The following is a 72,089-nucleotide window of genomic DNA, read 5'->3' on the forward strand; positions in this document are numbered from 1 at the left end:
CCAATACAACCTTGCCAAGTTAGAGCATGCACCTTGATGGGTGAATAAGATAGGCCATCCTCCACCATGCCAAGTTTGTTAGCCAGTGGATTGTTCCGCAATATTCCTCTCGTGTGCCCATTATCATATTCATTTTGATAATGTTCAATACCTGACATGCATGAAAACATAAAAACAAGTGAGATTATCTTTGTAATGCAGAAGTGATTCTAATCCAATACTTCTTCCCGGTAAACCCCTTTGTGCCATCTCTGCAATTCTTCTAAGATGTGCCATGCATGCTGTAATTTTGTGTGTGCATTAATATAATGTGGCCTACTACTCAAAATATGAGAGCTCCAGAAGTGATGATACTTCACAAATGGCAACTTCAACATATAGTAAAGAAGAACAAGTCGACCTGACCTGACAGATTCAAAATATACTAAGGGAGAATAACTCGACCTGACCAGTCGACCACAAGAGAAGAGGATCATCTTAAAGAAGAGCAGAAGAGCAAGCAGATTGAAGATATTACAAGTATTTCTATACAATGTCGGTTGGCCACCCATGATGAACCAGAGCGCACAGAGAAATACTATTCCTTCCGGCCTCTCCATATGTGGCTCACATGCATTTCAAAACTAAAGTAGGAACATTTAGCCGACCAATTAAACATCTCCCAGTTTTACTAATATCAACATAATAACATATTTGAATTTGTACAACTAACCTTGTTTAACTCGATGGGTGGAGCAATGCTATTACGACACGAACCACGTAGGCTGATCGTGGTCATCATAAAATGGGGAAACCATAAGCATGATGAGTATAGTGTTGACCGTGGTAGTGGGATGGCAGATCTGAAGCTGCAAACCGCGCAAAGGGTAGCTAGCAACCGATGTTTGCTTTCAAATAACAACTAAGATTTGGTATGGACAAGAAAGTACAATCAACAAGTGACAAAGAAATGCAATTCTGCCGTCTCTCTATATGTCGCGACATGCATTTGGAAACTCAAGTGGGACCTTTAGCTAACCAATTAAATGTTTCCCCCGGACTCGCTGCATGTTTTCATGTAGCAATCATGGAATCTTCACATCATCGTTGTCAGAGTAGTTCCATCTCTGACGAGAGGCTTCCCGTACTGGTATTTGTGTTCGTCCACCTCCATTATATCAAGTTTTTTGCATCGCTGGGCAGGTAATCTCCAAGATTGGTATAACGGTCACCATCCTCGGATCATTAGCGACGATATCGCTAGACACCTTGAGCGGGGGGCACGATTGGTTTGCTTGTTCGCCGAGCTAGGAATTTTTTTCCTAGCTCGTCGTTTTTCTAACCTTCGATCACTCATAGTACTTCCTGTTGAGGATATAACCACTAAGGGTAAACCGCCCAGGAGGGACCGGTTCACCTTCACCTATACTGAAGCCCAAGGAAACCCAGAAGATGGCGCTTTACGGATGAGGCTTAGAGGCCCAGAGCCCGCAGGCGATTTAGGGCCCATGGTAGTAAACCGCCATGATTGTATAAACTTGCATTGTAAGATAGGAAAGAGGAGACCGAGGCGGACACTTGTATGAGCCAGCCTCGGGACTCTGTAGACCGGCCGGGGTCCTCCTGAGTATATAAAGGGGTGACCCGGCGGCGGTTCAAGGACAGACAACAAATCGAGAGCCAGACAAAGCGGATTCGCTCCCTGGCCTTTGAACCCCTAGCAATACCAATCACAACTAGACATAGGCTTTTACCTTCATCGAAGGGTCGAACTAGTATAAACTCCCGTGTCCCCTTGTCCGGTTTAACCCCTTTAAGCTAACCCGTTGCGATGGCTCCACGACTAAGTCCTTTCATGAGGACATCTTCCATGACAAACCCACGACAGTTGGCGCCCACCGTGGGGCAATCGCATGGTGGTTTTGAGTTCTTGAAGGGCAGCTTCGATGGACTCAAGGGATACGCTGTGGGCCGGATGACCAAGAGTCGCCGCGGAAAGCTCTACATCGACAACGCAGGATGGGGTCCCGAAGCCGATTCAATCGAATACGGGTACCGGGTCCCGTTTGGTGGGATTCACGTCTTCATCGGCAAGATCGGCGAACCGGCCCCCGAGCCGGACATCTGGACCGACATCATCGAAACAGCTCGGCTTGCAAGTTCTTCGCCAGTTCAGCCCGAGGCAAGGCATGTTTTCGTAGGTGTCGTCCATGGATCGGGGTACGAGGACGGACCGGTCTCCGATGGAGAAACCGTAGTCTGCTCTGATGACGAGTCTTCTGGAGAAACTGAATCGCTTTACCAGTTGCAGGACGGCCGGATTGAGGGAGGATCCGAGGGCAACAGTATTCCGGATTCCCCCGGTCTGCCAAACCGGGCCGCCATCTTCATGACCGGCACACGATCGGCGCCTCATTCATCTACCGCCGCAGCAATGCTCTCCGGTTCAATGACGGCCACACCAGCAGGGGCAGGAAGCTCGGCGCCGCCTCTGGTCCAAGTCTTATCTGATTTGTTCGACGCTCTAGCGGCATTGATGTCCGTGGAGGTAGACATAGCAGCCAGGGATCAACACGATGCGGAGATTCTAAAAGTGAAAGATCAGATAGCCCAGGCTAAAGCGGACCTGGCAGCAGAGAACGCCAGGATGGCTATGGAGCGGGCCGAGTTGGAAGCACAGGCTTACCGGATTAGACTGGATCAGAATGCTTCAGAGGAAGTCATGAGAAGAAGGTACCGATCACGTCTCCCGTCGGTTTATGAGCCGCAGAATCTTTTCAACACGCCAGGTGCAGGAGCTGGTAACCAACCCACGCTAAACCGGGCGGGGGCGCCGGGAGCAGGAGTGTTGGTTTCAGCCACGCATGACGGACCTGCCTCGCCAGAACAATGTTGTACCAGCAACACTGCCCGGGCATTATTCCAACCCGTTGGAGGACATTGTGGCCGCCGCTTCGCGTCTGGCGGCCCTCCCAACCGACGGCGAGTCACCAGTTGCAGTGGAAGCGCATCGGGCTAGGGATCTCCTTCAGACGGCACTAAATCAACAGCAAGCATATTCACACAGCCGTGAGAGGATTCATTCCACTCCCCGTCCAAGCCGGAGTTATAGCAGACACGTGGAAGATGAACCGGCCGTGTCCAGTAGTGCACGCCGTCGAAATTCGCCACGAGGGAACAACCCGGCCGGGGGAGGTGCTAATGCGCAAGATGTTGTGGACCATGGCTGCGCACGTCGAGAGGCCGAGTTGACAGCTCGGCACGAAGCACGACAGCATACTCCGGTTCACCCCACTGCCTCCATGGAGCCAGGGGCGATGTTCAGTTCTTTAGGGGTACCATGTTTAACTCCCGTGTTGCGTAATGCGCGACTACCCAAGGATTTCAAGGGACCTCGTAAGGTACCAAATTACACCGCCGATTTGTAGCCAGAGGCGTGGGTGGAGAGCTATGAGATGGCAATGGAGATGTTAGATGTGGATGGGGCGGTGTGTGCTAAATATTTCACGATGATGTTGGAAGGAACAGCTCACACTTGGTTGAAGAGCTTGCCGACCAACTCTATTGGATCATGGGCCGAACTGAAGCACCGGTTTATCCAGAACTTCAAGGATACGTGTAAGTAGCCAATGTCAATTGTAGATCTGGCCGCTTGTGTCCAAGAGGAAGGAGAGTCCATGACCCAATGGGTCAAACGGGTCTCGGCGATTTTGCATTCATCAGATCGTATCAATGCAGACACTGCAGTGTTAACGTTAGAGGGCAATTGCCGTTTCAAACCATTGAAACAGAAGTTGGGAAGGCTCAAACGTCACTGCAACGACATGTCAACACTCATGGCCGCTTTGGTTAAATATGCCGATTTAGATAATACCAAGGATCCGGATTCAGAGGAGGACAAACCGGAGAAGGGAAAGAATAACGTCAGTGCAAAAGGGCAGCACCACAACCAAGGAGGCCATGGGAATTATGGTAAGCGTAAAGCGGATAGTTCAGACTTTGTGGCTAACACAAATATGCAGCGTCGCAAAGGTAAACTGCCCCAACGCGGTGGAGGGATGAATCTGGAGCGTTTGTTAAACCAGCCCTGCCTGAAGCATGGAACCAAGGAGGCCCCTTCCACACATCTTTGGAAGGATTTTCACATGATGAGGGAGTTCAAAAACTCTGATCTATACCGGTACGATCAGGGTCCGCCGTGCGGTTCAGGTCCAGGTTTCCATGGGGGCGGCGGTTCAAGCTCTGGATTTCAGAATAACCAGGGCCATCAGAACAACCATGGTAATAACCAGCAGAATAACCAAGGGAATCAGCAACAGTCAGGTTACCAAAGTCACCCCAAGCAGTTGAACAACGGACAGTATCATGTGTTCACTACTAGCCTGTGCAAGCGGGATCAGAAGCTTCACAAGAGGGCAGTTAATACTGTTGAACCGGCCGTGCCACGTTATCTACGATGGTCGGAGCAGCCCATTGTGTGGAGCAGAGAGGATCACCCGCCCCGGGTTGACAATCCGGGTCAACTAGCCTTGGTGGTGGCACCTTAGGTGGGGGGCTATAAGTTTACCAAAGTTCTGATGGATGGAGGGAGCAGTATCAACATCCTTTACTATGAGACTTTCCATCGCATGGGGTTGACAGATAAGAATCTTAAACCGTCAAACACTATTTTTCATGGTGTAGTACCAGGTAAATCGGCATACCCTGTTGGAAAGATCGCTTTCGAAGTCATGTTTGGAGATGAGCATGATTCCATGTCTGAAACATTGACCTTTGAGGTGGTGAAAATCCAGAGCCCACATCACGCGCTATTTGGACGGCCGGCTTATGCGAAATTCATGGCGAGACCCTGTTATGTCTATTTACAGCTCAAAATGCCGGGTTATAAGGGGACGATCACAGTACATGGAAGTCAAAAGATTGCTTTGGATTGCGAGGAAGGTGAAGCGGCCTATGCTGAATCGGTTTGTGCTACAGAGGAGCTGAAGTTCTATAAGGACAATGTTGATCCGGCGGACATGACCCCTCTAAAGAAGCCCACAACTGAGCATGACCCGGCCCTGACGTTCAAACTGGCTAATGAGACTAAACTCGTTGACTTCGTCCTTGGTGATTCATCCAAGCAGTTTAGTATCAGTGCCAATCTGGATCCGAAATAGGAAAGCGCGCTCATCGAGTTCATCCGTGAGAACCGGGACATCTTTGCATGGAAGCCTTCTGACATGCCAGGTGTACCGAGGGAACTCGCTGAGCACACTCTCAATATTGATCCTAAGTTTAAACTGGTCAAGTAGTTCCTTTGCCATTTTAACGAAGAAAGACGCAAGGCCATTGGTGAAGAGGTAGCCCGGCTACTGGCAGCTGGGTTTATCATCGAAGTGTTTCATCCCGAGTGGTTGGCTAATCCGGTGCTTGTCCTTAAGAAAAACGGCACTTGGCGTATGTGTGTGGACTACACTGATTTGAACAAGGCCTGCCCGACAGATCCTTTCGCTCTCCCGCGTATTGATCAGATCATTGATGCGACGGCGGGTTGTGAGCGCCTGAGTTTCCTGGATGCTTATTCAGGTTATCATCAGATTAAAATGGCAGTTAAGGACCAGGAGAAGACAGCCTTCATCACTCCCTTTGGAGCCTTCTGCTATGTTTCTATGCCCTTTGGGCTCAAGAGTGCCCAAGCAACCTACCAGCGCTGTGTGCAAAATTGTCTTCACAAGCAGATCGGGCGTAATGTTATGCCTATGTGGATGATATTGTGGTGAAGTCCAGGAAGCAGGAAACCTTGATAGATGATCTCAAGGAGACATTCGACAATCTTCGGGTTTACAAAATGATGCTCAACCCAGACAAATGCGTTTTTGGTGTTCTGCCAGGCAAGCTCTTGGGCATTCTTGTGTCCAACAGAGGTATTGAGGCCAATCCAGAAAAAATCAAAGCGATCACATCCTTGGCTAAACCAGCATGTATCAATGATGTTCAGCGTCTGGCAGGCCGGATTGCAGCCCTCAGCCGGTTTATCAACCGTTTGGGAGAGAAGGCGATTCCCCTATATCAGATGTTGAAGAAGACAGATAAATTCGTCTGGAGTAACGCCGCCAATGTGGCATTTGAGGATTTGAAGCAGAAGCTGGCTGAATCGCCAGTCCTTGCTGCTCCGGTTGATAATGAGCCTCTATTATTGTACGTGGCTGCCAATGCCCGAGCGGTCAGTGTGGCGATTGTGGTTGAGCGTAAGGAGGCTGGAAAAGAATATCCGGTTCAACGACCAGTTTATTATATCAGTGAGGTACTGATCGAATCAAAGCAAAGATATCCGCATTGGCAGAAGCTAGTGTATGGAGTTTTTATGGCAAGTAGGAAGCTCAAGCAATACTTTCAAGGCCATCCTATCACAGTGGTTAGTTCTGCTCCTTTGGGCGATATAATCCAGAATAGAGAAGCAACTGGCCGGGTTGCGAAGTGGGCAATTGAGCTTGGTCCCCATGGTTTGAAGTATACGCCCTGAACAACCATCAAATCTCAGGCGCTTTTTGACTTCATCAATGATTGGACCGAGTTACAGGCACCAGAGGACAAACCGGATAATACATACTGGACCATTCACTTTGATGGGTCCAGGTAGTTGGAAGGCTCGGGGGCTGGGGTTGTCCTCACTTCCCCTCGAGGTGATAAGATTTGTTATGTTCTCCGCTTAATGTTTCCTTGTACTAACAATGCAGCAGAGTACGAGGCCTTACTCCACGGCCGTCATGTGGCTAAGGAAATGAACTTAAGCCGGGTTCGATGCTTTGGAGATTCTGATCTGGTGGCTCAGCAAGTTTCTGGTACTTGGGATTCTAAGGACCCACTCATGGTGGCTTATAGGCATGAGGTGGATATTGTAGCAGGTCACTTTAAGGGTTATCAGGTGGAACACATCGACCGACGCAAGAATGAAGCAGCAGATGCTCTAAGCCGGCTGGGATCTCAGCGTAAACCTGTACCACCCAATACCTTTCTAGATATCTTGCATAACCCGTCTATAAGGTTGCCTACAGAGGAGGATTTAGGTGTTCCTGATCCGGAGGCCCAGTTGCTAGCCGCTTTACATGCCACCCCGGATTGGACGGTTCCATATTTGGCGTATCTGAACTGGGGCGAATTACCAGATGACGAGCTTTTCGCAGACAGATAGTCCGGCGGTCCAAGTCTATGGTTGTTCACGATGGCGAGTTACACCGTTCTAGTGTTTCAGGCGTATTCCAACGTTGTGTTTCTCCTGAAGAAGGACAAGAGATTCTACGTGAAATCCATGAAGGGGATTGCGGTCGCCATGCCGGTTCAAAATCCTTGGTGGCTAAAGCTTTCCGACATGGGTTCTACTGGTTGACAGCTCATTCTGATGCGGAAGACTTGGTAAAGCGGTGTGACGCTTGTCAGAAATTTTCACGTCGAGCTCATGTTCCGGCTCAAGAGTTACGCATGATTCCCATCACTTGGCCATTTGCTACTTGGGGCTTGATATGGTTGGACCCTTTAAGCGCTCTAAGGACAAGAAGACCCACCTATTGGTGGCGGTTGACAAGTTAACCAAATGGGTCGAAGCGGAGCCCATCAGTAAATGTGATGCAGCCACGGTGGTTCAATTTCTCAAAAAGATTATTTTCCGTTTTGGCTTTCCACACAACATCATCACAGATAATGGTACGAACCTTTCTAAAGGTGAGATGGAGGAGTTTTGCCAACGAGAGCACATCCGGCTTGATGTAGCATCCGTGGCTCACCCCCAGTCTAATGGTCAAGCTGAGAGGGCGAATCAAGAGATCCTGAAGGGTATCAAGCCTCGGCTTATGGTCCCTTTGAAGCGGACGCCAGGTTGTTGGGTGGAGGAATTACCATCTGTATTATGGAGTATAAATATGTGACGCCCCCGATTTAATCGTACACTAATCATACACGCAAACATGTACGATCAAGATCAGGGACTCACGGGAAGATATCACAACACAACTCTACAAATAAAATAAGTCATACAAGCATCATATTACAAGCCAGGGGCCTCGAAGGCTCGAATACAAGAGCTCGATCATAGACGAATCAGCGGAAGCAACAATATCTGAGTACAGACATAAGTTAAACAAGTTTGCCTTAAGAAGGCTAGCACAAACTGGGATACAGATCGGAAGAGGCGCAGGCCTCCTGCCTGGGATCCTCCTAAACTACTCCTGGTCGTCGTCAGCGGGCAGTACGTAGTAGTAGGCACCTCCGGTGTAGTAGGAGTCGTCATCCACGGTGGCGTCTGGATCCTGGGCTCCAACATCTGGTTGCGACAACCAGGTAGAAGGGATAGGGGGAAAAGAGGGAGAAAGCAACCGTGAGTACTCATCCAAAGTACTCGCAAGCAAGGAGCTACACTACGTATGTATGCATTGGTATCAACTGGAATAAGGCTATCATATGTGGACTGAACTGCAGAATGCCGAAATAAGAGGGGGATAGCAAGTCCTTTCGAAGACTACGCTTTTGGCAGCCTCCGTCTTGCAGCATGTAGAAGAGAGTAGACTGAAGTCCTCCAAGTAGCATCGCATAGCATAACCCTAACCGATGATCCTCCCCTCGTCACCATGTGAGAGAGCGATCACCGGTTGTATCTGGCACTTGGAAGGGTGTGGGCACCTGACCTCGCACCTCAGGCACGGTGGCGAGGCACGCCGGGCGCCGGGCGTTGGGCGCTACCCGAATGGCGCAGCCGCGAGCTACTGGGGTCCGGTGCCGGCGGTGGCTGTGGCCGCGGCCACTGCTCGAGCTACAGCACCAAGGGGGGGGGGCACGGTGAGCGGCGGGGCCGGCGAGCGTGGTGGCTGCGGCGAAGGAAAGCAGCAGGCGGAGCTCCGGCGTGCGCGGGGCTATGCGGCAGTGGGCAGGGCCGCACAGGGCGCGCCCTGGACAAGGCCGCAAGCAGCAGCAGTAAGGAGCGGCAAGGTGGAGGGCCGGGTGCGAGCGGGAGAGCGCGAGCATGGCCGATCCGGCTACGGGAGAGAGAGAGGTGGAAGAGAAGGTGCTCACGTTCGGAGCAGGGGATCGGGCGCCGAGGCTCGAGGTGGTCCGACGGGGAGGAGGACGAGGAAGGCGTGCGGTCCGGGCGGGGAGGCCGGCGAGGTCCAGGCGGCGGCGCATCGAGCTCCAGGCGACGAGGTTCGGTGACGAGGGCGAGGTCGTGGTTCGGTCTGGTTTCGGAGTGGAGGGCGGCGTCCGACGCGGGGCGGGGCGACGCCGGTGAAGTCGGTGGGGCAGCGTCGACGCGACAGGGAGATGGGGACGGGGCGCCGTTCCCGGTCCAGATCGGGCAGAGGGGGGGGGCGAGGAGCGAGGGGAGTGAGGGTTTCGTCCCCGATCCAGAACATGGAGGGGAGTGGGGAACGAGGAGGGGACTGGGCGTCATGGGGTGGCGGCGGGTGAGGGAGACGAGGGGAGAGGTGGGGATTGTGCGGGGGAGTGGGGTGGCCGGGCTAGGGTTCGGTCGCCCCAGGGGGTGTTGTAGGTGCCAGCTGGGCCGGCCTAGTTGGCCCGATGGCCAACTGGGCCGAGGCCTAGTGGGGGGTTCTTTTTTTTGTATATTCTTTGCTGTTTTTATTTTATTTTACTTTTCTGTTTTCTATTATAGTTTTTAATAGTTTTCAGTTTTGTAAATTTATAAGACCAGTACCTAAATGGAGGTTGTAAATTAGCCCACTTCCATAATATATTTTGGTATTTTTAAAATATTTAGTTCGCATTTTTATAAATTTCAAAAGGGCACTTATAATAGGTTTAGCTGCTGTTTTAATTATTTTAGTGCATTGGAATAATTTATAGAAGTTTGGTTTCTTCACCATAATTACCTACACATTATTTGGCACAACCCAAACATTTTAGTTTCAATATTTTAAAAGTTTTATTATTTGCTTGATTTTGAATTTGAATCGGTTTCGATCCATCGTGAGATCGACAATAGTAACCGTGATGACGTGGCATCATTAGCAGGGAATTACTGTAGCTTAATTATCCGGGCGTCACAATTCTCCTCCACTACAAGAAATCTCGTCCCGAGATTTAAGAGGTAGAGAAGAAGGGAAAGGTCTAGTTACAAAATTCTAACGGATCTCCTCGGTCTTGGTTGCTCTTCTCAAAGAGGTCTATCCATTTCATTGATGTCTCTTTTTTTTTGCTTCAGGTAATCGTGATGAAGTCTTCATCCTTTCTTCGGGGGTTCAATCGTTCTTATGAATAGGTAACGGGGCAGATTGGCAACGTCATAATGCTATAAGGGTAATAATCTGGGATTAACCCATGAATGATCATACGAGTGCCTCTCGAGTTGAACAATTAAAACACATCGAGAGTAAAGTTCGAAGGTACAATAAGAAGTTTCAAGCAGATAGATAGTTGCTCGAAGTCTGAACCTGAGTGAGAAAGGGGTTCAGAGTAGCGAGAGTAAGTATTGCGTCTGATACTAGAATAGAGCAGTAGGAAGTTGGCTCGCGAATTACCTACAAAGCCAAGAATAAGGGATAACTTTGAAGCAGGGATATACAGGAGAGTCAGGTTTCGATCTTGTGGAACTTTGGGTTATGGGCCCACCATGTGGGTAAAGTAGGGGGGCACTGACATCTTGCACGGTCATGATAGCAAGGCATCATGATAGCCAGGCATGTCAGAGAAGAGACTGTCGGTTATGTTGGCAACATCGTTGGTACCAAGGGCGAGGGACGAAGAGAACCATTTTCCTGCTCGTTGAACGAGGCGGACCAGTAGGCAAGATTCTCGTCCATCGGTGGTTACCGGAATGCCATCAACAAAAGTAACAGGGTCTTTCTAACTGAATGGTACAACGAGGTGTTTACATAAGCAGGGATATATTACTGCTTATACAATATAGATCACAAGAAGGTTTAAACAAACCAATGGAAAGGAAAAGTGATTATCAGGTTTAAACAGAACAATGGAAAGGAAAATGTGTTTGAACACGTATTTCAAGGGTATATTCTTCCCAAGGACAAGCAGAACATATTATCCATGACAGGATATAATGTAGAAAACTCTGTAGGTAGGGGAGAGAATTTTCATGACATTACCCCTACAACGGTGTTTGGATAATTGAGCAGGAAACATTTAACATTAGGCTTTAAATGTTCTTGTTGAAATTTGGAGTACCATATATATGCTTCGAGATAGCTTTGACATGGTATTCAGGCAAAGGTCAGACTTTGGAAACACAAAGGATCCATCAGGAATAACCCGTAGAATAAGTCTTACAATTTCCTCATGGAAGAATGGATAACCTTGCTGAAAAGGAATCTATAACCATAGGGCCTCCGGCCGGGTGTGCTAAGCACGACATCCTTGATATAAAAGATGGTAATACTCCAAGGTAAAGAAGAACAAATGTTGGATAGCAAGGATCTCCAAGTATAACTCAAAACACGAACAAGTTTGTGTTGGAGGGAAGGCAAGAATGTTGTCGATGACAACTCAAATCAGCGAGGGGCACTGATGGTATTCCTCAACATGAATTTATTTGATATTCTGGAAGAAGTCAAAGTGTTGAAGGTGATCCGACCCATTTGCCGGGAGGTTTCAAGAGGATGCAATCAAATAACAACGGCAACAAGCAAGGAAATGACAAAGTGGCAAGTTATAGGATCAATATATAAGAGGCAAGCTCGGAACCAAAGTTGCATTCCAAGACAAGCAACAAGATGTTGAAAGCTTGACGTAAGTCGTGCTCACACACTTAAGAATACGTGCACCAGAGAATGACAAGGTAGCACAGTCAAAGGTAGCAAGACCAGGATGCAGCCGATAGTCTAGGAATGACCAGCTTGAGTTTAGAATTTCCTTGTAAAAATAGTAGGGGTATTTGATTTGTAGTGCGGAATAATTTCACTAGTCGGTGCCCTCGGTTGATAACAACCCAGAACCCATAGAGTGATTACGACAAGGAAAGACATTACTTCAACAACGTTAGTAAGCTGTGGTGCAATGGCAAGACATCTCCGAGATACCAGGAGGTAATACTCGGCGACAGATCAAAGTAGAGGTTGCGGAGATGTATCGATCAACAAAAGACAAGTGCTCTAACTTGTCTGAGAAATGGTATTTAAAGGAGAATATGGTCGGAACCACGCTTGCAAAGGCCAGATCCCAGAGATAAGATGAACTTATACCAAGGGAATAATTAATTTAAGAAAAGCTTTAATGATAAGAACTACATCATGTCCATGGGCATGAACACAAAGGCTCAAGGTCGACTTCCCACTTCTTCAATGCATAACCTATCATTCACTACTCACTTTCGAAGAAGTTGTAGTGTTGAAATTTTATTTGGCAAAATACCAGAAGTGTATGACTCGTGAAAAATTTCGAGTTCACACAGTTTAGAGAAGGCATAGGTTCAACCCATCAGGGCATCTTAGGAGTATATACCACAAATTTCAAGAATAAATAACACCAGCTCTATAGTAGAGCATGCTTGAGAAAGCAGAGGATACAATTTACCAAAGGCATTATATACCTGTGGAAAGGCTCACAAGGTTATAGAACATTAAGGACGATGTCGGATGAAATCAAACAATGGATCTGACGATCCACAATGGAGCTGATGTGAGTATCGGTATTCTACCAAAAGAAGAAAGAATGCAAATGCATTGGATTATGGAAACAACTTACTAATCCAGAGCTCAAGTCCAGTGGAATTATGATTTTCAAATCAAGGGATCAGAAGCAATGTTCTGATTAGGGATGGATAAGTTGAATAGCCTTAGGGGTACAATCGACGGCAATTGGATTTGTTGAGAACCAGCTCATGTTCAAAATGACGTCTGAGCCGGAAAAATAATTTAAAAGGATCAACTGTTGATTGCGTGCATTCGCACTCATGTTGAATCAAAGGGATCAAAATGACGATGCCTAAGGATACTAACGAATATTGCCAGACATATGGAAAGCATCCATCACGCAAGCAGACAAGTATTGCAGAGCAATAAGCTACTAAGGATTTTTGGAGGATTGAATAGTATTTCGAAGACTTTTGTGAAACACCTGAACAACTGGGGATGAGCGGATACTCGGAAAGTGCGAGAAATTATTCTTAGGGGTATTCAGGTGGCAAAGAACTGCAAGGCAGTAGGTACAAAATATTCTCGGGGTATCTTGTAATAACAAGATCGACTGGGAATAAAAGTAAGCACGACAGCTGTAAGTATTTATCCATACGGATATTTCAGTGGAAGGGAATTGCAAAAGCAACGGGCACAAGGTCTCGAAAGAATATCGGAGAGTATCTCTGAAATCTTCTGGTGCAGCCGGCGATCATCTGGACCGAAGGGGATCTCCGGGAGAAAGCATTTTCGAGAACCTAAAGTTAGATTTTAGTAAAAATCGTTTAACCCGAATAGAAGAGAGTTCAGAATCCCGGAGTAAAGATCGAGGAGTAAAAGATCCTAATACCACCCAATGGCGACGTGGGCCCGTAAGGCACACAACCAAGTTAGTAAAAGTTTTTGCAATGTCTAGACTCGACTTCGGCCAAGGAGTGTGGAAGGGGAATTCCTACAGGCAGTCGGCTCTGATACCAACTTGTGATGCCCCCGATTTAATTGTACCCTAATCATACACGCAAACATGTACGATCAAGATCAGGGACTCACGGGAAGATATCACAACACAACTCTACAAATAAAATAAGTCATACAAGCATCATATTACAAGCCAGGGGCCTCGAAGGCTCGAATACAAGAGCTCGATCATAGACGAATCAGCGGAAGCAACAATATCTGAGTACAGACATAAGTTAAACAAGTTTGCCTTAAGAAGGCTAGCACAAACTGGGATACAGATCGAAAGAGGCGCAGGCCTCCTGCCTGGGATCCTCCTAAACTACTCCTGGTCGTCGTCAGCGGGCAGTACATAGTAGTAGGCACCTCCGGTGTAGTAGGAGTCGTCATCCACGGTGGCGTCTGGATCCTGGGCTCCAACATCTGGTTGCGACAACCAGGTAGAAGGGATAGGGGAAAAGAGGGAGAAAGCAACCGTGAGTACTCATCCAAAGTACTCGCAAGCAAGGAGCTACACTACATATGTATGGATTGGTATCAACTGGAATAAGGCTATCATATATGGACTGAACTGCAGAATGCCGGAATAAGAGGGGGATAGCTAGTCCTTTCGAAGACTACGCTTCTGGCAGCCTCCGTCTTGCAGCATGTAGAAGAGAGTAGACTGAAGTCCTCCAAGTAGCGTCGCATAGCATAACCCTAACCGATGATCCTCCCCTCGTCGCCCTGTGAGAGAGCGATCACCGGTTGTATCTGGCACTTGGAAGGGTGTGTTTTATTAAGTATCCGGTTCTAGTTGTCATAAGGTCAAGGTACAACTCCAAGTCGTCCTGTTATCGAAGATCACGGCTATTCGAATAGATTAACTTCCCTGCAGGGGTGCCCCACATTCCCCAACACGCTCGATCCCATGTGGCCGGACACACTTTCCTGGGTCATGCCCGGCCTCGGAAGATCAACACGTCGCAGCCCCACCTAGGCACAACAGAGAGGTCAGCACGCCGGTCTAAACCTATGCGCACAGGGGTCTGGGCCCATCGCCCTTAGCACACCTGCACGTTGCGTACGCGGCCGAAAGCAGACCTAGCCTAGTGGCGTTCTAGTCCAATCCGGCGCGCGCCACTCAGTCGCTGATGTCACGAAGGCTTCGGCTGATACCACGACGCCGGGATACCCATAACTACTGCCGCGTAGATGGTTAGTGCGTATAGACCAAATGGCCGGACTCAGATCAAATATGCAGATCTCGTTAAGCGTGTTAAGTATCCGCGAACGTCGACCAGGGCCAGGCCCACCTCTCTCCTAGGTGGTCGGAACCTGCCCTGTCGCTCCGCCTCAAAGATCCACTCGCAGGTGCTCCTCAAGCCGACCCGTCTTTAGCCACCACATGTATCCTGTATAAAGTATATAGTATATACCTGTGATCACCTCCTGAGTGATCACGGCCCGATAATATAGCATGGCAGACGGACAAGGATGTAGGGCCACTGATGATAAACTAGCATCCTATACTATGCAAGTAGGATTGCAGGTAAAGGTATCAAAATAGTAGCAAGGACAGGCTATGCATCAGGATAGGAATAACGGAAAGCAGTAACATGCTACACTACTCTAATGCAAGCAGTATAGAGAAGAGTAGGCGATATCTGGTGATCAAAGGGGGGGCTTGCCTGGTTGCTCTGGCAAGAGAGAGGGGTCGTCAATTCCGTAGTCGATCACAGGGGTACGGGCAGCGGTCTCGGAGTCTACCGGAAAAAGTAACGGAGGGGGAACGCAATAAATAACAGAGCCATCAAAGCATAACATGACAAACGCGGTTCTAGAGGTGATCTAACACAGGGATAGGTGATACCGGCGAAGGGGGGAAACATCCGGGAAAGTATCCCCGGTATTTCGTGTTTTCGGGCAGATGAGCCAGAGGGGGAAAGTTGCGAGTTTGATATGTTAGGGGTGTGTGGCGGACGAACGGGCTGCGTATCCGGGTTCGTCTCGTCGTTCTGAGCAACTTTCATGTTGAAAATATTTTAATCCGAGTTACGGATTAAAAGATATGATTTTCTAAAGATTTTATTAATTTCTGGTATTTAATTAATTATTTAAATTAATTCAAAAATAAATTAATGACATCAGCATGATGTCATGCTGACGTCAGCAATCAACAGAGTTGACTGGGTCAAACTGACATGTGGGTCAAGTGGGACCCACCTGTCATCCACTGTTTAGGTTAATTAGGTCTTAGTTAAACTAATTACTATTTAATTAAGCTAACTGGTTAATTAGATTAATTAATCAGGATTAATTAACTTAATTAATTCACTAATTAATTAATTTAATTAATTAGTAATTTTATTAATGCATTTTTATTTTATTTTTCATTTTCTTTTAAAACGTTCTGTGGGTTGGGCCCCCTTTGTCATTGGCCCTTGGGGCTTAACGGGGCGGGCGGTTAACGGGCAAGGGGCGTGTGGGCGCCCGACCTCACACCTCAGGCGCGGTGGCGAGGCACGCCGGGCGCCGGGCGTAGGGCGCTGCCCGAATGGCGCAGCCGCGAGCTACCGGGGTCCGGTGCCGGCGGCGGCTGTGGCCGCGGCCACTGCTCGAGCAACAGCACCAAGGGGGGGGGCACGGTGAGCGGCGTGGCCGGCGAGCGTGGTGGCTGCGGCGAAGGAAAGCAGCAGGCGGAGCTTCGGCGAGCGCGGGGCTATGCGGCAGTGGGCAGGGCCGCACAGGGCGCGCCCTGGACAAGGCCGCAAGCAGCAGCAGTAAGGAGCGGCAAGGTGGAGGGCCGGGTGCGAGCGGGAGAGCGCGAGAATGGCCGATCCGGCTACGGGAGAGAGAGAGGTGGAAGAGAAGGTGCTCACGTTCGGAGCAGGGGATCGGGCGCCGAGGCTCGAGGTGGTCCGACGGGGAGGAGGACGAGGAAGGCGTGCGGTCCGGGCGGGGAGGCCGGCGAGGTCCAGGCGGCGGCGCATCAAGCTCCAGGCGACGAGGTTCGGTGACGAGGGCGAGGTCGTGGTTCGGTCCGGTTTCGGAGTGGAGGGCGGCGTCCGACGCGGGGCGGGGCGTGGCGACGCAGGTGAAGTCGGTGGGGCAGCGTCGACGCGACAGGGAGATGGGGACGGGGCGCCGTGCCCGGTCCAGATCGGGCAGAGGGGGGGCGAGGAGCGAGGGGAGTGAGGGTTTCGTCCCCGATCCAGAACGTGGAGGGGAGTGGGGAACGAGGAGGGGAGTGGGCGTCATGGGGTGGCGGCGGGTGAGGGAGACGAGGGGAGAGGTGGGGATTGTGCGGGGGAGTGGGGTGGCCGGGCTAGGGTTCGGTCGCCCCAGGGGGTGTTGTAGGTGCCAGTTGGGCCGGCCTGGTTGGCCCGATGGCCAACTGGGCCGAGGCCTAGTGGGGGGTTCTTTTTTTTTATATATTCTTTTCTGTTTTTATTTTATTTTACTTTTCTGTTTTCTATTATAGTTTTTAATAGTTTTCAGTTTTGTAAATTTATAAGACCAGTACCTAAATGGAGGTTGTAAATTAGCCCACTTCCATAATATATTTTGGTATCTTTAAAATATTTAGTTCGCATTTTTATAAATTTCAAAAGGGCACTTATAATAGGTTTAGCTGCTGTTTTAATTATTTTAGTGCATTGGAATAATTTATAGAAGTTTGGTTTCTTCACGATAATTACCTACACATTATTTGGCACAACCCGAACATTTTAGTTTCAATATTTTAAAAGTTTTATTATTTGCTTGATTTTGAATTTGAATCGGTTTCGAACCATCGAGAGATCGACAATAGTAACCATGATGACGTGGCATCATTAGCAGGGAATTACTGTAGCTTAATTATCCGGGCGTCACAAAATACCACCCCAAACCGATCTACGGGTTATACACCTTTTTTCATGGTTTACGGGGCTGAGGCTGTCCTCCCAAGTGATATTCGTCACGACTCGCCCCGGGTTGCGAATTATGTTGAAGCGGACAACGAGCAAGCATGCCAAGAGGCGCTGGACCTATTAGATGAGAAACGAGACATGGCTTTGGCTCGGTCGGCGGTTTATCAACAAGACCCGCGGCGTTATCACAGCCGCCGGGTTAAGACAAGAACCTTTCAAGAAGGCGATTTGGTACTTCAGCTCATTCAAGACCAGACTGATATGCACAAGTTATCCCCACCTTGGGAAGGGCCCTTTGTGGTCAGAAAAAATCTGCACAACGGATCATACTACCTCATTAACATTCGAAAAGACTCACGTAGCTCTGAGGAGGAGACCCGACGGCCATGGAACATAGCTCTCCTACGGCCTTATTACACTTGAAGCCACAGGCTTTTCTTATGTACATATTTCAATAATGTATATATTATGATCAATATAATAAACCGGCATCCTTGCTATTAAGCAGGGTCTCCGCCGTTTTTCTTCAAATATTTGTTAACTTGGGGGCTTCAGCTAATAAAGCGAAGTACTACCTGTTAACCCGGCTACCATGCCACCACCTAGCTTGGGAGCTTCACACCCAAGGGGCCAAAGAGAGTTTGATTGCTCAAAGCACGACTCAAACATAGGCACCCATTGAGCACAGCTCACAAAGTTACTTGGGGGCTCTTTGTGTCAAATACCAAAGAGTTTGAAAGGACCCTTGTAGCCGGGTATCGACCCACGGCTTGGAAGCCTGGTGTATTCACCTAAAACCCCGGGTTAACCTGCCTTCATCAAGTAAGCCACTCCTATCCAGGTAATCCTGGCACGACCCGTCGAACGTTTGACAGTTACTCTCATTGAGACCCTGAACTTGTCAAAGTTAAAACGATGATTGGTTAGTTGGAGGGCCATCTTAAAAGGCTTTGTCAAAATGGTTTAACTCAGTGGCCTGGCAGCCCATGAAAAGCCTCGATTTGGGCCTGGCAGCCCTTGAAAAGCCTTGACCATGGTTTTTTGTTTGCTTCTTGCCAAGTTATTGTTTTTTCGTAAGGTTTATGTTAAACCGGTGTTTCTTAACCCGGCATGGCTTACGGATCTTCTGTTAAAGCATACAATTAAAGGTAACCCAGCATCCTTCAAACCGGTATGGCTTTGACACCTTGTCTCCAGAAATCGTCCGGTGTTCATCACAACCCGGTTCTATATCATATATACCAGCATGGCATGGTGGAAGTTGGGTTTTCACCCTTCTTAAAATCACAATTGGTAAACCAACAACAATGTTTCGTATCATAGGTATGATTTATTATTGCTGCAACCATAGTTGCTTACCAAGTTGTGTTGGGTATTTTGACCCGTCCGGTGGTAAAGCGCCCGGACAGATTTTTCTTATGCAGACACAGGGTTTGCATAATATTGTGAAAATACATAAGCCAGTACTGAAATTATCATGACGGATCAACGCAAAGTGTGTCCCAGTGCACGATGGCAACGGATTAAAGTATTTTCACTAGCCTATTACAAGGCACTTGAAGGCCCAAAGTATGGTGTTTCCAACAGAACAAAGTTTATGGAGCATCACTCTGATTGCTGGATCAAGCCTCATTACCATGTTGATGTGAAGTTGATGGGTCATTTGGCGTCGGATCAGCCTCCTCCTCCCCACCTAGCGGCTGGAAGTTTGTGGTGGTCCAGTCAATCCGGGTTAAGGCCTGAAAGATAGCTTCTTCACTGATAAGTTCCGATGGATCAATGTCAGGGGCATAAGTGTGCTTATGGATTGGCGGAATAAGATTTTGCGCTTCCGGCATGACAGTATTAACCCATTTGTTGTGGGCATCATAATAAGACCGGTGAACAGTCAACTTAGCATCTTCTTCCAGCTGACTCGCCAGAGGACGCATTTCCCTTGTAACTTTTGTAAGGGCTTCATCATCAAAATCTGCCCCGTTTTCTTGTGTGCTTGGAAAGCCTTTGGCGAGGTTAACCAGATCCAAGTCGGCTATCCACGCTTTGGCTCGGGTGAGTGCCAACAAAGCGCCAGCCCTGGCAGCGGATTGCTTTACCTCTTCTATCTGTGCTAGTGCCATGGATAGCCTTGCCAGAGTGTCCTTGATCAGTGTTGGGGCTGGATTGTCGTAGGATGCTGCACGGATAACCCGTTGGGCACCGGTGTATAGTTGTTCAAGCAGAGTATATGCTGCTTTCTGTTTCATCCGTACATCTGAGCCCAGATGAGTAATGCGGCTACCTGCATCGGTTTAAGAATTTCATATTTCAACCGGCACCTTACAAGATGGATATTTCAGATGCCTTGCTAGGAGTACTTACCAAATACTGCGGAGGTCATGGCGTTCACTTGACGCTTCAACCCAGAAAGCTCTTCTGCCACCAGTTTAAGAGCGGACTCGGCGTTTTCAGCCCGTTTCAGCAATGTATCCTTCTCAGTGTCCCAATTGGCACGTTCAGTCTTGAATTCTTCCTTAAGTTGTTCCGTGGAAGTTAAAGCGGCTCGAAGCTCATCTTTGGCCTTAGAAGATTCTTCTTGATAGGCTTTGATACTCTCTTGAAGATCAGCAATTTGCATGCGTTGATGGTTTTTATCAGCCTGCCACAATCAGAGGAGCATATCAATATTTTAACAAAAGTCCCAAGCTACAACTGGTTCTACACTTGGCACTTGGGGGCTAATGCGGATTGCTTCTTTCCTACTGCTTGTTCAAAGTCCCGAGGATTAATACAAGTTTCAATCCTGGCACTTGGGGGCTAATGTATATTTGTTCAAGAACTTAAAAGTCAACAATGTGCAGTATGGAAGGTTAAAAGTCCCGGTTTGTCTTTCCAAGCTAAACCGGCCCTTAGGGGCTACAAGATACAAGGCAGTGAAAATACAAAGATAAGGATGAAAATGTTCACCTCATAGCGTTCCTTCATCAGATTTACCAAATCAGCTTCATTATCTCGGCTTGTATAAAGCCGGTTCAAGAATCCGGAATGAAGATCCTGGGCAGAAAGATTAGCATATTTTGACAAGTCAGCTTCCATCTTCCCCTTGCCCATAGAAGTAAACTCATCCTTGGCGGTATGTTTTGCCAAGATAACTGGATTGCCCGGAGCGGTATAAGCAGTGCCAGTAACAATAACGTCATCATCTTTGGCTGGGTTAGGAGTGGTAGCAGGGCTTGGCGGATTAGCAGTTGAGCTCAGTGGATCAACAACCGGACTTGCAGGTGTAGCATGTGGACTTGAGGTATCCTCATGTGCGGCCGGATTAGCTTCCGGCGGATCAGCGTTGGTAGCTGGCTCCGGCGGGACAGAATCATCCATGATATTATCAAGATTTTTATCGGGATTTTCAGGAGTTTCCTCCGGTTCAACTTCGCCGGTAGGGGCACTGGTCTTAGCCTTCTTACTCAGACGAGCTTTGGCACTAATATTAAAACAAGGATTAGCATGACTAGTCGCCAACCCGTGCGGTGCACGGGCTAGTTTAATGTCAATTATTAACACATAAAGAGTAGAAGTGTTACCAATTAACTATCACCTATGTATATTCATTTTGAAATTATTATCACCAATAAATATAATAGTTATCCATGTGTGCCAAAGGATATAGTGGTTTAAGTTCATTTATTTTTTGTGGGGATTCATTGATAAAATTTAACTCTGCCATTTTTCCAAAAAAAAATACTGGTTAGACAATTCTTATGTAAATTCTTGCACATAATTTTCCATGGCATTCCATACGACAAACGGACATAAATAATTTTAGTTATTTTTTGCAGGTGAAATACTTTCATTTAGTTCAGGATCAGATTTCATTTATGGATTCAAATTTTGTTTCAGTCGAGTCTTTAAAAGCACCAGATTGTGCATGTGATCTCTCCATTCAATTAACATAATGCGATTTTCTTTATTTGTTTTTCATGGACAGATACACGATTAGGATGAATTAAAATACATACCATTTCTATAAGCATGCGAGTTGTGGGATATAAATCATGGTCTATTAATCTTTTCAAAAAATAAAAAGGAAAAGCAGACATACACCTCACTTTGTCGACTCTACTTTGCCAAAATTTCTCCTCTCGTCCTTTCAAATATGCAGGATTCATGAAATGTGTTGGTATTCGGGAACAGAGAGCATTCTAGTACAATTTGGAATGTTAGCAAAGACTTAGATCTTTGCACGCATGGTTCAAGGATCTGAATGATAAGATTAATTACCGCTTCCTTGTGGCGGGACTACTTCTCTTCACTATGTTTGTGATCTTGTATATTTATCAACCTGAAATTGATAGTCAAGGAGATATAGTATATTCAAGTGCAAATGCTCGAACCACAGTTTTGGGAAAATAAAAATGAATCTTCTCCATCTTGCAATTTTGAAGACTGCATTTTATTAAGCAGCAACTTTGAATATAATACCATTTAAAAAAACACAATGAGATATGTGTTGAAGAAATAAAACATGACGTTTGAAGTTGAATCTGATGAGATATAAAAGAATATATGTTTGATTTTACCCCCAGTTGTAAATTTCAGAAGCTATATCATTCATTATAGTCTACATGACACTTTCCTGTCTATTGTTATATTTATAAGAGTAATAAGGTCCATTCAGGTGACATGAGAGACATAGAGCAACATTTCATATATTAGGTATAGTTAAGCTGATGCTCTTGCAATTTTTTACCACCAATCAAATTGATGTGTTTTGTATTCTATAGTGCAATCGAAAATTGGAAACAAATGAGGAGTTCCTTCGAATAAAAGTAGTCTGATTTGCGATAGAAAAGTTTGAGCAGAAACACATTATTAAACGTTAATTATATTATATCGAAGAATATAAATATCACACCAAATTTTATTTATTTTTTATCTCACATGGATGTATTAACAAATAGTGTGTATATAATATACTACTCCAGTAAGTTTAATCTTCTATACGTCCTAATAAAGCACAAAATCTGAGGAAACATGTAACGCTTCGAGACCGATGTGCCAGGTGTCCTCTGCTTATTTGCTGTTGTTGGCTTGTCATTTGCTTGCGTGTTGCATCTTATCATGTCATCATGTGCATTGCATCATCATGTTTTCAAAACCTGCATCCGTCCGGGTTCCCCCAGTTTCGTCCGTTGTCCGTTCTGAGTTCAACCACACTTGCACGCGCCCGCGTCACGCCCGAATATTATTTTAGAAGTGGCCGGAAAATGTTCTCGGAATGGGATGAAAGTTGGCGTGTGGTGTTGTTATGTTGTTAGTAGGTCGCCTGCCAAGTTTCATCGCATTCGGAGATCGTTTGATAGCCCAACCGTTAAACTATAGCGACATTATAATCGGTCTTTCCGTAGGACGTTTTCGGTCTCCGAAAACCCTGCCGGGCTGCATCTCTCCCCTCTTCTCTCAGACCAACCCGCCCTCCATAGTCCACTACCTAACCTCAGGTCCTACCTAACCCCTCTCGTCAGCCCGTGGCCCTCCTCGCGCGCGTGTCCAAAAAGCTGTCCCGGACCTGACTCGGTCTGTCGCCACCGTTGTGTCCGGATCATCCCCAAACATCTACAAAACATCTCCGTTTTCCTATTTGGACTCCCTAGCCTATTTTTCTCGACTGCCCGATTTAAATCGGAGGGTCCGATCTAGCCTCTTTTGGACCTTCTTACTATATATAAGCCCACCACCTACCAAATCAACCCAACCCTAATTTCTAGGAGGTTTATCCCATCGCAGCGCCGCCTCTCCACCAAATCCTCATCGGGATCTCCCCTGCCTGATCCACCCAACCAGCTCGCAGCCACCCACAAATCCATCCAGTCACCGGGACGCTCGTCGGCGCAAGCTCCTCCCGTGCCCTTCCTGAGCCGAGCTCCATCTTCCACGCCCTCTTCCGCAAGCACCTGAGGGCCTGTCTCCTTGTTGCCTCGCCCCTCCCCGAGACCCACCTCCGTCCCGAGCACCTGCAGATGCTCCCGAGCTGACCGGTCTCCGTCTTCCCGTTCGTGCGAGACGACAAGATGCCCAGGTCACGCCGTCGTTCCCGCACCGCCCTCTTTTCCTTCCTTCTCCCCTGTTTTCTTTTCCTTCGCTCATCGTTCTGTTTTTCTCTCTCCGATCAGGAGGAAGCCGCAGCTCCATTGGTGCCTCTGCCTTTGACCAACACCGTCGCGCCCCCAGCCCTCGTCGGCGAGCTACCGTACCAGTAGCAGGTCCGGGCTGCCCCATGCCTCCTCTTCCTTCTGTCTCCCCGTTTCCCTTTTCTTCTCCCAAGTCTCTTCCTCTCTGAAACTGCCGCGCCACCATTTTTTTCTTCAGGTACTAGCTCCGCCGTCCGCGACCTCTTCTCCGGCAAGATCTGCCCCGCCGGACCCGCTCTTTTCCTGGCCTCCTCGCTGCCGAACCGTAGGTTCTCCTCAGGCCGTCGCTCCCCTACCATCTCCCTGCGGCCCTCTTCTTTCCTTGTTTCCCCTCTGAATTTCTCTGTCTTTTTCCTTCAGACAACAGCAGCTTCCATGGCCTTGTAGCTCGCTGCCGGCCTCCACAAGCCAAGTGCCACCGGATCTGGAGGATCCGGACCTCCCTCGCTTTCCCGTGTCCGTCCCCTGCCTCTCCGCTTGGGCGGAGTCCCGCGCGAGCCAGCGTCGCGAGCACCAACACCGCTGCTCCTCTGTTTTCTTTCAAACAGAGGGCGACGCGCCCGTAGCCTCCCCACCTCGCGCATCTGGGCCCAGCCAGCGCCAAGTCAGCCTGCCCGGCCTCTTCACCAACGGGCCAAGCCCATGGTGAGCAGCGCCCTCCTGTTCCTCGCTGTGTGCTATTCTGCTATGCTGCGCCCTTCAGTTTCGGCCCATAACCTGTTTTTTTTTTCTGTTCTGCCAATTTCCTAAGTATTCCGGAGACTGTAGTTTTATAGAAAAACCCTCCATGTTCATGCATATAATAACTTAATAACCGTGCACCATATTAAAATGATTTATATATGAAAGTTGCTTAGAATTTTGTGTAGATTCATATTGTGCAACTTTCATCTATGTTTAAAATGTTTAAAATGATGTTTGTTCATAATTTACCTAATGCCATGCTAAAATGATTTATTTCATAACTATATGTCGGTAACTCGGATTTTAATAAACTTTATATGTAAATGGGGTAGAAAAATGCCTAGTTTACCATGGTGCACTCATCTTTGCATGTTTAATAACTCTAAAATTATGTTTAGGGCAGAACAGTACCAAACCTAATATATGCATATGAGGATTACCGGAATTGTTGTTCGTTGCTTCCGGCCTCATTTAAACTTGACTAGATAGGTAGTTTTACTTTGCTTCACCCTCTTGCCATGTTAATCAACATTTAATATTGCTGGGTACATAAACGAGAGAGAACTAAATAAGTCATGTGGTGTTTTCTTCAATATGCAACTCCGTTGCATAATGAGCTCCACTTAATTTGTAGGATTGTTTGTGCATTTTGCCATGCCATGCCTCATTAAACCAGACATGCATCAGACTCGATTGTGCATCATGCCATGTTCATGTCGTGGTTGTTTACTATATTGTTTGCTTTCTTTCCGGTGTTGCTTCTTCGGGTTGGTTCCAATAACGTCGTGTGTGTGAGGATCCGTTCGACTACGTCCGTTTATCTTCTTCATGGACTCGTTCTTCTTCCTTGCGGGATTTCAGGCAAGATGACCATACCCTCGAAATCACTTCTATCTTTGCTTGCGTAGTTGCTCGCTCTTTTGCTATGCCTATGCTGCGATACCTACCACTTGCTTATCATGCCTCCCATATGGTTGAACCAAGCCTCTAACCCACCTTGTCCTAGCAAACCGTTGTTTGGCTATGTTACCGCTTTGCTCAGCCCCTCTTATAGCGTTGTTAGTTGCAGGTGAAGATTGAAGTTTGTTCCTTGTCGGAACATGGAGATGTTGTTCCTTGTTGGAACCTGTTTACTTGTTGGGATATCACAATATCTCTTATTTAATTAATGCATCTATATACTTGGTAAAGGGTGGAAGGCTCGGCCTTATGCCTGGTGTTTTGTTCCACTCTTGCCGCCCTAGTTTCCATCATATCGGTGTTATGTTCCCGGATTTTGCGTTCCTTACGCGGTTGGGCTATAATGGGAACCCCTTGACAGTTCGCCTTGAATAAAACTCCTCCAGCAATGCCCAACCTTGGTTTTACCATTTGCCTCACCACCACCTACTTTTCCCTTGGGAGTCGCTCTCTCGAGGGTCATCTTTATTTTAACCCCCCGGGGCCAGTGCTCCTCTGAGTGTTAGTCCGAACTAAGCTGCCTGCGGGGCCACCTCAGGGAAACTTGAGGGTTGGTTTTACTCGTAGCTAGTCTCATCTGAGTGTGCCCTGAGAACGAGATATGTGCAGCTCCTATCGGGATTTGTCGGCACATTCGGGCGGTGTTGCTGGATTTGTTTTACCATTGTCGAAATGTCTTGTAACCGGGATTCCGAGTCTGATCGGGCCTTCCCGCTAGAAGGAATATCCTTCGTTGACCGTGAGAGCTTGTGATGGGCTAAGTTGGGACACCCCTGCACGGATTTGAACTTTCAAAAGCCGTGCCCGCGGTTATTGGCAGATGGGAATTTGTTAACGTCCGGTTGTAGAAAACCTGAAGTTGACCTTAATTAAAATACATCAACCGCGTGTGTTACCGTGATGGTCTCTTTCCGGCGGTGTCCGGGAAGTGAACACGGTGTTGGAGTTATGTTTGACGTAGGTTGTTCTAGGATCACTTCTTGATCATAGTTCTTCATTCGTGCTTTGCCTTCTCTTCTCGCTCTCTTTTGCGAATATGTTAGCCACCATATATGCTAGTCGCTTGCTGCAGCTCCACCTCATACCTTCGCCTTACCTATAAGCTTAAATAGTCTTGGTCGCGAGGGTGTGAGATTGCTGAGTCCCCGTGACTCATAGATACTTCCAAAACCAGCTTGCAGGTGCCGATGAGTCCGTACAGATGACGCAACCCAGCTCAGGAGGAGCTCGATGAAGATCTTGTCCTTTGTGTTGTTTCGTTCTAGTTGATCAGTAGTGGAGCCCAGTCGGGACGATCGGGGACCTTGTCGCATTTGGGGTTCTTCTTTTATTTTGGTTCCGTAGTCGGACCTTGATTGTATTTGGTTGATGTAATGCTTTATTCTTGTAATTGTGTGAAGTGGCGATTGTAAGCCAACTATGTATCTCTTTCCCTTATGAATTACATGGGTTGTGTGAAGATTACCTCACTTGCGACATTGCTTTCAATGCGGTTATGCCTTTAAGTCTTGCTTTGACACGTGGGAGATATAGCCGCATCGAGGGCGTTACAAAACATGTTCCTCCAAAGAGCACCCCTCTATTACAAATACAAATTAAGAGTGAAAGAGTAAATCTACAGGCATATAGTCTTACATATTCCATTCACTACCGGACTCGCGGGCTATGCCTACGGCCTAGGGCCGTCGGCACAGGTCCTTTGCCGTCGGCATAGATCTATGCCTACGGCCGCCGTCGGCATAGCCCCGTCGGCGTAGATCACGTCAGCGTAGATGTGTCAGACCGTCGGCGTAGTATAGCCGTCGGCATAGGTGCATATGCCGACGGCCGTGGGATAGCCGTCGACATAGTTTAGCTGTCGGCGTTGTTTTCCGTCTGACGGCAACGGACGGCGCCGTCAACAGCGTGATTCAGGAGACGACACGTGGCGCAGGTATGCCGACGGCTTGGCCGTCGGCATAGATGGAAAATCTATGCCGATGGCCAAGCCGTCGGCATACCTGCGCCACATGTCGTCCCCCGGCTTCTCCTGGCGGCAGGGCTATGCCTATGCCGACGGCTTTGCCGTAGGCATATGTCTGCCACGTGGCAGCTCCTGGTTTCTCCTGGCAACAGGGCTATGCCTACGGCAAAGCCGTCGGCATAGTTTGCCACGTGGCAAGCCCTGGTAACTCCTGGGTGTATATATGCCGACGGCTTTGCCGTAGGCATAGTTTTTTTTGTTTTTTTTATTTTCCCTGTTTTCTCTTTTCCAATTCATTTGACAGCATTTCAAAACAGAACAATATGAAATTATGCAGAAATATGACAATTCATCATGTGAACATACTCAAGTTCATCTAAACATACTCAAGTTCACCATCATCATCTAAACATACTCAAGTTCACCATCATCATCTAAACATACTCAAGTTCATCACATTATCTAAAGATCATCACCGATGGAAGTTCATGAACATAAAAGTAGTGCAAGACATGAAACATGATAAAAGTAGGAATATGAAAGGCATGGCACGATGGCCACATGCACGGAATCATCAAGCAAGAGCACCCCCGCCGAAAGCACCACCTCCGTCAAAAGCACCACCTCCGCCAAAACCGTCATCGCGACCACCACCACTCTGCCAGATCCGAGTGACTGGGGTCGACGGAGCAGGAGTCGAGCCACCGGTCCCCTACATGTTTCAGAAAAGATTCTAACGGTAAATATGATATGATAGTGTTTCATGAACGAGAACTAGTTTGCTAGTAGTTAGGCAAATGTACTAACCGAACCATCACTGCCTAGTGCCACCCATTCATCGAACGTGGGCACGTGTGGGGGTTCTCCCGCAGGTGGTGGTGGGGGTCCCATTTGTGGTGGATCCGTGCGGTTAGTCCAAGACGCCAACATAGCCTGAATGTTAGTTAAACAAGCAAAGTAGAAGATCAGAAGGAATGAAAGTGCAAAAATTTAGGTTGGTTTTAAGAGGGCAAAACTAACCGTCATCATCTGACGGTTGTAATCATCGTTTGCCTTCACTCGTTTCAAGTACTCCCGCACCTCGAGATTCCTATGCTCGACAAACTCCTTATAGGCCTACATAATTTAGGTTATTTCTAAGTGAGCAATGCTAAAAATAAACTGAGAATACAATATAGAAAAAGATAAAGAGGATAGGAGACCCTCTCGGACGGGAGACCTAGGTTACGCGACTTGATGTGAAAATTCAATCTAGTTAAAAGAGGCTAGGAGTTGAAGGTGGATTCGTAGCTCACCCTCCGCTGTAGAGGAAGTAGTCTAGCAGCGGCAGGATCACGGACCAAACCCAGACGACGAAGGCTCCAGTGAGATGAAATACCACAAAGCCTGTAAATTTTACCGAGTCAAAAATTTGAGGGCATCACATCACATAAAGCTGAGGGCATCACATCACATAAAGCATTGACACTTCAAACTATGAAAAAAAATCATATTGTTGATGACATCTAGTCAAGGTTTTAGATCATCATGATACTTATAATCCTAATTTTCATCAAGTGTCAAATTTTGTTCTTCAATTTTTTTAGCAAGATCATCATGATAAAATAACTACTCATCAGATATAGCTATTTGACAACATCATCTCACATATACCAATTTTGACAACATCTCAGATATACCTATTTTGACAACATCACAAAATGAAACTATAGCTATTTGACAACATCTCAGATATACCAATTTTGTTCTTCAAAATTTTTATAGCGCATCTCACATAGCTATTTGACAACATCACCAACTTGACCAAAGCTATAACTAACCAATATACATCAATCCATCCATTCATCCATAGAACATGCATCTATCACATATATAACAAGTAGTAAAAATTGCAAAAAAATGAGGAAAAAAAAGCTCACCGGGGCGGCCGGGGACGGTGAGGCAGGGGCGGCCGCAGACGGTGAGGCAGGGGCGGCCGCGGATGGTGAGGCAGGGGCGGCGGTGGAGGGCAGGGCCGGCCGGGGACGGGAGCACCGGGCACACGACCGGCAGGAGCCGCGGCCGGCGCGCGGTCGGTGGGAGGCCGGGGCAGCGGCGGGGTCGGGAGAAGTGCGGGGCGACGACAGGTGTGGATGCGGGAGCGGCGACGCGGGTGTGGAGGCGGGGGAGGGCGGCGGCAGGGGTGGGGTGTGCAGCGAGGGGGCGGGGTGGAGTGGGCGGGGTGGAGTGCGGCAGCGGCGAGGGGGCAGCCGGGGTGGAGTGGGCGGGGCGCAGAATGCGTCGGCGGCGGCGCAGGTCGGGGGTGCGGCGGCGACGCAGCTCGGGGGGAAAGAGAGAATGAGTGGAGGGGGTTCGCCCCACGGGTGGATAAGGCAGCCTATGCCGACGGCTAAGCCGTCGGCATACATGAGGAGGCCACGTGGCACCTATGCCGACGGCTTAGCCGTAGGCATACTTTTTTATTTTTTTATTTATTTTCCTTTTTTATTTTATATAAATTTTTTAATGTTTTCTTATAGTTTTTTTATTTTATATAGATTTCTAAATTTTTTTATAGTTATAATTTTCCTTTTTTATGTATTATTATTTCATATAGATTTTTTTATTTTTTTTAAACCGCTCAGCCCTCTCCTCTCCCGGAACCACACAGAGGGGAGGGGAGGGGAGGTGCCGAATTCGAGCAGCTTCGTCCGCCAAGGCCGTGGCCTGGTCGCGGGTATGGGAGCGCCATGGCCGCCCTCGATCGCGTGCTCGATCTGGAGCTTAGTTCGTCAGGTGATTGAAGGGGGAGGGGGTCGTCGACGGTGAGGGTGGGGGTGGGGGCGGGGGTAGCTTAGTTTGTCAGGTGAGTGAAGGGGGAGGGGTCATCGACAGAGGGACACCCGGGAGCAACATCCGGGCCAAACCCATAGCTACATCCACTCCGTGTAGACCCGACGCGTCCGTTTCCCCCCTCCAGGTGCCGGCGGCGGCGCCGTCCGTGTCGGGGGGCACACCCCGGAGATGCGTGTCGCCTCTTCGGACATGCCACAATACCATCCCGCATGTATGAGGGCCCGGTACGACGCTCCGGTGGCATTGCTACCCCCTCAGGGCCCCCGTCCCGGCTAACCCTGTAGCGTTTGACCACGGGATCTAGCCATTTGACTTTGCACGGACGGGCTTTGACCAGTGGACCTCTCCACCTGGTTGTGTCGAGTTGGCCCAGAGGGACACCGGGGAGCAACATCCGGGCCAAACCCACAGCTACATCCACTCCGTGTAGACCCGACGCGGTAGTTTCCCCCCTCCAGGTGCCGGCGGCTGCGCCGTCCATGAGGGGGGCCACGCACCGGAGACGCGTGCCGCCTCTTCGGACATGCCACAACACCACCCCACATGTATGAGGCGCGGTACGACGCTCCGGTGGCATTGCTACCCCCCAGGGCCCCCGTCCCGCCTAACCCTGGAGCGGTTGACCACGAGATCTAGCCCTTTGACTTCCCACGGACGGGCTTTGACCAGTAGACCTCTCCACCCGGTTGTGTCAGGTCGGCCCAGAGGGACACCGGGGAGCAACATCCGGGCCAGACACACAGCAAGATCCTCTCCGTGTAGACCCGACGCGTCCGTTTACCCCTCCAGGTGCCGGCGTCGGCGCCGTCCGTGACGGGGGCCACACCCCGGAGACGCGTGCCGCCTCTTCGGACATGCCACAACACCACCCCGCATGTATGAGGGCCCGGTACGACTATCCGGTGGCATTGCTACCCCCTCAGGGCCCCCGTCCCGGCTAACCCTGTAGCGTTTGACCACGGGATCTAGCCCTTTAACTTTGCACGGACGGGCTTTGACCAGTGGACCTCTCCACCCGGTTGTGTCGAGTTGGCCCAGAGGGACACCGGGGAGCAACATCCGGGCCAAACCCACAGCTACATCCACTCCGTGTAGACCCGACGCGGTAGTTTCCCCCCTCCAGGTGCCGGCGGCTGCGCCGTCCATGAGGGGGGCCACGCACCGGAGATGCGTGCCGCCTCTTCGGACATGCCACAACACCACCCCACATGTATGAGGCGCGGTAAGACGCTCCGGTGGCATTGCTACCCCCCAGGGCCCCCGTCCCGCCTAACCCTGGAGCGGTTGACCACGAGATCTAGCCCTTTGACTTCCCACGGACGGGCTTTGACCAGTAGACCTCTCCACCCGGTTGTGTCAGGTCGGCCCAGAGGGACACCGGGGAGCAAGATCCGGGCCAGACCCACAGCAAGATCCTCTCCGTGTAGACCTGACGCATCCGTTTCCCCCTCCAGGTGCCGGCGTCGGCGCTGTCCGTGACGGGGGCCACACCCCGGAGACGCGTGCCGCCTCTTCGGACATGCCACAACACCACCCCGCATGTATGAGGGCCCAGTACGACGCTCTGGTGGCATTGCTACCCCCCCAGGGCCCCCGTCCCGGCTAACCCTGTAGCGTTTGACCACGGGATCTAGCTCTTTGACTTTGCACGGACGGGCTTTGACCAGTGGACCTCTCCACCCGGTTGTGTCAGGTCCGCCCATAGGGACACCCGGGAGCAACATCCGGGCCAAACCCACAGATACATCCACTCCATGTAGACCCGACGCGTCCGTTCCCCCCCCTCCAGGTGCCAGCGGCGGCGCCGTCCGTGATGGGGCCACACCCCGGAGATGCGTGCCGCCTCTTCGGACATGGCATAACACCATCCGATTGTGGTAGGTAATCCGATATATATGAACACTTGGAGCAAAGTCCCCTTCGTATAGACCCGATGCGGCTGTTCCCCATTCTAGTTGTCGGCTGGCGGCGGCACCGTTCGTGAGGGGGGTCACACCGCTCTGTACAGAACCGAAAAATAATGTATGTATGCTTATTAACACATACTGTATGTAAGTTAGTTAAATATTAATAATAAAGAAAACAGTGAAGAAAAACAAAAAAACTATATGTATGCTTATTAACACATACTATATGCTTATTAACATACTATATGCTTATTAACACATACTATATGTATGCTTATTAACACAATCTATATGTATGGTTATTAACACATACTGTATGCTTAATAATAATAACAATAATACTATATGGAAAAAAAGAAAAAAAGAAAAAAAACTATGCCGACGGCACGGCATAGCTGCGGCCAGGGCAGATGGACAGCGCCACGGATCGATGACGTGTCGGCTATGCCGACGGCTGCCGTCGGCATAGGTCCTGGTCGGTGCGCTCTGGATCGGTGACGTGTCACCCGAATCTATGCCGACGGCCACCCGTCACGGCCGTCGGCATAGATTTAACGTCGTTAGCCGGCCGTGATGAGGGTTGTCGGCGGGCCCGCATCTATGCCGATGGCTTATATATGCCGACGGCAGCTGTAGGCGTAGTCCGGGATAAGCCGACGGCTGTCCTGTGCCGACGGCTGTTGTCGGCGTAGGCGGGGATAGCCCGACGGCCGTTGTACGCCGACGGCCAGGATCTAGCTGTCGGCATAGCTCGGATTAGGCCGACGGTGGCCGTCGGCATACATTTGGCTGTCGGCTTAGAGCCCTGTTCCGGTAGTGATTATCAAAGTCATTTCAAAAGCTAAATATTCAGAAGCAGCAAAGTTAATTAGTTCTGTATTGGGAATAGAATTATCATTACTATGGTTGTTGCTTCTAAGACTGTACAGATAGATTACCATCCACAAACTCAATCATGGCTCGGTGGTAGTTTTTTTTGCGGGAACTCGGTGGTTGTTGCTTGTAAGACTATACACATAGACTAGCTTCTAGAAAGACAAATCTATCAGCAGCCAATGTTTCAAGGCTCTAATAACTAAGCCCAAATCACAACGACTTCACTACCACATGTTGGGATCAAAAAATAGTTTTCATAGAAATCAAAGTATGGCGGATAAAACAGTATGACTGCATCATGGTACTTGATATTAACTTTCGTGGTCAAGCCTGAAGAAATAATGCTGAATCTCAGAATATCATTTGTGTGGATAGATGTACTATGGAGCAAAAAGTATTTGATGTTAAAAATAAAGCTATATGGGAAAAATAAATTTCACCTGCAAAGCGATTTTGAAGTGATATTTCGTCAGTTCCACTCAAATTCCTATTGCTTCCATTCACCGTGAATATACTGAAAGTTATCAAGTAATCAACATTTATTTCTGCATTGATGCAATGGTAACGGCAAGAAGGTTACACATTACAGAGGAAACATCAAATCCAAGTGATATCTTGACTGGTTTAGCAAACACTTGTATGGGAAATATATATATAAAGCTTCATAGGCGTATCCACCAGTAAAAGTATCCAAGATAAAAGTTGAGACAACTTCGTTGTGCCTGGTTGGGTCACATATATAATAACATATTCATACGTAAGAAATTAATTATTAACAAAAATCCATACAGGTGGTGTTGCATAATATACATTACATCTGAATATGCAAGTCAAGCAAAGTACTGTTTTCGAAATATTCTACATGTATGTGTCAACATAAGCTAAATTCCAAGGTCATGTGGATCAGTTCTCACTCAAGGCGTCTTGACACCACGTTTTGCAGTTTATCTTTTCCCCATACACTCATCACTAATATCAATCTGTAGCTCTTCACCCGTTTGATTTTCTCCACGTATTTATTCTGGGCAGTGTATGCTAATATTGATAAGAAATTGCATGAAACAATAATATGTTTTTGCTGTCCACCAATGCAGACTCCCGGTGTTAGTTATATAAGTATCATATATATGGCAAAACGAATTTGCAAATATATAGCATCTAATAGAAAAATCTCTACGGGCCATCAGCTGTTTCAGTGTGCATGTAAACTGCATAGTATTTTGATTGAGGGCATTGATTAATTCAACATTACCTCCAAGGATATATTGTACGATTTGATATATCATTTTATCCCTTTTCAGGTATAAATCTCTAAAATGTGTGGCAAAGAGAATTAACAATGCCATAGGAACTTATCTTCTTTTGCTGTTAACATTACCTCAAACAGATGATAATTGAAAAGGAAAGGGCCACACTTTGCATAAGTATCTGTTGTGCTGGAAGGAATAGTTTCTGTTAGTTGTAGTCCACGTGAATAAGCACCAGACAGCTTCAGGTCAACCCTGATGTTCCCGGCTACCACAACAAAAAACGCCCCTGTAGGCTTTGGCGAACAACCTCCTGCTTGAGCTCCTCCACTAGGCGATGTCTACCTTTGGTGCTCCGCCGCTAGCCATGCATGTCGCTCGAGGCAGGACGTGCGGCAGGCTTGAAGTCTGCGAGGCGGTGTTGTCGAACGGAGAGCAGATGCACGGCTCCACAGTTCCCTCCGGCCGCGATGGTGAGAGGAAAAGATGGAGGTGATGGACAGCGTAGCTAGGGCGTGGCCTGCGATCTAATAGAAAAATTTCTACGGGCCATCAGCTGTTTCAGTGTGCATGTAAACTGCATAGTATTTTGATTGAGGGCATTGATTAATTCAACATTATCTCCAAGGATATACTGTACAATTTGATATATCATTTTATCCCTTTTCAGGTATAAATCTCTAAAATGTGGCAAAGAGAATTAACAACGCCATAGGAACTTATCTTCTTTTGATGTTAACATTACCTCAAACAGATGATAATTGAAAAGGAAAGGGCCACACTTTGCATAAGTATGTGTTGTGCTGGAAGGAATAGTTTCTGTTAGTTGTAGTCCACGTGAATAAGCACCAGACAGCTTCAGGTCAACCCTGATGTTCCTGGCTCCCACAACAAAAAACGCTCCTGTAGGCTTCGGCGAACAACCTCCTGCTTGAGCTCCTCCACTGGGCGATGTCTGCCATTGGCGCTCCGCCGCTAGCCATGCATGTCGCTCGAGGCAGGACGTGCGGCAGGCTTGAAGTCTGCGAGGCGGTGTTGTCGAACGGAGAGCAGATGCACGGCTCCACAGTTCCCTCCGTCCGCGATGGTGAGAGGAAGAGATGGAGGTGATGGGCAGCGTAGCTAGGGTGTGGCCTGCGATCTAATAGAAAAATTTCTACGGGCCATCAGCTGTTTCAGTGTGCATGTAAACTGCATAGTATTTTGATTGAGGGCATTGATTAATTCAACATTATCTCCAAGGATATGCTGTACAATTTGATATATCATTTTATCCCTTTTCAGGTATAAATCTCTAAAATGTGGCAAAGAGAATTAACAACGCCATAGGAACTTATCTTCTTTTGATGTTAACATTACCTCAAACAGATGATAATTGAAAAGGAAAGGGCCACACTTTGCATAAGTATGTGTTGTGCTGCAAGGAATAGTTTCTGTTAGTTGTAGTCCACGTGACTAAGCGCCAGACAGCTTCAGGTCAACCCTGATGTTCCCGGCTCCCACAACAAAAAACGCTCCTGTAGGCTTCGGCGAACAACCTCCTGCTTGAGCTCCTCCACTGGGCGATGTCTGCCATTGGCGCTCCGCCGCTAGCCATGCATGTCGCTCGAGGCAGGACGTGCAGCAGGCTTGAAGTCTGCGAGGCGGTGTTGTCGAACGGAGAGCAGATGCACGGCTCCACAGTTCCCTCCGTCGGCGATGGTGAGAGGAAAAGATGGAGGTGATGGGCAGCGTAGCTAGGGCGTGGCCTGCGATCTAATAGAAAAATTTCTACGGGCCATCAGCTGTTTCAGTGCATGTAAACTGCATAGTATTTTGATTGAGGGCATTGATTAATTCAACATTATCTCCCAGGATATACTGTACAATTTGATATATCATTTTATCCCTTTTCAGGTATAAATCTCTAAAATGTGGCAAAGAGAATTAACAACGCCATAGGAACTTATCTTCTTTTGATGTTAACATTACCTCAAACAGATGATAATTGAAAAGGAAAGGGCCACACTTTGCATAAGTATGTGTTGTGCTGGAAGGAATAGTTTCTGTTAGTTGTAGTCCACGTGAATAAGCACCAGACAGCTTCAGGTCAACCCTGATGTTCCTGGCTCCCACAACAAAAAACGCCCCTGTAGGCTTCGGCGAACAACCTCCTGCTTGAGCTCCTCCACTGGGCGATGTCTGCCATTGGCGCTCCGCCGCTAGCCATGCATGTCGCTCGAGGCAGGACCTGCGGCAGGCTTGAAGTCTGCGAGGCGGTGTTGTCGAATGGAGAGCAGATGCACGGCTCCATAGTTCCCTCCGTCCACGATGGTGAGAGGAAAAGATGGAGGTGATGGGCAGCGTAGCTAGGGTGTGGCCTGCGATCTAATAGAAAAATTTCTACGGGCCATCAGCTGTTTCAGTGTGCATGTAAACTGCATAGTATTTTGATTGAGGGCATTGATTAATTCAACATTATCTCCAAGGATATACTGTACAATTTGATATATCATTTTATCCCTTTTCAGGTATAAATCTCTAAAATGTGGCAAAGAGAATTAACAACGCCATAGGAACTTATCTTCTTTTGATGTTAACATTACCTCAAACAGATGATAATTGAAAAGGAAAGGGCCACACTTTGCATAAGTATGTGTTGTGCTGGAAGGAATAGTTTCTGTTAGTTGTAGTCCACGTGAATAAGCACCAGACAGCTTCAGGTCAACCCTGATGTTCCTGGCTCCCACAACAAAAAACGGCCCTGTAGGCTTCGGCGAACAACCTCCTGCTTGAGCTCCTCCACTGGGCGATGTCTGCCATTGGCGCTCCGCCGCTAGCCATGCATGTCGCTCGAGGCAGGACGTGCGGCAGGCTTGAAGTCTGCGAGGCGGTGTTGTCGAACGGAGAGCAGATGCACGGCTCCACAGTTCCCTCCGTCCGCGATGGTGAGAGGAAAAGATGGAGGTGATGGGCAGCGTAGCTAGGGCGTGGCCTGCGATCTAATAGAAAAATTTCTACGGGCCATCAGCTGTTTCAGTGTGCATGTAAACTGCATAGTATTTTGATTGAGGGCATTGATTAATTCAACATTATCTCCAAGGATATACTGTACAATTTGATATATCATTTTATCCCTTTTCAGGTATAAATCTCTAAAATGTGGCAAAGAGAATTAACAACGCCATATGAACTTATCTTCTTTTGATGTTAACATTACCTCAAACAGATGATAATTGAAAAGGAAAGGGCCACACTTTGCATAAGTATGTGTTGTGCTGGAAGGAATAGTTTCTGTTAGTTGTAGTCCACGTGACTAAGCACCAGACAGCTTCAGGTCAACCCTGATGTTCCCGGCTCCCACAACAAAAAACGCCCCTGTAGGCTTCGGCGAACAACCTCCTGCTTGAGCTCCTCCACTGGGCGATGTCTGCCATTGGCGCTCCGCCGCTAGCCATGCATGTCGCTCGAGGCAGGACGTGCAGCAGGCTTGAAGTCTGCGAGGCGGTGTTGTCGAACGGAGAGCAGATGCACGGCTCCACAGTTCCCTCTGTCCGCGATGGTGAGAGGAAAAGATGGAGGTGATGGGCAGCGTAGCTGGGGCGTGGCCTGCGATCTAATAGAAAAATTTCTACGGGCCATCAGCTGTTTCAGTGTGCATGTAAACTGCATAGTATTTTGATTGAGGGCATTGATTAATTCAACATTATCTCCAAGGATATACTGTACAATTTGATATATCATTTTATCCCTTTTCAGGTATAAATCTCTAAAATGTGGCAAAGAGAATTAACAACGCCATAGGAACTTATCTTATTTTGATGTTAACATTACCTCAAACAGATGATAATTGAAAAGGAAAGGGCCACACTTTGCATAAGTATGTGTTGTGCTGGAAGGAATAGTTTCTGTTAGTTGTAGTCCACGTGAATAAGCACCAGACAGCTTCAGGTCAACCCTGATGTTCCTGGCTCCCACAACAAAAAACGCCCCTGTAGGCTTCGGCGAACAACCTCCTGCTTGAGCTCCTCCACTGGGCGATGTCTGCCATTGGCGCTCCGCCGCTAGCCATGCATGTCGCTCGAGGCAGGACGTGCGGCAGGCTTGAAGTCTGCGAGGCGGTGTTGTCGAACGGAGAGCAGATGCACGGCTCCACAGTTCCCTCCGTCCGCGATGGTGAGAGGAAAAGATGGAGGTGATGGGCAGCGTAGCTAGGGCGTGGCCTGCGATCTAATAGAAAAATTTCTACGGGCCATCAGCTGTTTCAGTGTGCATGTAAACTGCATAGTATTTTGATTGAGGGCATTGATTAATTCAACATTATCTCCAAGGATATACTGTACAATTTGATATATCATTTTATCCCTTTTCAGGTATAAATCTCTAAAATGTGGCAAAGAGAATTAACAACGCCATAGGAACTTATCTTCTTTTGATGTTAACATTACCTCAAACAGATGATAATTGAAAAGGAAAGGGCCACACTTTGCATAAGTATGTGTTGTGCTGGAAGGAATAGTTTCTGTTAGTTGTAGTCCACGTGAATAAGCACCAGACAGCTTCAGGTCAACCCTGATGTTCCCGGCTCCCACAACAAAAAACGCCCCTGTAGGCTTCGGCGAACAACCTCCTGCTTGAGCTCGTCCACTGGGCGATGTCTACCATTGGCGCTCCGCCGCTAGCCATGCATGTCGCTCGAGGCAGGACGTGCGGCAGGCTTGCAGTCTGTGAGGCGGTGTTGTCGAACGGAGAGCAGATGCATGGCTCCACAGTTCCCTCCGTCTGCGATGGTGACAGGAAAAGATGGAGGTGATGGGCAGCGTAGCTAGGGCGTGGCCTGCCAGATCGCAGACACCGGGAGATTATGCAAGAGGAAAAGATGGCGCTCAGATTTGATCATCAAGCAGTGGTAGCATCCACTACAGAGAAGCAGCGATTGAGGTGGATAGGGAAGTGAGGCAAATAATGGTTACCATGGAATCAATCTGAGGGCAAGATGGAGGTGATGCGCAAGGAAGGATGAGGAAGCGGCTGCTGCAATTGTTGACATGAGGAAGTCATGCGTACGTGATGGAGGAATCTACGGGGAGCAGGTCTTCATCGATCTAATATTTCTATATAGAGATCCTTTTAATTAGAGGACGATTGGATAGATTTTTTCCTTCCTTTTTTTGACTTTCCTTACTTTTTCTTCCTTGTTACGGAAGAAGGCAGCAGTAGTACAGGAGTAGATGGAGATTGAGATTGGCCTAGTTAGAGAAAGGATCGGTGGATTAGTCTAGGATCGTGACACATGTGGATTCTATTTTTAGTTTTTTACAACCGATAAACGATCGTGGGCCTTCAATCGATTCTTTTTTCACGAAAGTTCAACCGAGAATTAGATGAGTTAATCTAGACCGTAATAACTCGGTCCCACCAGATTAACGACTCATAATTACTGATTAACGTGGGATTTTCTAGGGAGTCCGTGATTAGTATAGGTATAGAGGTATAGATAGATAGATAGATAGATAGATAGATATAGATTAACCGAATTATGAAGGAGAATGGAGGGCTGCATGCTTACCCAGGGACGGTTTTCAGTGGAGGCAGCTGAGTGGTTGATGAACCGCCAGACGAATTAGAAGACACCTGGTAATTTGAATCAGATGGATTGAGAGGGCATCGGAAGAAACCGTTCAAAGAACAAAGTTTTTCAGGAGAACAAGCAACCTCTAGACGACGTTTCCGGTTTGGTGTATGAGGTAAACCGGAAGAAGTGACCTGTTGACCACTGTGCCGGGTTGTGCGACGCCCTTCGGTTTGCTGTGTCTTCAAAGAAAGTTTTTTATCCAAATGAACAAGAGGGTGAGAGCATTTCACTTTTCGAACTGCACGGCGAAATCGTTGAACCGGCACAAGTTCTGAGTCAGAAAGACAAATTACCTCAACATGATCTGCATGGCTGGCCTCCGCATCATCCTGGGAGTAATCATTATCAGTAAAATATATGAAATAGAAGTCAAGGGAGTCAAATTTTACCTCTTCAGCCGAGACACCGACATCCTCTGGCAGTTCCGAAGACTCAGCAGTTTTCTTTTTGGCAGCTCTCTTGATGACCTTGGTCTTAACACGAGGAGCCTTAGCCACTTTGTCTTGAGATTTCCTTTTCCAGAAGAAGCTACTGGCCTGCGAGATTGCACAAAGGGTTATTATAGCAGTGTTAAAGCGAAGAAGGATCAGGAAAAGTACAAGGTTAAAGTTTTTACCGCTGGCGGTTTGTTGGAGGCATAAAAAGGGCAAAGACCAGTTTGAGTACATACGGCGAGCGGTTCGTCATGTATTTTATTTACACCTTCAGTGACTTCATCATAAGTCAGCTCTATTTCATTAAACCGTTGTGGATCATTGGTATTGCCGGTATATTCAAACATCAATCCGGGGCGGCGACTTAAAGGTAGAATGCACCATGAAATTCAACAGCGGACGAGATCAACACCAGTTAAACCATTGGCAAGGAAAGCCCGGAGTTTGGCGAGTTGAGGTGCATAGGCTTGTCAATCTTTGGCAGACAATCTCTGAGGTAAAGGGTGGCTATTGCTGAGCCGGTGCAGACGGTAGCCCGGCAAAGGATTCTCTTCAGCAGGGGCAGTATTCCGACAGTAGAACCAAGTTTGGTTCCAGTCTTTTGGATGGCTGTGAAGTTTGGCATGAGGAAATTCAACCTCTTTCCTCTTTTGGATCGACACACCACCAAGTTTAGTATTGGGTCCATCAGAAAATTCAATCCGGCGGTTTAAGTGGAAGAGATCTTGAAAGAGATCGACAGTTGGTTCTTCTTGCAGGTAAACCTCGCAGAATACTTGGAAATCGCATATGTTGGACACATAATTTGGTCCAATATCTTGAGGATGGAGTTGGAAGCTGGCAAGAACATCCCGGAATTTTTTTGATGCGGGAGGACTGAAACCTCGAGCTAAATGTTGCATGAACACAATCACTTCTCCATCTTGAGGCTCAGGAGGGCACTCAGGGCCAGTAACTCGCCAATGGAGGACATTTTTTGAAGCTAAAGCGCCTGTGGTGACATATCCATTGATTTGCGTTTCTGTGATCCGAGATGGAACCCAGTTGCAAGCAGCAAATTGCTTCGTCATCTTACAAAGTCTGTAAAAGGAAAATGGACGGTTTACGGTTGACGGTTCATGTGTGTTTGTCAATGTTAAACCGGCAATTCAAGGTGTACATATGAAGTGAACCAGGCATTGCTATTCAAGTCTAGATGGCGGTTTAAGAGAGGGCTAATGACATATGACGGATTATCAATTACTAAAGGTTAAACCGCCCTTGGGAGGCAGAACCCAATCTGAAAATCTGCTAGGTGTTGTGGAAACAAGTTTCACAAGATGGTGATATAATTTTGGATCTACCGTTGTTCAAAAAACAAATTTTTCTGAGCCCTACAATGGTGTTAAACAGAACAGAGAAGGTTCAGATAAGGATCTATACAGGAACAGTAAGATGCTGTAGTACGGTAGAGTAAAGTTACAGATCCAGCCGCAAGGGGAAACTATCAGGCCTAGCTAGATTCAGTAAGATGCTAAAGGAAAAGCAGAAAAAGTACTGATGAACACTGACAAACACCGAAGAAATTTCGAAACCCTAATGTAGATCTAACAAGTAAAGGAAAGGAGTATTTACCAGGGACACGCAGCGGCAGAGTATCTCAAGAGATCTGGTACGAACAGGGTGATGCAGCGGCCTAGTTGGTGCAGACTGGAAGATCGACGACGGCGGCGGAGGCGATGCTTGAGGTCTTCGGGTCGCGAGGAGGAAGACGATGCGAATAGGAAAGGGGGGAAATGGAAGGCGCCCCGGTCTTATTTATAAGGGAAGTGGGATAAAACAGCAGGCGCGAAAATCGAGGAGTCGGAAGCGGCAAAAGAGGATGCAGCTGTCGCCTCGATCTTCGGGAATTAATTAAAGAGAAGGGAATCTTCATAAATCTTTTTATACAGGGATGACGTCACAATAATTTATTGAAGTGACAGAAGATGACATCATGGTGGTTCACTAAAGTTACAGGGAGAAGACAATATGGCGGTTTATGAGAATTGTCAGAAATTCAGGTAGTTTTTCTAAGGATTGAAGATTGACATGAACAGGTTCAAAGCAATCTGGTGCCTAATGTTGAGGATATAACCACTAAGGGTAAACTGCCCAGGAGGGGCCAGTTCACCTTCACCTATACTGAAGCCCAAGGAAACCCAGAAGATGGAGCTTTACGGATGAGGCTTAGAGGCCCAGAGCCCGCAGGCGATTTAGGGCCCATGGTAGTAAACCGCCATGATTGTATAAACTTGCATTGTAAGATAGGAAAGAGGAGACCGAGGTGGACACTTGTATGAGCCAGCCTCGGGACTCTGTAGACCGGCCAGGGTCCTCCTGAGTATATAGAGAGGTGACCCGGTGGCGGTTCAAGGATAGACAACAACTCGAGAGCCAGACAAAGCGGATTCGCTCCTTGGCCTTCGAACCCCTAGCAATACCAATCACAACTAGACATAGGCTATTACCTTCATCGAAGGGGCCGAACTAGTATAAACTCTCGTGTCCCCTTGTCCGGTTTAATCCCTTTAAGCTAACCCGTTGCGATGGATCCACGACTAAGTCCTTTCACAAGGACATCTGCCGTGACAAACCCACGACACTTCTCGACCACTCCGCTTCGATAAATGACTTTCCAATAATGCGCTCATAGTTGGTTTTTGACGGACACGGTGGTGGTTTCTTCAGGGCATCGAGTGTGTGCTTTGCTTTCACCGGATCTATCTTCTCCTCCAGAGGTGGATGTTTCTTTGCTTTCACCGCTTCAAAGAATTCCCTCACTTCGGCTTCCACGATCTTCTTGTTTTCCTCCACGGACCTCTCGTATGGTAACTTCTCTAGAGGCTTTAGAGATGGACTGAATCTGAATTGCCTCCCGGCTCTGGCTGTACTGCTAGATGCCAGAGCAGACGAAGCGGCCGTGGCTGTCTTCTTTGCTTGCTTACGAGGCGGAGGAGAACGAGTATGACGCGCCGGAGCAGCCGGAGCGGCGGCGGGTCTCTTCCGCCCTTGTCGACGAGGCGGAGAAGGAGGAGGCTGGCTGCTCGGGCGTGCCGGTGCAGGCGGAGAAGAAGGCAGAGTGCCGCCATGCGCCGGAGAAGGAGGCAGAGTGCCCTGATCACTCACCGGAGGAGGAGGCGGAGTGCCCTGACTCGCCGGAGGAGGAGGAGGAGGAGGAGGCGGAGGCGTACAGTTCGGAAAGTTGATGAGCTCCTTCCACCATAGGCATGGAGTCTTCAGAGCAGAACCCAGCCAAGTCTCCCCTTCACCGGTAGGGTGGTCAAGCTCGAGGTCCTCAAATCCCTCTGATATTTCATCCACCGTCACCCTAGCATATCCTTCTGGAATTGGATGGTAGTGAAAAGTTGCGCCGGGTTCAGGAGGTCGAACAGAGCCGACAGCCGCCTTGACTTTGAAGTTCTGCCATTCCGTCATAAGGTGGCAATGTTGAGACTCCGTGATAGCATCCACGGGGTAGCTAGCAGGAGAAGATAGGCTCTAGCTGAATCAACTTGGTGGAAGCCATGCTACTTCTCCGCTGAGATGGCGGGGTAGCTTCGCCAGGTCGCTTGCTGTGAACTGCTTCTCGTTCCTCTAGCGCTTGCACCCTTGCGTGCAGCTTCTGCAGTTCGGTTTGCTCCACTTTCTTCCTCCTCTCCTGGCATTTGTAACTGCCTGCGTTTGGAAACCCAGCCTTCCACGGAATGGAGCCTGGCATTCCTCGTGTCCATCCAGGGTGCTCAGGATTCCCAAGGGCCATTGTGAGCTCGTCGTTCTCTCTCTCTGTCTGGAACGAACGTCCCTTGCTGCGCTGCGGCGATATACTCCTGAAGCTTCGTGACGGGTATTCGCATTTGCTTGTTCGTCCAAACGCACTTCCCCTGTTACAGGGTCCAAGATTTCGCCAACCTCGAAGAATCAAGTCCGGCAACGGTCTGGCCAGTGCAATGTCTCTGGTTCGACCCCTTTATCATGCATGTCATTCTCAGCCTTGGCCCACAACGACCGGGCTTTGAGGTAGCCACCTGACCCAATGCGATGGTGATGATCCTTCTTCGCAGCATTTATCTTGTTTTCTGCTAACATCTTCTTACTCTTGTCCGATGTCTTGTGGGCCACAAATGCGTCCCAGTGATCTCTGATCTTCTCACACCAGCCGGTGAATTCTGGCGTCTCTTCTTTGTCGACGAATGTTGTTTTTAGCTCATTCTTCCACCTCCTAAATAGATCTGCCATCTTCTTAAGAGCATGAAACTTGATCAATGTCTCTTTAACTAGCTTCTCCAGATCCTCCTCTGGCGGTAGGGTGAAATTTGCCTTCAACGGTCCAAAGATCATGTTTCTGCATATCGTTGACATAAGACACCTTAGGGTCTTCCTTCTTAGGCTTACACCATTGCTAGATGCTGATTGGGATCTTGTCCCTAACAAGAACCCCACACTGAGCAACAAATGCTTCCTTGGTACGGATGGGTTAAATCGTTTGGCCATCGCGCGCGATTGCTGTGATCGTGAACCTTTCATCCGGGCGCAACTTCTTCTTTGGGCCTCGTTTCTGTACCCGAGTTGTGCTCGATCCGGAGGGCTAGAAAAAAGAAGAAAGACAAGAGTTAATATGTGTACATACCAAAACAATGAATGCATCAATTAGCTAGTCAGCATGGGCTTAATTAATATATATACCTGGCCGGACTCTGTTCGGTCACTAGAGCCGTCATCACGGTCTCCTTGCACCGGCATTCGGTCACCGGAGCCATCATAATCATGTCCTTCCTCCTGCATTGTTCGATAACCGTAGCTTGCTTCACCCTCTCCTTCCAGACCATCGGTATCATTGAGATACGACATGACATCACCTCCGGCTGCGGTTATGTCGCCCAACACCACTTCTGTGGCCTCGTCTAGGCCGTGCTCCATAGTTTCTGCAAATATTACAACATGGAAATTATTATACAAACATGACAGATGGATATATTAGTGGCAAACATAGACCTAGCTAGTAATCACAACAAGGAATCATATTAGTGGCCTTGACGCTTCTCTAGGGTTTGCGGTGGCCTCAGCAACGCTTCTAGGGTTCGGGGTGGCCTCGACGAGAACGCTCTTTTAACTTGGTAAATTTGGGTGGCCTCGGCAGCGCTTATAGGGTTTGGATAAACTTGTGCACATCCATAATGGGGGCATTCTTGATAAATCTGGACCCCCGACCCCTGGACGACCCCCGACCCTCGACCCCCTCATGTCACGTTTGTCTAGTGTCAAAGGATTCAACACAGCCATGTCTTCATCATTAGGCGAAAGTAACAGGTGCATGATGGTATGAAGTTCTGCAAAGATGTTCTCGAACGGAGTCGCATATAGGATAATTCGCTTTTTCATACAAAGTTCAGCAAGAGCCTTCCGAATATCGCTATTTGGAAAGCCTTTGCTAAAATTCGTACAAAAAGGCGAATTATTCTATCCGGAACTCCATTCCAAAACAACTTTGCACAACTTCATACCATCATGCCCCGGTTACTTCCGGCTAATGATGAAGCCATGGATTTCTTCAATACTTTGACACTAGGCAACCTCTCGACCCCTCGGCGACCCTCGAACCTCTACCCTAGTCCCTGACCCTTGACCCCCTCATGTCACGTTTGTCTAGTGTCAAAGGATTCAACAAAACCATGTCTTCATCATTAGGCGAAAGTAACAGGCGCATGATGGTATGAAGTTCTGCAAAGTTGTTCTGGAACGGAGTCCCAGATAGGATAATTCACTTTTTCGTACAAAGTTTAGAAAGAGCCTTCCGAATATCGCTATTTGGAAGGCCTTTGCTGAGATTCGTACAAAAAGGCGAATTATTCTATCTGGAACTCCGTTCCAAAACAATTTTGCACAACTTTGTACCATCATGCCCCGGTTACTTCCAGCTAATGATGAAGCCATGGATTTCTTCAATACTTTGACACTAGGCAACCTTTCAACCCCTCGGCGACCCTCGAACCCTCGGTGACCCTCGAACCTCTACCCTAGTTCCTGACCCTTGCCCCTCGAACCCTCGGTGACCCTCGAACCTCTACCCTAGTTCTTGACCCTCGCCCCTCGAACACTCGGTGACCCTCGAACCCTCGCCTCCCCTTGAACCCTCACCGACCCTCGAACCTCTACCCTATAGTTCCCGACCCTCGCCCCTTGAACCCACGGCGACCCCCCTAATGTCAAAGTTATCGGGGAGGGGGTATATTGACCCCCCACCCTCATGTAAGAAGAGGAAAAAAGATCGAAGAAGAAAAAAGAGGAGAAGAAGAAAGGAATAGAAGAGAAGATCGAAGAAAAAAAGAAGAAAAAAATAGGAGACGAAGAAAGGAATAGAGGAGAAGAAGAAAAAATAGAATATTTTTTTGTATTTTTTCTTCTCCTCTATATCTTTCTTCTTCTCCTCTTTTTTTTCTTATTTTTTCTTCTTCTTATTTTTTCTCCTCTCCTCTTCTTCTCCTTTCTTCTTCTCCTTCTTCCTCTTCTTATTTTCCTTTTTCTACTCCTTCTTTTTCTTCTTCTTCTTCTTCTTCTTCCTTCTTCCTCTTTTCTTCCTTTTCCTTATTTTACTTTTTCCTCTACACTAACCTAAAATGCACTAACCTAAAATCGATATATACTAATTAACAACCTAAATAAAAAATTTAATACATATATGAAAAAACATCATATACACAAAAAACATCATATGAATGATATGAAAAAAACATCATATCAACATCATCACATATATGAAAAAAACATCGGAAGGCCGACGGACCGTGGGGGTGGCGCGGCGGCGTCCGGGCAGCGGTGGCATGGGGCGGTGATGGCGTCGGGGCGGCGCAGGGAGGTCACGGCGACGGCGCTGGGTGGCGCACGGCGACGATGTCGGGGCGGCGATGGGGCAGGGCGCAGCGACGGGGGCGCGCGGACGGCGTCTGGGTAGTGGACGACGTCGATCGGGGCAGCCTGGCGACGTCGATGAGCTCGGCGTCGTCGGGCGGGGGGGGGGCAACTGGTGATGAATTCATGAAATTTTCCTAAGTGCTACTTATATACCTGAAGCATTGGTCCCGGTTCATTGCACCAACCGGGACCAAAGACCCCCTTTAGTACCGGTTGGTGCCACCAACCGGGGCCAAAGGCCTCTTCTCAGCAGCCCAAAGGGCGGGAAGTAGAGGCCTTTAGTCCTGGTTGGTGGCACCAACCGGGACTAAAGGGGGGAATTAGTATCGGTTGGTGCCACGAACCGGTACCAATGCACCCCTTTAGTCCCAGTTGGTGCTACCAACCGGGACCAAAGGCCTTGTGCAGCCCCGCGTCAAAAGTTTAGTCCCACCTCGCTAGCTGAGAGAGCTCGAGAGTTTAGTCCACCCTCTTGAGCTCCTCTCAAATGTAGGCTTTCAGGCCTAATCTATCACTTGTGCCTGTGGGCCTACTAGGCATGTAGCGGGCCTGAATCCTGGCCCATGCTTGGGTTTCTAGTCGTGTTCCGGCCGTGCTGGCCCAGTAGGTGGCACTTTTTTGTTTTCTTTGTTGCTTTATTTATTTTATTTTGTTTCTACATACAACAAAATACTTACTGTTGTTATTTTTATTTTATTTTATTTAAAGTTTATTTAGTTTTCTTTATTAAAGTTTATTTTGTTTCTACTTATTTATTTTATTAATGTTTATTTTATTTTATTTTGTTTCTACTTATTTATTTTATTTTATTGTTTCTACTTATCTATTTTATTAAAGTTTATTTTATTTTATTTCTACATATTTATTTTATTTTGTTTCTACTTATTTATTTTATTTCCTTTTTGCTTATAATGTTTTGAACAGAAAATACTTTGATAATTTTAGTTGCATAAATTTTATATAATTTATGTTTCAATAATACTAGAGGTTTATAAAACTTTTTAGTTGATTCCTTTTGCTATTAGAGTTTCATTAAAGTTTTCTAGTTCATTCTTTTTTCTATTAGAGTTTCATTAAAGTTTTCTAGTTCATTTTTTAGTTTATTATTTTTGCTATTTGAGTTTCATAAAAGTTTTCCAGATCATTTTTATATTAGTTCATACTTTGAGCTAAATGACCCTGGAATTGAAAAGCGCTTCAGATAAACTCTGAAGAGGTTGAAAATAGGCATGGTATCTTCATTTCACCCACATAGCATGTTCTAAAAATTTGAGAGGGTTACGGAAAAAACTAGATGCACTTCGTGTACAAAATGGACAATCTCTTCCGAAGTATTAGGGTTTCAGACGAAAGCTCATCTGTTACAAAGGGATTTAATTTTTTGAATTTATTTGAACTCCAGACTTTTTGTGTGTTCAAAATGCACCATTCAAAGCGACGTCATCAATTTTCAACCCTTTCTGACTTCATTTGTTATTTTTCATCAATTTACTGATTTTTTGAGCTATATGACCCTGAAAAATGAAAAGCACTACAAATGAACTCTGAAAAAGTTGAAAGTTGTGGAGATCTGGTACATGGATATTATAGATCAAAGGCATCATAATAATAGTTGTGGAGAGAAAAGTCTTCACTTTTTCTTCGCTTGTGTCCTTTGCTTATTGCGCCGTAACCATGGATAATCTTCATCGTTTATCAGGGTGCTTGGGTCAGCCTTGACTTTGAAGGGAGGAATTTCATGTAACTTTTCATAATCTTCGGACATGTCTGTCTTGCCCTCCACTCCCACGATGTCTCTTTTTCCTGAAAGAACTATGTGGCGCTTTGGCTCATCATATGATATATTCGCTTCCTTATCTTTTCTTTTTCTCGTTTTGGTAGACATGTCCTTCACATAGAAAACCTGCACCACATCATTGGCTAAGACGAACGGTTCGTCAGTGTACCCAAGATTGTTCAGATCCACTGTTGTCATTCCGTACTGTGGGTCTACCTGTACCCTGCCTCCTGACAGATTGACCCATTTGCACTTAAACAAAGGGACCTTAAAATCATGTCCGTAGTCAAATTTCCATATGTCCACTATGTAACCATAATATGTGTCCTTTCTCCTATTGGTTGCTGCATCAAAGCGGACACCGCTGTTTTGGTTGGTGCTCTTTTGATCTTGGGCGATCGTGTAAAATGTATTCCCATTTATCTCGTATCCTTTGTAAGTCAATACAGTCGAAGATGGTCCCCTGGACAACGAGTACAAGTCATCACAAACAGTGTTTTCATCTCTGAGATGTGTTTCCAACCAACTGCTGAAAGTCCTGATGTGTCCACATGTAATCCAGTTGTCACACCGCTCCGGGTGTTTGGAGCGCAGACTGTTCTTGCGTTCATCGACATATGGGGTCACCAAGATAGAGTTCTGTAGAACTATGTGGTGTGCTTGAGACCAAGAATGCTCGTCCCTGCATATTATTGAGTCCCCTCCAAGCGTGCCTTTTCCAGTCAGTCTCCCCTCATACCGCGATTTAGGGGGACCTATTTTATTAAGGCCAGGAATGGAGTCAACACAAAACCCAATGACATGCTCTGTTTGATGGCCCATGGAGATGCTTCCTTCTGGCCTAGCGCGGTTACTGACATATTTCTTTAGGACTCCCATGAACCTCTCAAATGGGAACATATTGTGTAGAAATACGGGACCCAGAATGACAATCTCGTCGACAAGATGAACTAGGATGTGCGTCATGATATTGAAGAAGGATGGTGGGAACACCAGCTCGAAACTGACAAGACATTGCGCCACATCACTCCTTAGCCTTGGTATGATTTCTGGATCGATCACCTTCTGAGAGATTGCATTGAGGAATGCACATAGCTTCACAATGGCCCCCTCAATGCAACCAGAAGAAGTTGCTTCATAATCATGTGGCAGTCATGAGACTTTAGGTTCTGGAACTTTTTCTCTGGCATATTTATTATTCCCTTTATATTCGAAGAGAAGCCAGACGGGACCTTCATACAGAGCAGGCATTCAAAGAAGATTTCCTTCTCTTCTTTGGTAAGAGCGTAGCTGGCAGGACCTTCATACTGCTTTGGAGGCATGCCGTCTTTTTTGTGCAAACGTTGCAGGTCCTCCCATACACGCCCAAGAAGCCTAGCAGGTTCACACAAAGGTTCTTCGTCACGTGCATCGTGTTGATTGAAGAGTGGACCTCTAGCTCTTTCCAGTAGGGTAGGTCCCAAAATATAGATTTCTTCTTCCACATGGGTGCGCGTCCCTCAGCGTCATTCGGAACAGATAGTCCGCCGGGACCCTTTCCAAAGATTACGTGTAAATCATTGACCATAGCAAGTACGTGATCACCGGTACGCATGGCGGGCTTGTTCCAGTGAACTGCCTCACCTTTGAAATGCTTGCCTTTCTTTCGCCATTAATGGTTGATCGGAAGAAATCGATGATGGCCCAGGTAGACATTCTTCCTACATTTGTTCAGGTATATACTTTCAGTGTCAGCTAAACAGTGCGTGCATGCGTGGTATCCCTTGTTTGTCTGTCCTGAAAGGTTACTATGAGCGGGCCAATCGTTGATGGTTACAAACAGCAATGTGTGCAGGTTAAATTCCTCCTGTTTGTGCTCATCCCACACACGTACACCGTTTCCATTCCACAACTGTAAAAGTTCTTCAACTAATGGCCTTAGATACACATCAATCTCGTTGCCGGGTTGCTTAGGGCCTTGGATGAGAACTGGCATCATAATGAACTTCCGCTTCATGCACATCCAAGGAGGAAGGTTATACATACATAGAGTCATGGGCCAGGTGCTATGATTGCTGCTCTGCTCCCAAAAGGATTAATGCTATCTGCGCTTAAACCAAACCATACGTTCCTTGGGTCACCTGCAAACTCAGCCCAGTACTTTCTCTCGATTTTTCTCCACCGTGACCCGTCAGCGGGTGCTCTCAACTTCCCGTCTTTCTTATGGTCCTCTTTGTGCCATCGCATCAACTTGGCATGCTCTTCGTTTCTGAAAAGACGTTTCAACCGTGGTATTATAGGAGCATACCACATCACCTTCGCAGGAACCCTCTTCCTGGGGGGCTCACCATCAACATCACCAGGGTCATCTCGTCTGATCTTATACCGCAATGCACCACATACCGGGCATGCGTTCAAATCCTCGTACGCACTATGGTAGAGGATGCAGTCATTAGGGCATGCATGTATCTTCTGCACCTCCAATCCTAGAGGGCATACGACCTTCTTTGCTGCGTACGTACTGTCGGGCAATTTGTTATCATTTGGAAGCTTCTTCTTCAATATTTTCAGTAGCTTCTCAAATCCTTTGTCAGACACAGCATTCTCTGCCTTCCGTTACAGCAATTCCAGTAGGTACCGAGCTTTGTGTTGCCATCTTCGCAATTGGGGTACAACCCTTTTTTGTGATCCTCTAACATGCGATCGAACTTCAGCTTCTCCTTTTGACTTTCGCACTGTGTCCTTGCATCAACAATGACCCGGCGGAGATCACCATCATCGGGCACATCGTCTGGTTCCTCTTGATCTTCAACAGTTTCCTCTTGATCATCATCATCAGGCATATCGGAATTCTCTCTCAAAGGCTTCGAGGTGGTTTGCTCTCAAACAACAAAAGCCGTACACTAACTCTGAGCAGCCAACCGTTTATGGTTGTAGGGGGTGGGCTATTTATAGCCACTAGGCAACCCGAACTGGTTTGTCCGAAATGACCCTTGGTCACTAAGGAACTGACACGTGTTCCAATGGTCAGATTTCAAACACACACGGCAACTTTACTTGGACTACAAGCAAAGCCGACTTATCCAACTCTGGACAAGATTTGCTCTCATAGTCTTCACTCGAAGACATAGGATTTTGGTTAAGCATCACTTCAGTCATTCTGACTGGTTCTCTTGGACCCCACTTAACAGTACGGTGGTTCCTATGACTCAACAAAGAAAAACACAGAACGATGAAACTGCTAAGTCTTCGTGCTCCATAGTCTTCACGCGATGTCTTCTCTTATCATAGTCTTCAATGTGAATGTCTTCACATACCACCTCTGACTTCAATGTCTTCATACATTTTTAGGGGTCATCTCTGGTAGGAAAACCGAATCAATGAGGGACTTCTACCTGTGTTATCCTGCAATTCTCACAAACACATTAGTCCCTCAACTAGGTTTGTCGTCAATACTCCAAAACCAACTAGGGGTGGCACTAGATGCACTTACAATCTCCCCCTTTTTGGTGATTGATGACAAACTAGTTGAAGTTTTCAACGGGGAATATAATATGTCAAATTGTAAAGGATAGGGGATTGTCTTCATAAGTTGCAAGGGCTCCCCCTGAAGATGTGCATATAAGTAATTTGCTTTTGGTATGCAAATGCACATGGCAGGTTGTACTTGTGGAGATCCTCTTCAACTTATGATGACAATTCATCATGCATGAAAAGTATGTGAAGATAATGACATGCATAATGAAAAATGGACGTCTGCAAAATGATCTAAGTGCGGAATTTATCATCGCACATGCGGAATTTATCATCGCATCACAGAAAAGCAAATAAGTAGCAGACGACCATCGAGTTTGAGTGTTACAACTCAAAGAACCAAATGTATCAAAATGCGAGAGTTGTAAACACTAGGCAAAATATAAAACCACTGCCCATATGGACCCGCTTGAAGACTATCAAAATCATATGCTTCTCCCCCTTTTGTCAGTAAGGACCAAAAAGGTTTGAAGACATAGAGCACCTACTCGTTCCCATGAGGAGTTGGTGAAGCAGTAGGGTCGTCGGAGTTGGTTGGCGGTGCAGACGAACTCGGTGCAGTGGTGATTCGCGCTGAAGGTGGTGAAGTAGCATCGTCTTCATCATCGATGACACGTGCATTCATTGTTGTAGCAGAGGAGGAGAACTCAGAGTCTTCAAGAGACGGAGTACATCGCAACACAGTCCTTCTTGGAGGTGTTGAGTCAAACTTGAAGCGTTCAGAGAAGCGTTGGGCAATGGTGCTTTCAGTTGCTTCAGTGCGGGCACGATGAGGTGCATGGGTAGTACCAGCCAGAGGATAAACACGAGCGACTGCTGGATCTCCGTCAATGTGTTGTGAGAAACTTTGCTTATCAGCATTCTGAAGACTAAGGGGCTCCTTGGCAGGCTCTGGATAGATGGCTTCAACTGACATATCGACGTCAGGCATAAAGATCCGATGATTGCGAGCAGAGGGCTGATAGGTGACAGATGAGTGTAGTTTGATCAGCCGCATAATCCATGGAGCGTAAAACTTCAAGCCAAAGAGATCAGATCCTGATGCAGCAAGTTGGCGGATGAAGAAGTCTTGTGCATTGAAGCATTTGCCATGAAGAATATGGAAGACCAAAGTCTTCATTGCACCTTCCAGCTTTGCATGTGGAGAATGTCCTTTGATGGGCCAGAGAGTTGGCCTTATAATGTGATACATAGTGCGTGGCAGATACTCAAGGTCTTCAACAAAGAACTCCTTAGGATATGCAGCATCTGGAGGCAAAGGCTTCATCATGCTAAGCATCTGACTCATGTTTGGTTCAGGCTTGTGAAAAATGCTCTCCATAGCTGCACTGTGAAGCTGACAACCAGGTTCATAAAGATCTCCTGGAGTGGGCAGACCAGTGAGCTCAATGATATCAAAGGCTTTGGCTTCATGATGAACATTGCCTGTCATCCACTCAAGGACCCAAGTCTTTGGATCTCTTTTGTAGCCACGAATATGAAGAGTGGCATAGAATTGGAGCAGCAATTCTTCGTTCCAGTGCTCCTTGTTAGTGACGAACGGCAACAATCCAGACTCTCTGAAGCAATCCAGAGCTTCTTCCAAACAAGGCAGACCAGTTATGGCTTCAGTGTCAAGACGCATATGTGGGAAAACGCGACCTTGATTGTACAGAATGCATGAGTAATAACTGCGCTGCTGATAGCTCCAGAACCGATCAGAAGATATTCTTGCCTTGGTGTAGGGGTTCTTGGCACTATCAAAGAAGGTGTTGTGTGCCTTGAAGCCATTGATTAAAAGATCCGGGTGCAGATGCAGCACCTGGAAACCTGGGCAACCTTGGCATTGGCTTCTGAACCTGAGGCCTGTGCTCAACGTGATAGTCAAACTGAGGACCAGCAGCAGGCGGAGGAGTCAGAAAAGGCCATTTGACAGTGATAAGTTGGCCATTGTTGAATGCTTGCTCGATAGTGTGTGGCCTTGGTGGCGGAACAGGAGCAGTGGCATCAACAGAGGCGTCAAGCTGCACATCTGTTGCAGGTGCATCATTGGCTTCATTGGCCTCTGGCACAGTGTTAGGTGTAGGCTCCACAGTGTCTTCAGCCATGACCACGTCATTGGCTTCAGTGGTGTTAGTGGTGGCAGCCTCAGGATTCTCAACCTCCACTTCAGAAGCTGGAGGGTCGGTCACGTTCTCCTCGAGAACAACATCTTGGTGAGACGGGGGTGTAGCAACTCTTGGGGCTTCTTCTTCATCGGCTGATGCAACCGGAACATCTTCAGCCATTTTGGCTTCAGATTCAGAGTCAGTCACAGTAGGAGTGGCATCTGGAAACACTTGACGTGCAACAGATTGGTGGTGCACTTCTCCTTCTGGAACGCTCGAAAGAGGGACTTGAGGCCTTGGTCCTTTGCGAAGACTGCGTAGCGTTGGCGACGCCTGTGGAGATGGAGTTGGCTGGGCCTCAAAGTCGTCTTCTTCGTCTTGCACAGGTGGTGGGGCTTGTGGTTGGGGAGAGCTTGGAGTGTCTTGTCTCTGTGGGTGATCAGCCTGAAGGAAATATGCCCCAGAGGCAATAATAAAGTTATTATTTATTTCCTTATAATCATGATAAATGTTTATTATTCATGCTAGAATTGTATTAACCGAAAACATAATACATGTGTGAATACATAGACAAACAAAGTATCACTAGTATGCCTCTACTTGACTAGCTCGTTAATCAAAGATGGTTATGTTTCCTAACCATGAACAATGAGTTGTTATTTGATTAACGAGATCACATCATTAAGAGAATGATCTGATTGACATGACCCATTCCATTAGCTTAGCACCCGATCATTTAGTATGTTGCTATTGCTTTCTTCATGACGTATACATGTTCCTATAACTATGAGATTATGCAACTCCCGTTTACCGGAGGAACACTTTGGGTACTACCAAACGCCACAACGTAACTGGGTGATTATAAAGGAGTACTACAGGTGTCTCCAAAGGTACATGTTGGGTTGGCGTATTTCGAGATTAGGTTTTGTCACTCCGATTGTCGGAGAGGTATCTCTGGGCCCTCTCGGTAATGCACATCACATAAGCCTTGCAAGCATTGCAACTAATGAGTTAGTTGCGGGATGATGTATTACAGAACGAGTAAAGAGATTTGCCGGTAACGAGATTGACCTAGGTATTGCATACCGACAATCGAATCTCGCGCAAGTAACATACCGATGACAAAGGGAACAACGTATGTTGTTATGCGGTCTGACCGATAAAGATCTTCGTAGAATATGTAGGAGCCAATATGGGCATCCAGGTCCCGCTATGGGTTATTGACCGGAGACGTGTCTCGGTCATGTCTACATTGTTCTCGAACCCGTAGGGTCCGCACGCTTAAGGTTACGATGACAGTTATATTATGAGTTTATGCATTTTGATGTATCGAAGGTTGTTCGGAGTCCCGGATGTGATCACGGACATGACGAGGAGTCTCAAAATGGTCGAGACATAAAGATTGATATATTGGAAGCCTATGTTTGGATATCGGAAGTGTTCCGGGTGAAATCGGGATTTTACCGGAGTACCGGGAGGTTACCGGAACCCCCCGGGAGCTATATGGGCCTTAGTGGGCTTTAGTGGAAAGGAGAAAGGGGCAGCCCAAGGTGGCTGTGCGCCTCCCCCCTTCCCCTAGTCCTATTAGGACTAGGAGAGGTGGCCGGCCCCCTCTCTCTCTTTCCCCCCTCAAGGAGTCCTATTCCAACTAGGATTGGGGGGGGGGAATCCTACTCCCAGAGGGAGTAGGACTCTCCTGGCGCGCCTCCTGTGGCCGGCCAGCCTCCCCCCTCTAATCCTTTATATACTGAGGCAGAGGCACCCCAGAAACACACAAGTTGATCCACGTGATCTATTCCTTAGCCGTGTGCGGTGCCCCCATCCACCATAGTCCTCGATAATACTGTAGCGGAGTTTAGGCGAAGCCCTGCTACTGTAGTACATCAAGATCGTCACCACGCCGTCATGCTGACAGAACTCTTCCCCGACACTTTGCTGGATCGGAGTCCGGGGATCGTCATCGAGCTGAACGTGTGCTCGAACTCGGAGGTGCCGTAGTTTTGGTGCTTGATCGGTTGGATCGTGAAGACGTACGACTACTTCCTCTACGTTGTGTCAACGCTTCCGCAGTCGGTCTGCGTGGGTACGTAGACAGCACTCTCCCCTCTCGTTGCTATGGATCACATGATCTTGCGTGTGCGTAGGAAATTTTTTGAAATTACTACGAAACCCGAACAGTGGCATCCGAGCCTAGGTTATTTATGTTGATGTTATATGCACGAGTAGAACACAAGTGAGTTGTGGGAGATATAAGTCATACTGCCTACCAGCTTGTCATACTTTGGTTCGGCGGCATTGTTGGACGAGACGACCCGGACCAACATTACGCGTACGCTTACGCGAGACCGGTTCCCCCGACGTGCTTTGCACATAGGTGGCTTGCGGGCGACTGTCTCTCCAACTTTAGTTGAACCAAGTATGGCTACGCCCGGTCCTTGCGAAGGTTAAAACGGAGTCTATTTGACAAACTATCGTTGTGGTTTTGATGCGTAGGTGAGATTGGTTCTTGCTTAAGCCCGTAGCAGCCACGTAAAACTTGCAACAACAAAGTAGAAGACGTCTAACTTGTTTTTGCAGGGCATGTTGTGATGTGATATGGTCAAGACATGATGCTGAATTTTATTGTATGAGATGATCATGTTTTGTAACCGAGTTATCGGCAACTAGCAGGAGCCTTATGGTTGTCGTTTTATTGTATGCAATGAAATCATGATGTAATGCTTTACTTTATTACTAAGCGGTAGTGATAGTCGTGGAAGCACAAGCTTGGCGAGACGACAACGATGCTACGATGGAGATCAAGGTGTCACGCCGGTGACGATGGTGATCACGACGGTGCTTCGGAGATGGAGATCACAAGCACGCACTTATATTGATTGCATGTGATGTTTATCCTTTTATGCATCTTATCTTGCTTTGATTGACGGTAGCATTATAAGATGATCTCTCACTAAATTATCAAGAAGTGTTCTCCCCGAGTATGCACCGTTGCGAAAGTTCTTCGTGCTGAGACACCACGTGATGATCGGGTGTGATAGGTTCTACATTCAAATACAACGGGTGCAAAACAGTTGCACATGCGGGATACTCAGGTTATACTTGACGAGCCAAGCATATACAGATATGGCCTCGGAACATGGAGACCGAAAGGTCGAGCATGAATCATATAGTAGATATGATCAACATAACGATGTTCACCATTGAAAACTACTCCATCTCACGTGATGATCGGTTATGGTTTAGTTGATTTGGATCACGTAATCACTTAGAGGATTAGAGGGAAGTCTATCTAAGTGGGAGTTCTTTAATTAATTTGATTAACTGAACTTAAATTTATCATGAAACTTAGTACCTGATTAGTATCTTGCTTATTTATGTTTGATTGTAGATAGATGGCTCGTGCTGTTGTTCCGTTGAATTTTAATGCGTTCCTTGAGAAAGCAAAGTTGAAAGATGATGGTAGCAATTACACGGACTGGGTCCGTAACTTGAGGATTATCCTCATTGCTGCACAGAAGAATTACGTCTTGGAAGCACCGCTGGGTGCCAGGCCTGCTGCAGGAGCAACGCCGGATGTTATGAACGTCTGGCAGAGCAAAGCTGATGACTACTCGATACTTCAGTGTGCCATGCTTTACGGCTTAATATCGGGACTTCAACGACGTTTTGAACGTCATGGAGCATATGAGATGTTCCAGGAGTTGAAGTTAATATTTCAAGCAAATGCCCGAATTGAGAGATATGAAGTCTCCAATAAGTTCTATAGCTGCAAGATGGAGGAGAACAGTTCTGTCAGTGAGCATATACTCAAAATGTCTGGGTATAGTAATCACTTGATTCAATTGGGAGTTAATCTTCCAGATGATTGCGTCATTGACAGAATTCTTCAATCACTGCCACCAAGCTACAAGAGCTTCGTGATGAACTATAATATGCAAGGGATGAACAAGACTATTCCCGAGCTCTTCGCGATGCTGAAAGCTGCGGAGGTAGAAATCAAGAAGGAGCATCAAGTGTTTATGGTCAACAAGACCACTAGTTTCAAGAAAAAGGGCAAAGGGAAGAAGAAGGGGAACTTCAAAAAGAACGGCAAGCAAGTTGCTACTCAAGAGAAGAAACCCAAACCTAGACCTAAGCCTGAAACTGAGTGCTTCTATTGCAAGCAGACTGGTCACTGAAAGCGGAACTGCCCCAAGTAATTGGCGGATAAGAAGGATGGCAAGGTGAACAAAGGTATATGTGATATACATGTTATTGATGTGTACCTTACTAATGCTCGCAGTAGCACCTGGGTATTTGATACTGGTTCTATTGCTAATATTTGCAACTCGAAACAGGGACTATGGATCAAGCAAAGATTGGTTAAGGACGAGGTGACGATGCGCGTGGGAAACGGTTCCAAAGTCGATGTGATCGCATTCGGCTCACTACCTCTACATCTACCTTCGGGATTCTATTAGACCTAAATAATTGTTATTTGGTGCTAGCGTTAAGCATGAACATTATATCTGGATCTTGTTTGATGCGAGATGGTTATTCATTTAAATCAGAGAATAATGGTTGTTCTATTTATATGAGTAATATCTTTTATGGTCATGCACCCTTGAAGAGTGGTCTATTCTTGTTGAATCTCGATAGTAGTAACACACATATTCATAATGTTGAAGCCAAAAGATGCAGAGTTGATAATGAGAGTGCAACTTATTTGTGGCACTGCCGTTTAGGTCATATCGGTGTAAAGCGCATGAAGAAACTCCATTCTGATGGACTTTTGGAACCACTTGATTATGAATCACTTGGTACTTGTGAACCGTGCCTCATGGGCAAGATGACTAAAACACCGTTCTCCGGAACTATGGAGAGAGCAACAGATTTGTTGGAGATCATACATACAGATGTATGTGGTCCGATGAATATTGAGGCTCGTGGCGGATATCGTTATTTTCTCACCTTCACAGATGATTTAAGCAGATATGGGTATATCTACTTAATGAAACATAAGTCTGAAACATTTGAAAAGTTCAAGGAATTTCAGAGTGAAGTTGAAAATCATCGTAACAAGAAAATAAAGTTTCTACGATCTGATCGTGGAGGAGAATATTTGAGTTACGAGTTTGGTGTACATTTGAAAAATTGTGGAATAGTTTCGCAACTCACGCCACCCGGAACACCACAGCGTAATGGTGTGTCCGAACGTCGTAATCGTACTTTACTAGATATGGTGCGATCTATGATGTCTCTTACTGATTTACCGCTATCATTTTGGGGATACGCTCTAGAGACGGCGGCATTCACGTTAAATAGGGCACCATCAAAATCCGTTGAGACGACGCCTTATGAACTATGGTTTGGCAAGAAACCAAAGTTGTCGTTTCTTAAAGTTTGGGGCTGCGATGCTTATGTGAAAAAGCTTCAACCTGATAAGCTCGAACCCAAATCGAGAAATGTGTCTTCATAGGATACCCAAAGGAGACTATTGGGTACACCTTCTATCACAGATCCGAAGACAAGACATTCGTTGCTAAGAATGGATCCTTTCTAGAGAAGGAGTTTCTCTCGAAAGAAGTGAGTGGGAGGAAAGTAGAACTTGATGAGGTAACTGTACCTGCTCCCTTATTGGAAAGTAGTACATCACAGAAAACTGTTTCAGTGACACCTACACGAGTAAGTGAGGAAGCTAATGATGATGATCATGAAACTTTAGATCAAGATACTACTGAACCTCGTAGATCAACCAGAGTGAGATCTGCACCAGAGTGGTACGGTAATCCTGTTCTGGAAGTCATGCTACTAGATCATGATGAACCTACGAACTATGAAGAAGCGATGGTGAGCCCAGATTCCACAAAATGGCTTGAAGCCATGAAATCTAAGATGGGATCCATGTATGAGAACAAAGTATGGACTTTGGTTGACTTGCCCGCTGATCGGCAAGCAATTGAGAATAAATGGATCTTCAAGAAGAAGACTGACGCTGACAGTAATATTACTGTCTACAAAGCTCGACTTGTCGCAAAAGGTTTTCGGCAAGTTCAAGGGATTGACTACGATGAGACCTTCTCACCCGTAGCGATGCTTAAGTCTGTCCGAATCATGTTAGCAATTGCCGCATTTTATGATTATGAAATTTGGCAAATGGATGTCAAAACTGCATTCCTGAATGGATTTCTGGAAGAAGAGTTGTATATGATGCAACCAGAAGGTTTTGTCGATCCAAAAGGAGCTAACAAAGTGTGCAAGCTCCAGCGATCCATTTATGGACTGGTGCAAGCCTCTCGGAGTTGGAATAAACTCTTTGATAGTGTGATCAAAACATTTGGTTTTATACAGACTTTCGGAGAAGCCTGTATTTACAAGATAGTGAGTGGGAGCTCTGTAGCATTTCTGATATTATATGTGGATGACATATTACTAATTGGAAATGATATAGAATTTCTGGATAGCATAAAGGGAGACTTGAATAAGAGTTTTTCAATGAAAGACCTCGGTGAAGCTGCTTACATATTAGGCATAAAGATCTATAGAGATAGATCAAGACGCTTAATTGTACTTTCACAAAGCACATACCTTGACAAGATTTTGAAGAAGTTCAAAATGGATCAAGCAAAGAAAGGATTCTTGCCTGTGTTACAAGGTGTGAAGTTGAGTAAGACTCAATGCCCGACCACTGCAGAAGATAGAGAGAATATGAAAGATGTTCCTTATGCATCAGCCATAGGATCTATCATGTATGCAATGCTGTGTACCAGACCCGATGTGTGCCTTGCTATAAGTCTAGCAGGGAGGTACCAAAGTAATCCAGGAGTGGATCACTAGACAGCGGTCAAGAACATCCTGAAATACCTGAAAAGGACTAAGGATATGCTTCTCGTATATGGAGGTGACAAAGAGCTCGTCGTAAAAGGTTACGTTGATGCAAGCTTTGACACTGATCCGGACGATTCTAAATCGCAAACCGGATACGTGTTTACATTAAATGGTGGAGCTGTCAGTTGGTGCAGTTCTAAACAAAGCGTCGTAGCAGGATCTACATGTGAAGCGGAGTACATAGCTGCTTCGGAAGCAGCGAACGAAGGAGTTTGGATGAAAGAGTTCATATCCGATCTAGGTGTCATACCTAGTGCATCGGGTCCAATGAAAATCTTTTGTGACAATACTGGTGCAATTGCCTTGGCAAAGGAATCCAGATTTCACAAAAGGACCAAGCACATCAAGAGACGCTTCAATTCCATCCGGGATCTAGTCCAGGTGGGAGACATAGAGATTTGCAAGATACATACGGATCTGAATGTTGCAGACCCGTTGGCTAAGCCTCTACCACGAGAAAAACATGATCAGCACCAAGGCTCCATGGGTGTTAGTATCATTACGGTGTAATCTAGATTATTGACTCTAGTGCAAGTGGGAGACAGAAGGAAATATGCCCTAGAGGCAATAATAAAGTTATTATTTATTTCCTTATAATCATGATAGATGTTTATTATTCATGCTAGAATTTTATTAACCGGAAACATAATACATGTGTGAATACATAGACAAACAAAGTGTCACTAGTATGCCTCTACTTGACTAGCTCGTTAATCAAAGATGGTTATGTTTCCTAACCATGAACAATGAGTTGTTATTTGATTAACGTGATCACATCATTAAGAGAATGATCTGATTGACATGACCCATTCCATTAGCTTAGCACCCGATCGTTTAGTATGTTGCTATTGCTTTCTTCATGACTTATACATGTTCCTATAACTATGAGATTATGCAACTCCCGTTTACCGGAGGAACACTTTGGGTACTACCAAACGTCACAACGTAACTTGGTGATTATAAAGGAGTACTACAGGTGTCTCCAAAGGTACATGTTCGGTTGGCGTATTTCGAGATTAGGTTTTGTCACTCCGATTGTCGGAGAGGTATCTCTGGGCCCTCTCGGTAATGCACATCACATAAGCCTTGCAAGCATTGCAACTGATGAGTTAGTTGCAGGATGATGTATTACAGAACGAGTAAAGAGACTTGCCGGTAACGAGATTGAACTAGGTATTGGATACCGACGATCGAATCTCGGGCAATTAACATACCGATGACAAAGGGAACAACGTATGTTGTTATGCGGTCTGACCGATAAAGATCTTCGTAGAATATGTAGGAGCCAATATGGGCATCCAGGTCCCGCTATTGGTTATTGACCGGAGACGTTTCTCGGTCATGTCTACATTGTTCTCGAACCCATAGGGTCCGCACGCTTAAGGTTACGATGACAGTTATATTATGAGTTTATGCATTTTGATGTACCGAAGGTTGTTCGGAGTCCCGGATGTGATCACGGACATGACGAGGAGTCTCGAAATGGTCGAGACGTAAAGATTGATATATTGGAAGCCTATGTTTGGATATCGGAAGTGTTCCGGGTGAAATCAGGATTTTACCAGAGTACCGGGAGGTTACCGAAACCCCCCGGGAGCTATATGGGCCTTAGTGGGCTTTAGTGGAAAGGAGAAAGGGGCAGCCCAAGGTGGCTGTGCGCCTCCCCCTTCCCCTAGTCCTATTAGGACTAGGAGAGGTGGCCGGCCCCCTCTCTCTCTTTCCCCCTCAAGGAGTCCTATTCCAACTAGGATTGGGGGGGGGGGGAATCCTACTCCCAGAGGGAGTAGGACTCTCCTGGCGCGCCTCCTGTGACCGGCCAGCCTCCCCCCTCTAATCCTTTATATACTGAGGCAGAGGCACCCCAGAAACACACAAGTTGATCCACGTGATCTATTCCTTAGCTGCGTGCGGTGCCCCCAGCCACCATAGTCCTCGATAATACTGTAGCGGAGTTTAGGCAAAGCCCTACTGCTGTAGTACATCAAGATCGTGACCACGCCGTCGTGCTGACAGAACTCTTCCCCGACACTTTGCTGGATCGGAGTCCGGGGATCGTCATCGAGCTGAACGTGTGCTCGAACTCGGAGGTGCCGTAGTTTTGGTGCTTGATCGGTTGGATCGTGAAGACGTACGACTACTTCCTCTACGTTGTGTCAACGCTTCCGCAGTCGGTCTGCGTGGGTACGTAGACAGCACTCTCCCCTCTGTTGCTATGCATCACATGATCTTGCGTGTGCGTAGGAATTTTTTTGAAATTACTACGAAACCCGAACACAGCCCACGATGCATCCTGAGCAGTTGGCGTCAGAGGACGACCAATGCTGATGAGTTCACTGTGCGTGAGCACAGGCGATGATACTAGTTGGTGCTCGATCTGAGGAAGGACTTCATCATCTTCAACATTGTCATGGTGACCAATGTCTTCAGCAGCGGTGGGGTCAACTGCCGGAATGTCTTCAGCTTCAGGAGCCTCTGTGGAAGCAGGCTCATGAACTACTATCCGTCGTTCTTGATGCGAGGAATCAGGGCGAGCAACAGAGATGGGTTCTACAATAAGGGGCTCTGTGGGAGCAGCCCAATCTTTCTTGGTTCTGCGCTTCTTCTTGGAGGGAGCGACATCAGAAGCATCATGATTTTTCCTCTTTCTGGCTTCAGCCTCGGCAGTCCTCGTCTTCTTCAGTTCTGAAGCGGTCGTCAATACTCCAAAACCAACTAGGGGTGGCACTAGATGCACTTACAACAACCAAGGTAACAATTGATCCAACAACATAATGATACCAAGCCTCGGTACGAATGGCATATTTTCTGATCTTTCTAATCTTCAACCGCATTGCATCCATCTTGATCTTGTGATCATCGAGGACATCCGCAACATGCAACTCCAATGTCATCTTGTCCTCCTAAATTTTTATAGTTTTTCCTTCAAATAATTGTTTTCTTCTTCAATTAAATTTAACCTCTCGACAATAGGGTCGGTTGGAATTTCCGGTTCAACTACCTCCTAGATAAATAAAATCTATGTCAACTTGATGGGCATAATTGTCATAAAAAATAAATGAACCAAATAGTTATAAAAGATAATATATACCACATCCGAATCATAGACAGGACGAGGGCTGACGGGGGCGGATACCAAAACCATCGCACTATATAATAACAAGCAATAATAAAAGTAAGAAAATTAGACAAGTATCTATTTAAAGTAAGAATTTTTTCTTTTAGAAGAAGATAAGAACAAGAGGCTCACCACGGTGGTGCAGGCGATGATATCGGCGTGAGCGATCGACGGAGGTGAAGACGGGGACGAGACGTGACAGACCGCTAAACCTAGACAAATCTTGGGGAAAATGGAGCTTGGAGGTCGAGCTTTGAGAGGAGAAAGCTTAGCTAGAGCACCACAAAGCTCTCCCCACGCCGGCCAGAAAAAATAGAGCAGTGTGGAGTGCTCTGCTCGTGGGCGAGGGGTATATATAGCCACCTGATAACCCACAAGTATAGGGGATCGCAACAATTTTTGAGGGTAGAGTATTCAACCCAAATTTATTAATTCGACACAAGGGGAGCCAAAGAATATTCTCAAGTATTAGTAGCTGAGTTGTCAATTCAACCACACCTTGAAACTTAATATCTGTAGCAAGGTATTTAGTAGAAAGTAATATGATAGTAGTGGTAACAGTGGCAAAAAGTAATGGTAGCAAAAGTAACGTTTTTGGGTTTTGTAGTGATTGTAACAGTAGCATCGGAAAAGTAAATAAGCGAAGAACAATATATGGAAAAGCTCGTAGGCATTGGATCGGTGATGGAGAATTATGCCGGATGCGATCGATCATGCAACAATTATAACATAGGGTGATACAGAACTAGCTCCAATTCATCAATGTAATGTAGGCATGTATTCCGTATATAGTCATACGTGCTTATGGAAAAGAACTTGCATGACATCTTTCGTCCTACTCTCCCGTGGCAGCGGGGTCCTATTGGGAACTAAGGGATATTAAGGTCTCCTTTTAATAGAGTACCGGACCAAAGCATTAACACATAGTGAATACGTGAACTCCTCAAACTACGGTCATCACCGGTAAGTATCCCGATTATTGTCACTTCGGGGTTAACGGAGCATAACACATAATAGGTGACTATAGACTTGCAAGATAGGATCAAGAACTCACATATATTCATGAAGACATAATAGGTTCAGATCCGAAATCATGGCACCCGGGCCCTAGTGACAAGCATTAAGTATAGCAAAGTCATAGCAACATCAATCTCAGAACATAGTGGATACTAGGGATCAAACCCTAACAAAACTAACTCGATTACATGATAAATCTCATGCAACCCATCACCATCCAGCAATCCTACTATGGAATTACTCATGCACGGCGGTGAGCATCATGAAATTGGTGATGGAGGAAGGTTGATGATGACGATGGCGATGGATTCCCCTCTCCGGAGCCCCGAACGGACTCTAGATCAGCCCTCCCGAGAGAGTTTAGGGCTTGGTGGTGGCTCCGTATCTTAAAACGCGATGAATCCTTCTCTCTAATTTTTTCTCCCCGAACACGAATATATGGAGTTGGAGTTAAGGTCGGTGGAGCGTCACGGGGCCCATGAGGCAGGGGGCGCACCTAGGGGGGTAGGTGTGCCCCCACCCTCGTGGATAGGGTGTGGGCCCCCTGACGTGGATTCTTCTTCCAGTATTTTTTATATAGTCCAAAAATAATCTCTTTTGATTTTCAGGTCATTCTGAGAACTTTTATTTCTGCACAAAAATAACACCATGGAAATTCTGCTGAAAACAACGTCAGTCCGGGTTAGTTCCATTCAAATCATGCAAGTTAGAGTCCTAAACAAGGGCAAAAGTGTTTGGAAAAGTAGATACGACGGAGACGTATCAACTCCCCCAAGCTTAAACCTTTGCTTGTCCTCAAGCAATTCAGTTGATAAACTGAAAGTGATAAAGAAAAACTTTTACAAACTCTGTTTGCTCTTGTTCTTATAAATATGTAAAGCCAGCATTCAAGTTTTCAGCAAATATTATGAACTAACCATATTCACAATAATTCGACACAATGGCATAATCAAGTATCGAGCAATAATAATACATCTCGGATGACAACACTTTCTCAAAACAATCATAATATGATATAACAAGATGGTATCTCGCTAGCCCTTTCTGAGACTGCAAAACATTAATGCAGAGCACCTTTAAAGATCAAGGACTGACTAGACATTGTAATTCATGGTAAAAGAGATCCAACCACAGCATACTCAATGTAAACTAACAGTAATGGATGCAAATGATAGAGGTGCTCTCCAACTGGTGCTTTTTAATAAGAGGATGATGACTCAACATAAAAGTAAATAGATAGGCCCTTCGCAGAGGGAAGCAGGGATTTGTAGAGGTTCCAGAGCTCGATTTTGAAATAGATATGAATAATATTTTGAGCCGTATACTTTCATTGTAAACATAACAACCGAGAGATCTCGATATCTTCCATGCTACACACATTATAGGCGGTTCCCAAATAGAATGGTAAAGTTTATACTCCCCCTCCACCAACAAGCATCAATCCATGGCTTGCTCGAAACAACGAGTGCCTCCAACTAACAAGAGTCCCGCGGGAGCTTTGTTTGCAGTTATTTTGATTTGATTTGCATAAAGCATGGGACTGGGCATCCCGATGACCAGCCATTTTCTCGTGAGTGAGGAGCGGAGTCCACTCCTCTTGAGAATAACCCACCTAGCATGGAAGATACAGACAACCCTAGTTGATACATGAGCTATTCGAGCATACAAAACATAATGTTTATTTGAAGGTTTAGAGTTTGGCACATACAAATTTACTTGGAATGGCAAGTAGATACCGTATATAGGTAGGTATGGTGGACTTATTGGGGAACGTAGTAATTTCAAAATTTTCCTACGCACACGCAAGATCATGGTGATGCACAGCAACGAGAGGGGAGAGTATGATCTATGTACCCTTGTAGATCGCAACGGAAGCGTTGACACAACATAGAGGAAGTAGTCGTACGTCTTCTTCCCGATCTGACCGATCCAAGCACCGTTACTCCGGCACCTCCGAGTTCTTAGCACACGTACAGCTCGACGACGCTCCCCGGGCTCCGATCCAGCAAAGCTTCGGGGATGAGTTTCGTCAGCACAACGGCGTGGTGACGATGATGATGTTCTACCGATGCAGGGCTTCGCCTAAGCACTATAACGATATGACCGAGGTGGAATATGGTGGCAGGGGGCACCTCACACGTCTAAGGAACGATCACGAGGATCAACTTGTGTGTCCTAGGGTGCCCCCCTGCCCCCTTATATAAAGGAGCAAGGGGGAGGCCGGCCGGCCCTATGGGGCGCGCCAAGGGGAGGGGGAGTCCTCCTCCTAGCGGGAGTAGGAATCCCCTTTCCTAATCCAATTAGGAAACTTAAGGGGGAAGGAAAGAGAGGGAGAGGGAGAGGGAAAGAGGGGCCGCGGCCCCCTCCCTAGTCCAATTCGGACTCCCCATGGGGGGGGGCGCCACCTCCTGGGCTGCTGCCCTCTCTATCCCCTCAGGCCCAATAAGGCCCATTACTTCCCCGGGGGGTTCCGGTAACCCCTCCGGCACTCTGGTTTTCTCCGAAATCACCCGGTACAATTCCGGTGTCCGAATATAGCCATCCAATATATCAATGTTTATGTCTCGACCATTTCGAGACTCCTCGTCATGTCCGTGATCACATCCGGGACTCCGAACTAACTTCGGTACATCAAAATGCATAAACTCATAATAACTGTCATCGTAACGTTAAGCGTGCGGACCCTACGGTTCGAGAACAATGTAGACATGACCGAGACACGTCTCCGGTCAATAACCAATAGCGGGACCTGGTTGCCCATATTGGCTCCTACATATTCTACGAAGATCTTTATCGGTCAGACCGCATAACAACATACGTTGTTCCTTTTGTCATCGGTATGTTACTTGCCCGAGATTCGATCGTCGGTATCCAATACCTAGTTCAATCTCGTTACCGGCAAGTCTCTTTACTCGTTCCGTAATACATCATCTCACAACTAACATATTAGTTGCAATGCTTGCAAGGCTTATGTGATGTGCATTACCGAGAGGGCCCAGATACACCTCTCCGACAATCGGAGTGACAAATCCTAATCTCGAAATACGCCAACCCAACATCTACCTTTGGAGACACCTGTAATGCTCCTTTATAATCACCCGGTTACGTTGTGACGTTTGGTAGCACCCAAAGTGTTCCTCCGGCAAACGGGAGTTGCATAATCTCATAGTCATAGGAACATGTATAAGTCATGAAGAAAGCAATAGCAACATACTAAACGATCGGGTGCTAAGCTAATGGAATGGGTCATGTCAATCAGATCATTCAACTAATGATGTGATCCCGTTAATCAAATAACAACTCTTTTGTTCATGGTTAGGAAACATAACCATCTTTGATTAACGAGCTAGTCAAGTAGAGGCATACTAGTGACACTCTGTTTGCCTATGTATTCACACATGTATTATGTTTCCGGTTAATACAATTCTAGCATGAATAATAAACATTTATCATGAAATAAGGAAATAAATAATAACTTTATTATTGCCTCTAGGGCATATTTCCTTTAGTCTCCCACTTGCACTAGAGTCAATAATCTAGATTACACAGTAATGATTCTTACACCCATGGAGTCTTGGTGCTGATCATGTTTTGCTCGTGGAAGAGGCTTAGTCAACGGGTGTGCAACATTCAGATCCGTATGTATCTTGCAAATCTCTATGTCTCCCACCTGGACTAGATCCCGGATGGAATTGAAGCGTCTCTTGATGTGCTTGGTTCTCTTGTGAAATCTGGATTCCTTTGCCAAGGCAATTGCACCAGTATTGTTACAAAAGATTTTCATTGGACCCGATGCACTAGGTATGACACCTAGATCGGATATGAACTCCTTCATCCAGACTCCTTCATTCGCTGCTTCCGAAGCAGCTATGTACTCCGCTTCACATGTAGATCCCGCTACGACGCTTTGTTTAGAACTGCACCAACTGACAGCTCCACCGTTTAATGTAAACACGTATCCGGTTTGCGATTTAGAATCGTCCGGATCATTGTCAAAGCTTGCATCAACGTAACCGTTTACGATGAGCTCTTTGTCACCTCCATATACGAGAAACATATCCTTAGTCCTTTTCAGGTACTTCAGGATGTTCTTGACCGCTGTCCAGTGATCCACTCCTGGATTACTTTGGTACCTCCCTGCTAAACTTATAGCAAGGCACACATCAGGTCTGGTACACAGCATCGCATACATGATAGAGCCTATGGCTGAAGCATAGGGAACATCTTTCATATTCTCTCTATCTTCTGCAGTGGTCGGGCTTTGAGTCTTACTCAATTTCACACCTTGTAACACAGGCAAGAACCCTTTCTTTGCTTGATCCATTTTGAACTTTTTCAAAACTTTGTCAAGGTATGTGCTTTGTGAAAGTCCAATTAAGCGTCTTGATCTATCTCTATAGATCTTAATGCCTAATATGTAAGCAGCTTCACCGACGTCTTTCATTGAAAAACTCTTATTCAAGTATCCCTTTATGCTATCCAGAAACTCTATATCATTTCCAATCAGTAATATGTCATCCACATATAATATCAAAAATGCTACAGAGCTCCCACTCACTTTCTTGTAAATACAGGCTTCTCCAAAAGTCTGTATAAAACCAAATGCTTTGATCACACTATCAAAGCGTTTATTCCAACTCCGAGAGGCTTGCACCAGTCCATAAATGGATCGCTGGAGCTTGCACACTTTGTTAGCTCCCTTTGGATCGACAAAACCTTCTGGTTGCATCATATACAACTCTTCTTCCAGAAATCCATTCAGGAATGCAGTTTTGACATCCATCTGCCAAATTTCATAATCATAAAATGCGTTAATTTCTAACATGATTCGGACAGACTTAAGCATCGCTACGGGTGAGAAGGTCTCATCGTAGTCAATCCCTTGAACTTGCCGAAAACCTTTTGCGACAAGTCGAGCTTTGTAGACAGTAATATTACTGTCAGCGTCAGTCTTCTTCTTGAAGATCCATTTATTCTCAATTGCTTGCCGATCAGCGGGCAAGTCAACCAAAGTCCATACTTTGTTCTCATACATGGATCCCATCTTAGATTTCATGGCTTCAAGCCATTTTGTGGAATCTGGGCTCACCATCGCTTCTTCATAGTTCGTAGGTTCATCATGATCTAGTAGCATGACTTCCAGAACAGGATTACCGTACCACTCTGGTGCAGATCTCACTCTGGTTGATCTACGAGGTTCAGTAGTATCTTGATCTAAAGTTTCATGATCATCATCATTAGCTTCCTCACTTACTCGTGTAGGTGTCACTGAAACAGTTTTCTGTGATGTACTACTTTCCAATAAGGGAGCAGGTACAGTTACCTCATCAAGTTCTACTTTCCTCCCACTCACTTCTTTCGAGAGAAACTCCTTCTCTAGAAAGGATCCATTCTTAGCAACGAATGTCTTGTCTTCGGATCTGTGATAGAAGGTGTACCCAATAGTCTCCTTTGGGTATCCTATGAAGACACATTTCTCGATTTGGGTTCGAGCTTATCAGGTTGAAGCTTTTTCACATAAGCATCGCAGCCCCAAACTTTAAGAAACGACAACTTTGGTTTCTTGCCAAACCATAGTTCATAAGGCGTCGTCTCAACGGATTTTGATGGTGCCCTATTTAACGTGAATGCGGCCGTCTCTAGAGCGTATCCCCAAAATGATAGCGGTAAATCAGTAAGAGACATCATAGATCGCACCATATCTAGTAAAGTACGATTACGACGTTCGGACACACCATTACGCTGTGGTGTTCCGGGTGGCGTGAGTTGCGAAACTATTCCACAATTTTTCAAATGTACACCAAACTCGTAACTCAAATATTCTCCTCCACGATCAGATCGTAGAAACTTTATTTTCTTGTTACAATGATTTTCAACTTCACTCTGAAATTCTTTGAACTTTTCAAATGTTTCAGACTTATGTTTCATTAAGTAGATATACCCATATCTGCTTAAATCATCTGTGAAGGTGAGAAAATAACGATATCCGCCACGAGCCTCAACATTCATCGGACCACATACATCTGTATGTATGATTTCCAATAAATCTGTTGCTCTCTCCACAGTACCGGAGAACGGCGTTTTAGTCATCTTGCCCATGAGGCACGGTTCGCAAGTACCAAGTGATTCATAATCAAGTGATTCCAAAAGTCCATCAGTATGGAGTTTCTTCATGCGCTTTATACCGATATGACCTAAACGGCAGTGCCACAAATAAGTTGCACTATCATTATCAACTCTGCATCTTTTGGCTTCAACATTATGAATATGTGTATCACTACTATCGAGATTCATCAAAAATAGACCACTCTTCAAAGGTGCATGACCATAAAAGATATTACTCATATAAATAGAACAACCATTATTCTCTGATTTAAATGAATAACCGTCTCGCATTAAACAAGATCCAGATATAATGTTCATGCTCAACGCTGGCACCAAATAACAATTATTTAGGTCTAATACTAATCCTGAAGGTAGATGTAGAGGTAGTGTGCCCACCGCGATCACATCGACTTTGGAACCATTTCCCACGCGCATCGTCACCTCGTCCTTTGCCAGTGTTCGCTTAATCCGTAGTCCCTGTTTTGAGTTGCAAATATTAGCAACATAACCAGTATCAAATACCCAGGTGCTACTGCGAGCTCTAGTAA

General features: G+C 46.6%; 1 protein-coding gene across 1 annotated transcript; it reads right to left on the bottom strand.

Annotated features, from left to right (window-relative positions):
* Positions 1 to 19,068: 19,068 nt before the first annotated feature.
* LOC147991754 (uncharacterized) lies at positions 19,069 to 40,477 on the bottom strand. Its single transcript, XM_087538795.1, has 6 exons — positions 40,313 to 40,477; positions 40,086 to 40,232; positions 39,631 to 40,025; positions 20,390 to 20,903; positions 19,805 to 20,081; positions 19,069 to 19,724 (listed from the first exon to the last, which is right to left on the bottom strand). The coding sequence occupies exons 1-6, from the start codon at positions 40,475 to 40,477 to the stop codon at positions 19,069 to 19,071; spliced, it is 2,154 nt and encodes a 717-aa protein (XP_087394921.1).
* Between the last annotated feature and the right edge of the window lie 31,612 nt (positions 40,478 to 72,089).

The sequence above is a fragment of the Triticum urartu genome, chromosome 1A (assembly GCF_056163025.1).
Source record: "Triticum urartu cultivar PI428250 chromosome 1A, HENAU_Tu73, whole genome shotgun sequence".
In the NCBI taxonomy this organism is placed as follows: domain Eukaryota; kingdom Viridiplantae; phylum Streptophyta; class Magnoliopsida; order Poales; family Poaceae; genus Triticum; species Triticum urartu.

Excerpts from the sequence above, each read along its gene's own strand:
- LOC147991754 (XM_087538795.1), bottom strand. The coding sequence starts at position 40,477 with ATGTTTGAATATACCGGCAATACCAATGATCCACAACGGTTTAATGAA. Across the intron at positions 40,233-40,312 it reads CCTCCAACAAACCGCCAGCG|GCCAGTAGCTTCTTCTGGAA; the intron begins GTAAAAACTTTA and ends GCAATCTCGCAG. Across the intron at positions 40,026-40,085 it reads TCGGTGTCTCGGCTGAAGAG|GATGATGCGGAGGCCAGCCA; the intron begins GTAAAATTTGAC and ends GATTACTCCCAG.